Raw genomic sequence first — 72,089 nt, 5'->3', positions numbered from 1 at the left:
TAACTTACCCCACATTTGATGAGCTAGAATCCGATGAATAATAATAATAAGTTTTCGAACACTTTGTATAGCCGGTACAAACATAATCATCAGGACAACACCCTTGAGCTCCGCTATCGCAGCTATAGTAACCAAACTTACAAGTTCCTTGATAAAAAAATAACAATAAAAAAAAACCTTTGTTTTTTCTTTATAAAAATATTATAGAAAACATATCTTCCAAACTTTTTATACTTAGTTTTCAATCGATAAACATAATGTCATAACTATTAGCGGTACATGGACTTTTTCTCATCGTAATATAATAGGTACCAATTTAAATGCACAAGATACGCATTTCGACAATTAATGATTAAAATGTACCTTTTTAACGTAACTATTAATGTTGTATAACATAAAACAGGTTTTGTTATTCAGCTTGTTGATACTGAATCAAATTCCACAATGCTGTTTTCGTCATGCGATTCATGTTTACTGTCGAATAATGATACTAAACTTTCATTTTCACTGTAGGGCGATTCATGTCTATTGTACATGCGATGCATTTTGACAGAAAGAAATTAATCAATTTTCATTAGATAAAGTCTTAAATCATCCGACTCTCTGAACAACTTTTATAAAGTCAGAAGGATTGATTATATATGCACATTTAGTGAATGAAAGTCTGAGGTAATATATCGATAAATTCCGTAAAAATGGCATTTATTGCTAATATAGTAGATTCTCTTTTCTCTAATTCTCTAATAATTTGTCTAGATCTAGATCTATATGTAGGATACAGTTTATCCTTTACTATGACACTGTCATCTATCTTGGACAGTTAATCCACGTCATCGAAAAAGCAAAGTTTCGGTCTCGGTCTCAATCCACATCACATACTAATAAAACGTCATTAGAGCTTTTTTCCTTAATTGCTTGTAGTTTAAAAGTGTGGTTGGCTTGCTTGCTTTGTTTGTATAAATGTTTGCTTAACAATGTTATTATGATTGAACAAACATTTATACAAACAAAGAAATGAAGATCGTTTTGTGACTGCTCTCTGTTATCTAAAATGCATTTATTAGAGCTATTTACCTAAAGCTTGTAGTTTAAAAGTTTGGTTGGCTTGCTTGCTTTGTTTGTATAAATGTTTGCTTAAGCATTGTAATTAAGATTGAACAAAAAATTACAAACAAAGCAAGCAAGCCAACCAAACCTTTAAAATACAAGCATTAGGTAAATAGCTCTAATGGATGCATTTTAGATAGCAAAGAGCAGTCACAAAACGATCTTCATTTCACGATTGAGTGAGAGGAAACGTTATCATCTTTCACAACGAATTGACGCTTGGAAGATCGGGTAATTGATATGGATCATGCCATTGTGTATACATCTTATACAGTAAAGAAAGTTCGAACAACAACCGAGTCACCTTAATTTATATTTCAATTTCTTTTTAAGTAGCTGTTACAAATAAGCAAATACGTAATTGTAAGGATTTACTGAATACAGTTTACTTTTACAAATTTTCAGAGCTTTTTTAAGTGAGTACTTAAAATTTTCAAGGAAAGTTCGCCGTAGGAATACGTTATATTCATGAATATTATGCTCAAGTAAATTTTCGGATCCATGACAAACTAATAGTAAAATCACCAAAAATATTTGAATATGCATGATATGAACGTGTGTCATCTGACGCATATCACCCTGACCTTCGTTTGAGCTTGACCTTAGATTTCAAGGTCAAAATGCTGGATTGCAACCAGACGCTCCGATAAGTGGGCCTTTCTAGCTCCAGTTAGTTCTGTTTCGCGTCAAACAAATACAAAATTCAGGTTGTTTTAATCTTCAATAGAAATGTTAGAAAGTCAAATAGTTTTAGTATTTGCAAAATAATGCATGCTAACAAAACATAAAAGATAGTCACTTAAATAGAAACAGCTAATAATGTCCCCGATGTTAAACTAACGAACGGTACAGATCTATGACAATAACTTGCAACCAGGCCTGGGGTAATGGTAATTTGTAATTGTAATGCATTGTAATATTACTTTTTTTGGATGTAATGCAAAGTAATTTGTAATGCACATTTTCTGCATTACAATTACATGTAATGTAATGATTACTTTAGTTAAAAACTGATGTAATGCCTCCATTACAATACATTACTTTTCATTACAAATTGGTAAAACAGATAAATTTGAAGAATATTGTATAATAAAAATAAAATATTAACAAAAACAAAAGAAAGTATGGAATAAAATTTTTGTCACAGTTAATTACTGTATTAAATAAATTACATCAATCTTTAAAACACACATTAAGGTAAGAAATATAAAATGGTAAAAAATATCAAGTCTTTGATCTTGGTTTCTGATATTTGTTTAATATGATATGGGAATATTTTGGTGTTAGGTGGTCTTTGAAAAATCTTATGAAAAAAATTATCAAACAAAACTATATAGATCAATGAAAAAAATATGAAGATGAAAATTTCATAATTCTATACACACCTTACATGTATTTCAATGAAATATTGAATATATCAAACAACACTTTTAAACCAAACTGTGGTTTGGGTCCTGTCTGTGTTGTTATTTCACCTAATTAATATCACAATGTTTTTATTGCAATCAAATCTTCTTAACTTATGTTTGTCCTCACAGAACCCTTAGGCATTTCACAAGATAATCCTTTAATGACACATTTATTATATCCCTTTGAAATCCTTAATGATGTCTTAATGATTAAGTGATCAATGTTAGAAACAAAATTATATGATAATTTATTTATTTTTTACCACCACCTAAGAAACTTAAAAGTGACTTTTTCAGTTTCATGCCTCCTACTACTCAATCAAAGGGTATAGACACAGGTAAGGTGCAGTACATGATGTTGACATCTACTTGTCTGAGCCATGTGAAGAAATTTCAATCAATGCACTGGAATAATGGAAGTCAAATTCAGTGTGCCTTTCTTCTTTGGTTAATACAGCTATCAAGTATTTAGCCATTTCTCGCACATAAGCTCCTGTAGAAAGGCTTTTAAGTATTGCCGGAAAGGTGTACAGAACTGATCGCTGTTCTCTTAATGGCATCACATTTAAACCACTTATGATGATAACGTGCAATGGACATATTAAGTATTTGAAGTCTATGTCCCTAACACTATATACATATGTACATATACCTCTGTTTTTGAAATGCTTTTTGTTTTTATATTGAAAAAGTAATGTGTAATGTAATGCATTACACAGGCAAAGTAATTGTAATGTAATGCATTACATGTGAGAAAAAATGTAATTGTAATTGTAATTGTAATGGAAGAATCACAAAGTAATTGTAATGTAATGCATTACATTGCAATGTAATGGCCCCAGGCCTGCTTGCAACCAATGTACAGAAACAAAATCGAAGAACGGTACACATCGCAGAATCAACCGTACGTTAGTCATACCCGTGTATATTTAAGTAGGCATCTACGACTAACTTTCATTTCAAATTGTAATTATCATCAATATTATAAAAGTCATTAAGACTATTTTCAGTAATTGCATGTCGAATTATCATATAAAACAACAATGAAAATTCATTGCACCTCATACAATTCCACAACTAAAACGATTGCACTTACAGTGATAATGCATCGCATTTAGTAAACAATATTATGGATTCAGCTGCTTCAATTACACTTTTTGGGACTTTAATCCTGTTATTATACATTAAAAAGTTATATTGAAATGAAATTGTGTTAATTAAAAGCAGTAGTATTACACTAAAATTAATTATTTTGTACTTTCAAAAAGTAAACAAACGCAGTTTTCCCCCATCATCTTTTATTCTACAATAGAATTACTCGCATACGACAGTGCAAACGAACTAGCTGGATTAGAACTTTACATACACTGTTTCAGTGATCCTCGACTTCTAATGTAAGGTTGTGTGAATTATTTGGTACAGGATAAGTAAGATTTATTTACAAGCAATGTTAACTTAGTTATCAGTCTTTGATTCCATTAGTTACAATATTTACAAATAACACATGGACATATTCCTTTTTTTTTTTACATCAAATCTATGATTTTGTTTGTCAGGTGATGTACAAAATATGTTTTTTTCTAAATTGGTTCATTTGTATGTTTCGGAGATCAGTGTGGCATCCTTCTAGATAACTAGTATACATTATTGTTAAGGGGCCATTTGAAGCCCACATCCGCGGGAGTCTCGTTGCGTTGAAGACCCATTGGTGGCATTGGGGAATTTTCTGTTCTTAGGTCGGATTGTTGTCACTTTGACGCATTCCCCGTTTCCATTCTTTATTCTAACATGTATAAATAGATTGTTTTATATCATAAACAATTAAAGAATAGTATGAGCTACATGTAGTATGCTGACACGATGAAAACAAAACAGTTTTAAAATTAAATTTTTCGCTGTTTTTTAAATCTCTGAAGAGGTACAGGCTTTTTGTGTATTTAATGTTTGTCTAAATATGCCTTTGAAGCGTGGTAAAAATGGAACCGTTCATGATAAAATAGTTCTGTCATACATGTACTAATGGAAAATTTTACCAACGACAATTATATCACATCTCGTTTTCCCTAATAAATGTACTATGGGATGTTTTGACGATATGCATTCAAATATTCTGTAAGGTGAAAACAAAAACATTCCAACATCTTTGCATTTCTGCAATACCTTACCTATGAAATAGTTTAACAACAATCATGCAGACGTTTTAAGAGTTCTGCAATACTTGTTTGTACCTTTTATATGTATTCGCTTCTTCATTTCTCAGAAACTATAAGGTAATTAGCTTTAAAACTTTGCATATATAATGTTGGACTACATAATGGTGAAAAATTCTCATTTTGGCTAAATAACTTATTTGGACCCACAACTTCATGGCTATTCACAAATGGTTAAGATAAAGTAAAATGATTGTTCGATGGCGACGTTATGTCCCGTTTGATATATAGATTATAACATGGCACTTTTCATATCAGACCCCTTATCAGCCCTAGGTCATGTTATCAGCCCGAGAGTCGACAGGCTCGATGGATGATTTTGACCATGGGCTGATAAGGGGTTTGATATGAAAAATGACATGTTATGCTCTTTTTATCATATACTTCAGCAGAAGACATACAGACAAAAACTATTTTTTAAACTTTGAAAAAATGCATTTTTTAATAATATATTTTCCTGATTCATAATATTTTTTTCATCCAACTTTGTTATGTTTTACACACAATACGTACCATTGAGATGTATTTTCCGGAATTTGCCGAATCACGTCGAAATGTCATGCGATAAAGTTACAGAAAAGCATGCGATAATAACCGAAAGCAGTTGATATAAAACGGAAGCAGTTGATATAAAACGGAAGCAGTTGATCTTTACAAAATCTAACAACTTTGCACAACCTGTAGCGTGAAAAAAAGTCCTATGACCCATTCTTTTTATTGAAAAGCATTATAAAACCTTTCATTTTGACAAATTTGAAAGAAAACAATTATGGATTTTAATTAAGACGCCCCAGCCACCATTAGCTCGGTTGCATTGTCTACTTGACAAGTTATTTCAAAGATGGGATCTGAAAATTCAATCGATGGGAATAAAGGGTGATAATTTTAGATTGGTTTCAGGTAAAGAAACGTTTGATAAAGGCTGTAAATTTGTCTTGTATTGGGTGCCAACAAAGATCGTTGACATGTAGAAATCTCTCCCATGAGGTTTTTAGAATGTTCGCTGCTCTGTTTAAAAATAACCAGCTTTTCAAAAGACTGTAATAAATTTATAGTACATTAATAACAGAACTTTTAATTAATATTAATGCAATGTCGAAACTAATTCAATAAAAGCGCGCGATTTCAATAATTGTAAGTAAAATCACAAAACTTTTGACCATTGCGTTGAATCTACATATTATAATTATACTTACCATGGAGGGCAACTGAAAAATCACAGACGAGAAGAATTATTACAAAATTGTACGAATTGTACTCCATTTATCCTGTATTCTACACGTACACCGTACTACACGAGTATAACTATTATATTAAATGATCGTGGTAGGTTTTATAATATTCAAACAATTGCATAATACTATTGATAATATACCCTGCACACATTGTTTCATACGATCTTTAACAATACAAAGGAAATTACTTGTTGTACATTTTTCATCTAATGTGGAAATCCTAGAGACATTCAATCCGGTAAATATTTAAGCCAAATTAAACATACAAATGTGATACATGTATATAGTATAAAGAACTGAAATAATGCAATATTGATTGTAAATCGTCAATACTCAAATACTGATACCATGACTAAACATATCTCTATTGATTCGTCTGCAAAATAAGTGTACATGTACCAACGCAAATACAGTGAAAACAAAGATAAGCACCTGTATATAGGTATTGGTCCATAAGCACCTGAATATAGGTATTGGTTTCAACATGGAACTATATGCTTTCAATCCAAAGATTGGTCTGAACAATGAACTATTTGCCATTGGGTCATAAGGAACCAATTATCAATATTATCAATCACAAGGAGTATTCAAGTTTTATGTCCATTATCAATTTTAAATCATTACATTTTTGTGAACGAAATGGGTTTTAAATGTATGACAAAATATAATAGAAACCTTTTCACGGTTCCTTGCGAATTGTGTTATTACGATATTTTATAGCTATTGTGCCAATGCAAAAAATATCGGATTGCAAACTGATCTTTTTAATTTGTTACGGACCATGATTATTTCGTTCATACGTGTATGGTCGCTACTGTATGCCTTTACTCATATGGTCCGACTATACGCGTATGGTCAAACCATATGAGTATTGTACTTGTTCGGCTCGGATCATATGTAAATTGAGACCAAATAGGTATTTTTCGAATAAATTCTAACTTCCTAACAAGGCACACGCATTTCATTCTCCAAACTCAAAAGCATACGTTACAAATTGAATTCCTTCGTCTATTACCACTGATAACATATTGTCTTAATCTTAATATATCTGTCATCTAGCCTTAGCCTAATTTGAAGTTCCTGTATCTTTTCGACTTTATAGTCCTTAAGTGAAAACACGATGTTTAAAGCATGATATTTTGTCCTCTCTTCTTTGTACATGTAAACTACCTTTCAGAAACCAAATTTATTTTCATTCAATTGATGTGTAACCTTTATTGCTCATTACAATTTTATACGTTTATAGTAACAATGTTACTTTAAGATTGAGAATTTTAAAAGGAACAAGATCTCGCTAAATAAAAAAACATGAAAAATTTGAAATAATCAAAAAATTTTAAAAATAAAAACAAATTTCAATACCAACATTGATTAAAATTAAGAGTATAAAGATAGCTGAAGTTAATATGAGTTAAACAATTGTCTTTGTTAGACTTAGACATTTCTGGGAATCTTTCAAAGTCGACATATGATGGTTCAAAAGGTCGACAATCATGTAAGAATAATTTTTACTATAATTCTCCCTCGTTTGAAAAAAATAATTTATTTCTAAATCATATAATAATGATTGTTTAAGTTATTTTTTTTTTAAATTCTTAATTTATAAAATACCTTTACGATTTCCATCTTATCAATAACCCGGACCATACGTGTATGGTCCGGAACATCTCCATTGCGGATGGATAACATTATTTTGATATTTATTGTACTACCACAAATAACCTATTTTGTTTTAGTTTTTTATCAAAACCTGTAAATCATTTTAGACATGCGAAGTAGCGTTAAAACATACCAGCATTACTTTCGCCCATTAGAGCTTTCTTACAAATTGACAAAAGGTACGTATGCTTGACGAATCATACGTAAGACTCGTTTTAGGGATCCTTTATTTTGACATATTTATATAATAGTCGTGGAACTTCGGACAATAATCGTGCATGCTGCGACACTTAAAGAAGACAAGCTATACGTCAATGGTCACAGAATATATCCTGAAGATGTAATTGAAGCTCAGAAAAATGCTTCCAATGTACCCAACAACCCTTCGCAAGACAACATGTATCCATCTCAACAAGGCAGTCAATTTCTAAGGGAGCACTTTGGCTCACGAGACGAATCAAGAGCAGGTTTTGGCCGTCCCCGCCACATATAGGACAGGCAAACAAGAGGACAGTTGAACTTTAAACCCAGTATATGTAACAATTCTCACTCATTAAATATTTCATGCTTAAATGTATGTGGCCTAAAAAATCGATTAATATTTAAAGAATTTACTGATTTGATTGAACTAAATGACATTTTTGTATGTATTGAGTCAAAACTAGATGATTTAGACCAGCTTAACTTGCCTAAGGGATATGATTATTTTACCAAAAATAGAAAAAAATTTGAACGAAAATCTGGAGGTATAACAGTTATTTTTAAAAAATGTTTAAAAAATTTTCTTACATTTATAAACACAGACTCTGAGTTTGTACTTTGGGTTAAAGTAGATATTCCAATGCAATTAACTAAAATTATGTTTGGTTGTATTTATGTACCTCCCGAAAATTCAAGGTACTCCTCCAAGGATGCCTTTGATGAAATTGAAACAGAATTAATTACGTTAAAAGATCAAAGCACTGCAACTGCACTACTTGGCGATTTTAATGCCAGAACAGGGTCTCTTTGTGATTATATTATACCAGACGATGAACTTTCAAAAATTTTGAATTATGATGGAATAGATGAGATAGATAGATGTTTATATGACTATTACAATTTATGTTTATATAATGTATCCTTACAAAGATCGTCTGAGGACAAAGGTCGCATCAATGTATATGGTAACAAACTTTTGCAATTATGTAAAAACAATTGTTTATATATTGCCAATGGCAGAATTGGTAACGACAAAAATATGGGCAAAGTAACTAGCAAAGAAACTAGTCTAGTTGATTACTTAATAGTATCAGGAGATTTGTTCCCCTATATTACGGAATTTGAAGTTATTGATTTTGATTCGTTATTTTCTGATATTCATTGTAGATTGCAATTCAATCTTTCAGCGATGTTACCTGATGATTTGCTTGATAAAAACAATTCACCGAATGTGCCTAGTAAGCATATTCGTTGGATTGGTGACAAAAGAGATCAATTTGTTGACAGCGTTGAAAGTAAATTGACCATTGATAACTTGTCGAACCAGTTAGACACGCTTGATATAACTAATGAAAATTTTCAAACTGACCTTAACGAATTAGTCGAAAGTTTAAATAAAGTGTTTCTTGATTCAGCCATCGAAAATTTCGGAAATAAACCCGCCAAAATTAATCGAAATTCAAAACAACACCAACCGTGGTTTAATGCGCAATGTCGTTTAAAACGAGATAATTTTCATCAAGCAAAGAAAACACATAATTTATTTAAAACAGAGGAAAGTAGATACGATTTGAAAAAAGCTAGTAAGGCATATAAAACAGTAATGAACAAAAGTTACGAGGAGTTTCAATTTAAAGCTGAAAACGAGCTGCGTAGTATGGATCAACATGATCCAAAAAAATTATGGAATGTTTTGAATAATTTTGAAAGACCACAGGATAAAAACACACCAATCGATCTTGATGAACTTCACGCTTATTTTAAAAATTTGAACACAGACGGAGAACGAGATGATGTAGATTTTGAAATACCAGATTGCAATGACGAACGTGTAAATGCAATCTTAAATGGTAAAATTACAGAAAATGAAATTTTTAAAGCCGTTAAAGATTTAAAAAACGGAAAAGCGCCAGGTTACGATATGGTCATCAATGAATATGTGAAATCTACCATTCAATTTATGATGCCCCTTTATCTTAAGTTATTTAATAAAATATTAGACTCTGGAGCCATTCCAGAAGCTTGGACATTAGGTATTATTTTGCCATTTTTCAAAAATAAGGGGGACCCCCTTAATCCTGACTCATACAGAGGAATTACTCTAGTATCTTCTCTGGGAAAATTATTTACTGCCATACTGAATGGGAGACTTTCAAAATATGCAGACTTATTTGAAATAATTCCAAAAGCACAAGCTGGCTTCAGGAAAGGCTATTCAACTCTGGATAACATATTTTGTTTACATGTGCTGATAGAATTATATTTATCATTTGGTAAAAAACTTTATTGTACGTTTATCGACTTTAAGAAAGCGTTTGATACTGTTTGGAGATTGGGGTTATGGCAAAAGTTGGTAAAAAATCAAGTTACCGGAAAAATTTTAAGAGTGATTTTTAATATGTATGATAACATTAAATCTTGTGTCAAAAAGGGAAATGATATTTCTGGCTTCTTTTCTAGTGATCTCGGGGTACGCCAAGGAGAAAATTTATCACCTTTTTTGTTTTCTATTTTTCTTTCGGATCTAGAAGAATTTTTGTGTGAAAATAACATAAATGGACTTGAAACAGTATCAACGCATTGTCAAGAACATATTGGACTATATTTACAAATTTTTATCTTATTTTATGCAGATGACACTATCATACTTGCCGAAACAGCAAGTGATATGCAAAATACATTAGATATGTTTGAATTATATTGTACTCAATGGAAACTTTCTGTGAACACAGATAAGACAAAGATTATGATATTTTCAAAAAGAAAAAGCAAAAGAAACCACTTACATGATTTTAAATTATATGGTTCTGATATTGAAATAGTAGATTTTTATCCTTATCTAGGCTTGCTGTTTAATTGTAACGGTAGATTTACAAATGCCAGAAAAAAATTGATAGAACAAGCAGAAAAGGCACTCTATGCTCTCTACAGAAAAATAAGGAATTTAAATATTCCTATTGATTTGCAACTAAAATTGTTTGATTCTTTGGTTGAACCCATACTGATTTACTCTTGTGAAATATGGGGTTTCGAAAACATAGATGCTTTAGAAAGAGTTCATTTAAAATTTTTGAAAAGAATTCTTTCATTAAGAAGCAGTACTCCTAATTATATGGTGTACGGTGAAACTGGCACGTATCCCTTGGAAATTAAAGTACGATTACGAATTTTATCATTCTGGTCAAAATTATTGTTAAACAGCACGAAATTATCAGGATTATTATACCAATTTTTGTATAAGATGCATAATTCTGGAAATATTGTTTCTAAGTGGATTAATTGTATTAGATCTACATTAGAAAACACAGGTTTAAGCTATGTATGGAACAATCAATGTATTTTAAGAAATGTTGACATCAAAATATATGTTAAGCAAATTTTACAAGATCAGTTTATTCAAAAGTGGTTTAGTGATGCTGAAAACTCTTCTAGAGGTGGATATTATTTACTGTTTAAACACGCTTTTTGTTTAGAAAATTATTTGGTAAGATTAAAAAAAGAAAATAGAATATATATTACCAAACTTAGATGCTCAAATATCAAAATTCCACTAGAAACTGGTCGATGGCATAATATTCCAAAAGAGGAACGACTATGTACTTTGTGTAAAAGTAATTGTATTGGAAATCAGTTTCATTACTTATTTGTATGTCAAAATGACGAGGTTAAAAAATTAAGACGTGCATATATTCCAAATTACTATATTGTTAACCCCTCAGAATATAAAATGAAAGGTTTGATGTCTTTATGTAATGTAAAAGTCTTAAATAACTTGTCTATTTTTATCAAAAAACTTATGAAATATCTATAATTCTAATATATTATCACTTACATGTAATCGACTGGCGATCTCAGATCCCATTATTATAGCTTTGAATAATTATCACGTGTTATGTATGTGTATACTTGTGTACAGAGAATTAGGTATAATGAACTATGTATGTATATTTCTTTCTATCTTGTTCACCATTGTAAATTATTACTTGTATTACTTGTCTGCCTCTTGTTACAGTGTAAACTGTCTAGAGTGTTAATAAAAGTTGAAGTTGAAGTTATTAAATTGGATTTTTCTTGAGATATATTTAGGATTTCGGTACGTACGATAGGTTAGAATATGATAATTAATACCACCGTGTCGGAGGAGGTAACACTACAAAGTATTCTAAATATAGAGTTGTCAGACTAAAAAAATATCCCCTAGAAAACTAAAAACCGACCCCTCCCCCACTTTTAATATTACAATGTTGCACTGTTTAACCTAAGAAAATGTCAAAGCAAATACAAATGTCTTCTTCCCTAACAGAAATACAAATACGTCCTTGATTCATAATTTGCAACGCTCAAAATAATAAAATGAAGAAAATAGGATGATTTTTATACTATGTCATATGCTGTTGCTCATTTCATAACTTTTGAATCATCGCCTTAATGTGATATATGATACACCGGAGCAATGGAACGGTTATTTTAGCGTATAACTGCGTTTTGCCTAAGTCCTGAACATTCATGAAATATTAGCCACTGGACGATAAGTGACAACTTCGTGTCTATCTTCCAAACATGTGTACTGTTAAAACGTCATTATAAAATCCACAATATATATGGTGCAAAACTGTAGATTTATTTCTTGATATACAAAGTCTTTTTTTTTATTTTTTAGATTTATTCAACATTAATTTTTAAAATCATTGTATCATCATTTTATAGTAAATCTCGATATTCCACTTTGACAATTTGCTGAAAGTGTACTGTAACAAATAAAAATAATTACATAAGATGTATGTTTCATTATAATACGTTATTCTGATTGGCTAACTAGCAATCTCGTGATATTCCTTAATCAATTGCATTACACAATGCAACTTTTCATTCATGATGACACGAGGTCCCACAATAAAGTGCACAGGTAAATGAAATAAAAACTTGATAAAAGGCGTGTTTTCATGATCCTATAGGTAAAAATGTAATTATAAGTATTGAATGCTTTTTTTTTTTTGTAACTTTATAGGGTTGTAAAAGCGTTGACCGTGCGCACATTTTTAGTATGAAGTGCTTCCGCGCTTCATACAAAATGTACTTCGGTCAACGCTTTTACACCCCAATAAATTTACAAAAAAGAGCATTCAATTCTTAAATAAAAAAAACTAGAACACACCAGCGAAATCGCGGGGAAATATAGCGTATGTAAATTGTAAAAAAAATTTAACTGGATAATTTCAAGAGAGGTATCAAAAGTCAAAGGTACTTCGGGTGTTTCTGTATACTATGCACATAGATATATACTATAATAACTATAAACGGTCAATGATATATATATATATATACTTCAGTGACCGCCGTGAATCGTAAAGACCCCCCCCCCCCCCTCCCCCAGTAAACCAGTGTAATTTATAGTAAATTATAGCAAATACAATTTATTCAATTTTATAGTATATGTATGTAGTATACAGAAATATATCAGTAACCGCCGTGGTCAGTAAACTATTGGAATTGATAGTAAATAACAAATGCACTTTATTTATAGTATATGTATGATCATAGTATAAAGAGAAACGCAAAAATAATTGTCCTGTCCCAAGTACTTATGCAAATTATATTTAATTTTAAAACAGTCCCAAAGGGCAGCGGAAGTCTTTTATATTTCTCAAAAAGTCAGTTAAATAACCCAAACTGAAATACTTTAAGCAAGGATGAAAAATTCTAGAACACCCCCGCAAAATCGCGGGCATTCAGAGCGTGGTTGAAAGTATATAAAGTGATTTTTTGTAAAAGATTTAATGAGTGGAGAATTTTGGAAAGGTATCTAAAGTTATAGGTACTTTGGGACAGAACAATTGTTTTTCAACCCCTCCTCCTTTTTTCCCAAAATTCCCTTTTTTTTTGTTTTCTATTAATTTCAATATGAACGTACGTTTAGTATATTATGAACATTCATTACTATAAATAAAGTGTATTTGCTTTTACTATCAATTTTCAAGTTTACTAATCAATCCACGACGGTTATTGAAATATTATATAGACCCTCTCTATTTAATAAACTCTGTGACCGCCGTGGCGGATAGTAAACCTGAAATGAGAGCAGATACCAAATACACTTTATTCATGATTCATTACATAGTCTTTGAATGTTCAAAGTACAGAAAACGCAAACCGGAAGTCTAGTCTGACTTAAAATTTCGTCCAATGACGGAAAAATATCCGAACTCATTTTTTTCGTTTTTCTCCCAAAATAACCCGAAATGAATAATCATAAGAATGGGTGACAAATGCGACTATACATGGTACCTATAAGACAGAGGCATGATGATTAATTTATTGTGGAAGGAAGAGAAGCGACACACAAAATGAGGTCTTCTCGTTTAATAGTATAGATGTGAATCTTGTCGTTAAATTTAGACTAACGATCTTCAATAATGTCATTGGAATGTTAATCGTGAATCTCGTGATTAAAAAATTCCCGCGGAAATGTGTGTACTCGTGGTTTACGTAAATAACGTATCGGACGTAAGTGTATTTGACACTATTTTTCTCTGTTTGATTATATTAAAATCGTGTATTATTTGCGATATTATTTTTTTTTTTAAATAAACTTGATTTAGAAAAGAATGCTGTTTTACTGGATAAAACAAAGACTCTTTTAACTGTTTTTGTAGAAATGAAATACGTGCTCCCTTACGTTCGTTCGTACCTTTCGTCAATTTGTAAGAAAGCTCTATTAGAAGTTTCCCGATTTGCTACGGTACCAACCGTAGTACGAACTGGGAGCCGTCATTGAATTTTTGAAATTAATTCATATATGCCCATTACAATGCTTTATGTCGATGTATGTTTCATGAATCATTATTAACCGTATTTAGAGGATTTTTAGCTAAAACTTGGTATAACATTAATAGAGATATGTTACCTATTCATATCAAACAATACTGCGTGTACTCGATTATGCTTTCAACAAACCGTTGCAACGAACGGTTGTAAATTTAGATTTATTTCCCCAGAAATTGCATCAGCAGAAAGAAGCTAAACAAAAAGTACATTCATACTTTATCTTATGTTTGCCTGTTATACTGATATAATAGTTTAAAATAAAAAAAAAGTTAGCATTTTTCGTGGGTAGGCTTTAAAAAAAAATTAAAAAAAAAGAGCTATTTTGAAATACAAAATTTACCTTATTGAAAATATATAATGTAACGGTAAATTAAAAAAAAATCGTTACTTTTGACGCTCACTAATTACATGGCATTTTCAAATCTTTCAGTATAATATATGAACAAAAACACGATGTAGGAAGCAAGATGCATAAATGAGATACGAGATATAAGAATCAAATCTACAACCCACGAACGGCATCATTCCACAACAAATGCACAATACCATTGGAAAAAATAAAAACAAGAACCTAAATTATTTCTATCATGTTATGGACAGGATCAGAGCCTCATGTGTCTCATATAACTATTACACCATATAATATCTTTCATAATAAACAAATATCATTTATATTTTTTGTTTCCTTTTGAATCTCATATCTACACTCTGAAAAATATCATTTCCTAGGCACATAAAAGTTGGTAAATGCTCATTTGTCAACAGCCAGCCATATGATTTATCTTTGGGTAATTCTTTAAAATTCAGTAGTACAAAAACTGTATACTATATCCAATAATAATTTTCTCTGTTCGCTATAGAAAGGACAACTTTCTGTAAAATGGGACTCATCTTCAATATATTTTAATCTATGTGATAAGCATGATAGCAGATAAAATCGGAGATCAACTTACTTGTTTGTAATAAATAATCAGAAGGACTTCTTTGCATTCTATGATAGAATTTAGAATTGTAGGTTTATTTTAGTTGTTCGAATTCATTAACTATAATCCATTATTCTTCTATTTTTCTGAAATTCGTCAAAAATCGTCATTCACACGTATGAGAAATTTTACTAACGTTAAAGGTACGAATAAGGGATCAAATAATACAGAAGCCTTTGTTAGTCTTGTATTTTTTTAAAATTTTAGTTCATTTATATGTTTTGGAGTATAAATCGTATGACGTCCATTTTCACTGAACTAGTACACATTTTTCTCGGGGGCCAGCTGATGTCCACCTCGGAATTTGGGATTTACTAACTGCATTGAAGACCCTTTGGTGACTTTCGGATGCTATCTGCTCTTTGGTCGGGTTGTTGTCTCTTTGACTTATTCCCAATTTCCATTTTAATTTTTTTCTAATAATATATTCATTGGACACAAATGTCAGTTCAATTATATTTTAGTAAGTCGTTAGTATAATCATATGAACATTATTCTAGTCAATTACATTCATTGATTCAAGGAAAGATTTTTTTCATTGGTAACCGAATAGTGAATACTGATTAATCATTTTTTTTTCAATTTTACTTTCTTGAATGCATTTCTAGAAGAAAAAAAATATGACGAAAAATTCAAATTTATCACTCAATATGAAATCTCAGCACCCTTATACTATCATAAAAAAAACTTCTGCTGCAATGATCGAAAAAAAAATAATTGAATAATAAAACTAATTTCAAAATCATGCAAGAACTAATTATAATATGAAAACTACGCAAATTTTACACGCAAACAAATATAACTAACACCAGTATCATGTGTTTAAGAAAGTAGTCTATAGTTATTATGTTAATTATTCCAATTTAAAGTCTCACTCTGTAAGAAAACAATCTTTAAGAGAAACGCAAATCTATATTTAGAATTTTCAAGTCCGTGTTAACCCAGTTCGTTAAAAGGTCTGTTTGATTCATGCACTTATGCATAACTAATTATAAGTCATCCCATAAATAATCATAAACAAAGTGTTCTTGGAATGTTGAAATCGTTATCAAATAAGTCGTTAAGTTAGTTTTTTGGTGATACGCATTTCAATTCTTATGACTTTATCATGCTGAATAAAATAATTTCATGCTTAAAATGATACCTCCAAAACAGCACTAACGGTTGCTTTACGTACCAACCGTACCTGATACGAAGCAAATCGGACAACCTCTATTATGATTAATGTTCCACCGATATCCCCACCTTTAATCTAAGATGTTGAACACTACAACTGTCCAGCCTAAAATATGCTATATTTGATAGAGAGAAAACATGTCAGTGTATTTTTAAGTATTAGTATCCGACTTTATTGTGTAGAAACTAAATATTTTGCACACACAATAACGAAAATTAGCGTGCAATATGCTGTCATTTTGCACTAGTGCTACTACAGCTACAATTAATCGACAAAACCAATGCGCCAAAATGTATCAAACAAACAATAAGAGGAGTCTTTGTATGAGAGTTTATGGATATAATCCCTGACAACCTCCTCCAATATAAAACTCTTATTTGGTCAATTTTATATCAATATCCCTGTTATAGCATCACCGTAAAATCAAGTGTGGTGTAGGCTCTTTGTAAATATATATGTCCCAAATAAAACAAAAAAGATATTGATTTAAATGTTACAAAAAAAAAAATCACATATGGATATGTATGCATAAAAAATGCATCGTATTCCCGCAGAAAACAGGAAAGATGTTTACATGAAGATGCAGATACAGGATTGCAACAAACACGGGGACGGTGGGACAATGTAAGGTTAAGATTTTTGACTTCTTTTCAGTCTATTGATTTGTCATACAGTAAGTAAGTAAGTAAGTTTATTACAGTGTCGCAATCTAAAATTATACATAATATATTATCATACATTAGATAAAATCAACATACAATTATATTAGATTCCTGCCTTAAAAGACATGCGAGACACATTTACCTCAAACAAAAAAAAAGTAGAATTGATTTAAAAACGTATATATATGCTGATCAATTATTATTAAAAATTTAAGTTCTTTAAAAGTTATAGATTTATCTTTCTCCTCTTAAACATCAATTGTAATGTTTTAGCTAATAAACATTACAGCTATTAATTCTTTATTGTCATATAAGTACAGTTATACTTGTGACATGAACAAAAGTAACAACAACAACAAAACTGAGTTTAACACATACATATATATAAAGACTGTTTTATAAAGGAACCTAATTTGTTCACTTGGTTTTGGTTTATATTTAAAGAATTTAACAGGAATACAAGATTTTCAGTATCCGACAGTTTTGGAAACTTACAAATGTAGGATTATCTATTGTCATGTCATTAAAAAGTTTTATACGTAATACATTATTAATTTGACAGTAGAGGAGAAAGTGGTTTTTATCGTCCAAGGTTTTACAAGTTGGACATTTTCTATTGTCTCCAGGTGTATTGAGATACCTACCTATTTTTATGAGTAAATTATGGTCACTTATTCTAATTTTAGTAAATAAACGTCTAGTTTCAAAATTTGAATATCTTAGATAAAATTATTGGACTTGGATATTTTTATAACGTTAAAGTTAATTATTTTCGTTCAAACTGTTTATTCATTGTGTAATCTTTGATAAAAGTGGACCATGTATAAATTCCTTGGTCCAAAATCAAGGTGTTTACTTAATGTATAATAACTTTCTTTTAGTAAGGGGTTTATGTTTTTAGTATTTGATATAGCACAATAAAGAATTGCTTGTGTTTTTATATGTGTTTCGTCTACCAAGTTTAGCACCTAAATTAGCAGATGTTTTTAAGTATCAATAATATATTTACAGGAATTAACATGAAACAAACTTTTCGAAAGGAGTTTTATCCAAATATTAGTTTCCGGAACCTTTTTAAACTTGAAAAAAATATATTATTAAGATCGTTTGCTTATTTATTAGAGGACGACCATTTGATATTCTTGGGGAGGGGGCAGGAGGATTTTGAAAATAAATAAGTCATCCTTGATAATCACAAAAATAAATGGTTTGTTCTGAGGTAGTTTGAAAATGAATATTCATCTTTTTTCCAAAACCAAAATCGGGAAACACTTTCAAAATATTTTAATAATAAAAGTATCAATATTATTTAAATATACTTGAAATGTCTGAAAATTGGTTTCATTTAACTTGAGGTATATTTTCTCAGGAACACTTACCTCACTTTTATTACAGGGTCGTAACTACATTGAAGCAAATGCCTCATGTAGGAAATTTCAAAACCAAACGCTTGTCTCCTGTATTAGTTCTAAGAGGGAACTATATGAATTCAATACAAGGGATTATTCATGTTTTGTGTCCTTAAATAAAGTAATTGAAAATCATTTATCTTATGCGAACGATATGGGTTTTAAATACAAAGACATAATAGACATATGTTCATGGTCCCTCTTGAATTGTGTTATTACAATAAAGTTATTGGCCCACTATCAAAAACTATTCGGATTATAAACTGACTAATTAATTTCTGTTCGTGCCATATCAATATTTAGACATTACGCCCATGGTCACCATCATATACGTATCCCCATATGGACAAGCCTAACATGTATGGTCCGACAAAATTTGTATGATACTCATTTGGTTCGGATGCGATCCTATTATTTAGATCATTTAGGTTTTGTTCTCTATAGACAAGCTTCCTACTGAGTTAATCAGTTGTCTTGTTTAGCTATTCACTTACATTTCTGAGAGGCTTTCATAGTCGACATGTGGTGCTTTGAAGGGTCGATAATGCACATGCAAGAATGATAACTTTTCTATAATTCTCACTCGTTTGTAGAATTCTCTTTATGTCTTAATCATTTAATAATGATAACCATAATAATGATAGTTTAATTCATTTTTTTAAACTAAATTTATAGAATACTTGTCGATGTTCATCTTCTTGTCAATAACCCGGACCATACGTGTATGGTGCAAATAATCATATGATGACAAAAATATCTAAAAAAAATATACCTAAAATAAGTAACACTAATATTTTTATTTTATTATTGGCTCGTCATAGTTTATATCTAATGTTGGTAAGGAGGTGGTGGATATCCTGGTTCGATTGGGCCTCGAATTGGTATTAGTATGTAAGAAACATTCCCGTTTTCTAATCCAGATTCAGAACCAGTTTGTGGTTGGCTTTCTGTTTCTTTTATGCTATCTTCATCTCCTGTTATTGTGTCCGCAACTAAAATAAAAACGTTCCATAATGAGTTTTCTAGTCGGAAAGCACGCCCTTAGAAACAACTGTAAATGTTTCTTTTTGGAGAGCACTATGGGACTGACAGTAACACCCGCCATTTTAATTGTAATTGTCTGAATTTTGCGGGAAACTGAAATTGACGGCAATGCAGCAATTTTCTGTTTTCTGTAAATTTCTTACTCGCCATTATTTTTATTATTGGCGAATTGTAGTAAATTGGAAGAATCATGAAAAAATAAATTCAGCAAGAACTAAATGTACAATGGCAGCATAAAAGTATTAAGCTTGTTCTCTGAACATCTAAAGATAATCTTTGTTCTCTGAACATCTAAAGATAATCTCTATCAACATTTAAATCACTCTTGTTCAAAGCATTTTCATATATCCATGAAGTATGAAGTGTGACTTATTTATGTTCCCAAAACATTGAGCAATCATTATATCATGTTATACCTCATGGAGTCTCATGACTCATCAAACTCCAATCATACTGATTCAACCAAGGCAAAAGTCTTGTCTCATAGGCAATCATACCACGTCTTCTTTTTTCCCATATAATTATGCTTTCACAGATTTGGTTCCTATTACACAAATAATACACTCATTAAACAATATATAAATAAAAATACTGGCATGTTCTGTAATAAACATAAATATAAAAAAAACAAGAATGTGTCCCCAGTACACGGATGCCCCACTCGCACTATCATTTGCTATGTTCAATGGACCGTGAAATTGGGGTAAAAACTCCAATTTGGAATTAAAATTATAAAGATCATATTATATGGAACATGTGTACTAAGTTTCAAGTTTATCATGTTTATTGGACTTCAAATTCATCAAAAACTACCGTGACCAAAAACTTTAACCTGAAGCGGGACAGACAGAAGGACAGACAACCGAACGAACGGACGCACAGACCAGAAAACATAATGCCCATCTACTATCGTAGGTGGGGCATAAAAAACGATGAAAAAACACATTTTTGTTATGTATGCAGTGTGAAATGCTTGGGTTTTAATTTCAGTTTTGTCATTGAATTGTCATGGTGTCTTCGAACTATTAGTTTGCTGTTTTTACTTTGCTAATATCGAAGACGGGTATTCGTCTTATGAAATCAGACATGATATATCCAATTTGATAGCCCAGTCAGAATTGAAAATTTCCACTTTCACCATTGAAATTGTTTTATTATTCTAATTTTTGCATAAAGCGTTTTCGAATAATTGTATTTACCCATAATCCATTGCACTTGGTCCTGATGAACCTGAAGTATAATAAGTTGTATAGCTATAACAATCTATAGTATAACCAGTACATTTATAACTATGTGGACAACACCATTTATGACCTACACAGTCATAGTAACCTGAGTAACACTGTCCTTGAATATGAAAATATAAATCATAAAAATGTACTGCTATCTAAAATAACGACTTCATTAGGCAAACATGTTTGTGATATTCTATTTTCCTTATTTTCGAAATTGATTCTGGACTGATATTCCTCTTACATCAAATTTCAAAAGCGCAGAATGTTATCGTTGATCACAAGAATTACTTAAATGGACAAATTTGCAAAAAATACAATAATATCATGTTCATATATAGATGCGGTTATAAATTAAACGCACTTCTTACTTGCACGTATAACAAAATCACACCATGCTTGAATTGGGGATCTATAGGTTTAGGTGATTTTTGAAATACTTTATATTCTGTCCTGGAAAGAAGTGAAAATCTTATCATGATAAACAAAGATTAACTAAGAATATTATATCCTCCAAAATACTGCATACATGTAGATCTACAAATTATATCCAATCTTTTATGGTAATATTCTTTATAAAGCACAAAAATGTCAGTATTCACCTCAGAAGCTAACAAAACCTTTAAATAGACTTATTAAGAAGGGATATAGTTACGATACTGTTGATACGTCATTAGAGATTACATATTCTGGCTTTAATATTGATTCACCTATAGGGTATTGTTATGCGTTTACTTTTCTACATTGGCTAGAGGTATAGGGGAGGGTTGAGATCTAATAAACATGATTAACCCCGCCGCATTTTGGCGTCTGTCCCAAGTCAGGAGCCTCTGGCCCTTGTTAGTCTTGTATTTTTTTAACTTTAGTTTCTGATGTTTTAGGATGGGAAATACCTGAACGTATAAGATTTCTGCATGTTGAGTTATATTTACGAATTATTTCCTTATACCAATGATAAAATTTAGTAAATGTTTTGACTAGTTTGTGATATCGAAAACCCTGGCGTAACAATTTTTCAGTAATAAAATAAATTACTCTCGCTAAAATCTAATACGTTGTTACATACACGAGCGAATCGTATAAGTTGAGATATATATAAACACTATAAGATGGTGACAAGGGAACGTCACCATCTAAAAATGGATAATTAACGATATGAAATGAAAACTCATCTCTTTTATCATATTTTTTTGTATTAAGCTTCCCGTTAATGGTATAGATATCAAGATCGATGAAAGGGCAGTGGTCATTGTTGGTATTAGCTTGTAAGAAATTAGCTAACGTCGCCGCCCCCTTCCCCGGATCACCAAAAATTGTGAAAAGAAAAAGCAAGAAGAGCGAACATCCTTAAACTGTCATTCTTTTCTTTTTCTTTCACTGTCCAAAATTTGAACCACTAATTGTGACGCTACGTGCAATGTCGCTTATTACTTTCAAACAATCGAGCCACTTTAATAATTGGTATACAAAAACTATTGAACTTTTGAACATTGCGTTTGAATCTACATTTACTACAACCGAGGGCAAATGGTCCGAGACCACAATTGTCGTCCCTTGATTTTCGTTGTTCACGAATATAGTCCCTAGTGTTAACAGTGGGTTACTTGCCAATAATTTTTATACCTCTTCCAAATTTATTTCTCCATGTTTAATGCCTCAAATTGTAAGTAGGGGGGTGAAATTACACTGTAAAAAAATTTGGGTCCAGAATTTTACAGAAAAGTAGTGATTTGGTCCAGCTGAAAAAGGTTAAAAATTAGCACTTCGGAAGCTGTCAAAAGATTTCAAGACACCCTAAACACAAAATTGTCCATATTTTGAGTTAGAGGCGATGAAGTTTTCTATAATTTTGATATAATTTGTCCCAAAAGTAGTACAACACACTGTAAAAATTTCATTGAGAAAGCGCAGGTGGGAATTTTTTAATTTTCATTTATGTTCTAAAAGAAATGCACTACGAATTAATTGTGTTCTCGGACCAAATGTAACGTCACAAACGAGAAGAATTGTTATGAAAAAAGTACAATGTCGTATATTAATTGATTTAAACAATCCAGCCACTTAAATAATTAGTATGCAAAAACTATAAACTTTTGACGATTGCGTTGAATCTACATGCATTTACTTACCACCGAGAGCAAATTTAAAGTCACAAACGAGAAGAATTGTTATGAAAATGCATCATTTTGAATTGTACTCCATTTATCTTGTATTTCACACGCACACCGTATATATTATTAAATGTTCCTGGTAGGTTTTGTACAAACAATTACATAATACTACTGATAAGATACCCTTCATACACTGCTTCATCATCTTTAAGACAGAAAAGGAAGTAACGTGTTTTAAATTTCTGAACACATGTGAAAATCCTAGAGACATTCGAATTCAATCCGGTAAATATTTAAGTCAAAACAAACATACAAATGTATGGTATATTTAGAAAGTAAATAATGCACTAAATTAATGATCGTAAATGCACAATTTCAATTCATTCGTAAGTAAAATATCATATGATTGTACATATACCAGCAAATGTCCAATGGGGAAGAATATAAGAACAGTACTAGCTTTATATAGTTGTATATGGCTACTGGTTATAACAGGGAACTGTATGCACTAGTATATGAATTCAATCTCAGAAAGGATTCGTGTTTCGTGTCCATAAAATGAAGTAATTAGAAATCATTTAATCTACAAATATATGTGAACAATTGTTTGTATATGAAAAGACATAAAATACATCTTTTTCAGGGTCACTTTTGAATAGTTTTATACTTATATAGCTTTTGTCCCAATTACAAACAAAAAATCGGATTATCAACTGCATTATTTAGATCTGTGTCGGACCATATGAGTATGTCCATTACCGTATGCGTGCACCCATATGATCCGACCTAATACCGGTATGTATGTATTGTCGGACCAGAGGTGTATGATACTCGTTTGTTTTTTTAAAAGTTCAGATCTTATAATTTCTTATCAATGAACACGCCTCTCATTCTAGGAACACGCATCTCATTCTCAGAACTTATACAGCACACGCTACTTACTGATATCCTTCTTTTATTACATATTGTCCAAATCTTAATGCATCTATTATCTAGCCTCCGCTAAAGTAAATTTAAGGCGCTTGTATCCCGTCTACTTTTAGTCCGTAAGTGAAACCACGACGTTTATAGAATGAACCTTTCGTCCTTTTTTCTTAGTACATGTGAATTCTTGTTTCAGAAACAAAATCAATTCTAATGTAAGGCTATTTATGTTCGTGAAATTTTTCTTGCTCATTACGATTTTATAGTATAACATTGTAATTTTAAAGGGGCATTGGCTGCTAATTTCATGTATACCGATTTGACTCAAATTCTTACATTTGATTTATAACATTGTAAAACATTTATCCAAATTATAAAAAGTCACAAATAAACAACTTGCATGGCATAGCTATCAAGTTGTCCTCCGAGGACCTCTGATGTTCATATATGCGCTTTAAACATGAATATCGATATAAATAGATGGGGAAATCGTGCAATTGGATTTTTCTAGGTCTGTTTATTTTCAAATTATAGATTAAAAATATATGTTAATCATCGTGTTTATCTGTATAAGAATGTTGTTTGGTGAATCGAATCAGTCAATCAAATGATTTACCTTTTTTCAATTCTTTTACTGTAAATAACTCATCACGCACGATTCGTGCCCTACATGACAGCCCCTTTGTTTTGTCAGATCATCCCAAGTTTTTTTTGTTTTGTTTTGTATGCTTTCCTTTGTTTTATGGCATTTTGGCTAAAACGCCTTATCCACAATAAAACTAAGAATTATTTACACGGAAAAGACTAACTGTCATAGCTTTTGTAAAAAAAAAAAGTCGAGTGTCTATGCTGGGATTCGAACTCAAGACCTTTAGCATATATACCAATGATTCAAACCATCAGGACGACTGGATACAAACTCACTGTTAATTTGACATATTTAGATAGTATGTCCGGGGCTAACAAAAGGTATATACAGTATTAAAAGACATATGAAGTATATTTTAAGGGTTGTGTGGCGATTTAAACAAGATTTTATGAAGCGTAAATGTGTTTTTTTTTATCTAATCTGGAATAGCTGGGATTTAAAATATTTATTTCATACCGACTTAATGTGTCAGTGTAAGACCACCATCTGATCATCGGGATGATCTTACACTAATACACCGCGTCCTCATGGGATAACTATTAATTATCCATCTCTAGCTAAGCGGTTACATTGAAGTTTACATGAATACTTATTCATTGTGATCGAATTATTCACTTGCAATGGAATAACCGTTTCACAGATGGTAATTTCCCTTTTCACTACGAATGTGACCTACATAATTAGACTATTTATCGGGTTTGTAATAACATGAGCAACACGACGGGTGCCACATGTGGAGCAGGATCTACTTACCCTTCCTGAGCATCCGAGATCACCCCCAGTTTTAGGTGTTGTTTAGTCTTTTGTTTTCTATGTTGTGTTTTTTGTACTATTAATTGTCTGTTTGTCTTTTTATTTTTTAGCCATGGCGTTGTCAGTTTATTTTCGATCTATGAGTTTGAATGTCGCCCCTCTTTTGCAAGTGAATAATTCATCATCAATGTTTCTAGCTTATTTTGACGAAATTAAACCATACTGGCCGATAAAAGCAAATTTAGTATTATTATTGTTATTTCACATTTTGCATTAATGATTGAACAATAAAATCTAGATCTCGCTAAAAAAAAAACATGAAATTATTCACAAATTTTAAAATAAAAAAACCAAATTTAAAAACCAAAATAGATTTAGATTAGGAATAATAATCCAGACTCAAACTGGCAGCCATATTTAGCAGTCAGTTCACTGCTTTTGCTTAGTGTAGAATTACACAAATCTGTCAACTTCTATATTGTGTAGACCTCTTTGACTCAGACAAATTCAGATTACTGAAACCTTCCACATAATGTTACTGGAGGGAAATAGTTTTATAAGTCTTGAATTCGTGAAGAGTACGAATCAATAACGACTACAAAACAATATAATACATAGAGAATAATACATGGCAAAATCCGTATCACATGCCGTATCATCCCGAGACATCAATATCAGCCCAAGGGCCTTTAGGCCCGAGAGACGATATTAGTCGAGGGTGATACGGCATGTGATACGGATTTTGCCATGTATTATACGCTTTATCATATATTTCAACAGAAGAGTATTAAATTATATGAACTGTTTTCTGATCCATAGCACTGGGTTACCTTCAGTTCTACTTTTGTCTTGTTTAAAAGGCCTTAAAAGAACTGCTCAATTACTTATCCGAAGCACCTGGGTTACCTTACAATTTGCGTGCTGTTGTTTTAAAAATATTTTGTTTATTATTGTATTTGTTTGTGTGTTTTGTATTTTTTATAGTTGCATTTAGTGTGCCAAAAAATATGAAAACTTGACGTTCGTGACGTCACATACCAAACAATGACGTCATTCAAAAAATTGACCCACTAAGTATTTTGAGGAAAATTTTTCTTAAGCAAAAAAAAAAAAACCAAAACTGACTTTATTTAAGAAAAAAAAGAAGTAGGGGTGTGATAAAGGGTATGCGATAAAGGGTGCGCATCAAAGTTTCGCGATATGGATTAAACAGCAGGCTATTTATCAAATATGCAAAACTACTGTATTTACTACTATACATATGATAATATCAGATTATTACATGGCATTTTTCATATCGCATGTATTATCAGTCCTAGGTTCAATATCAGCCCAAGACCCGCATGGCTCGAGGGCTGATATTGACCGAGGGCTGATAATACATGCGTTTAGTGGCGAATCTGCTGTATCAGTACTACTAAAAATATTAAAAAAAAAAACACTATAAAATTCAAGTGTTTATTTGGGTTTTATTAAGATAACCAAAAGTTCCCTAGGTTGCCTCAATTTAAGCTTCGCCAATGTTGAATCATATTTGGCAAACTGATTTGGTACATCAACCTTCATGAAACACGCGTACGTACGGAGGTTAAACACATGTACAAGATAAAGTAGCTCTTTCAATTCCCCTTTATTTCATTTCTTAAACTACGTTTCCCAAGGATTATTGCCCACTCATTTAAAGTCTGAAGTGGTTCAGTATAATAGTGCCCCATATACAGTGAGCGGTAATAAAACAACAAAATTGTAGACTTTTTTTTATTAATAGTTTTGTGAAATTTATTTTCGGAGAATGACTTAATTTTCAGCTATCAAAAACTGTATAAAAAAGGGGGAGGATATTTTTCTTTTTAAAAAACTTATTTTTATCCTTGATTTAAGTTTAATAATCATATAAAAAGTTTTTGATCTATTTATTTTTAAACTTATGATATAACATGAAGAATCCACTTTACTATTTTATGAATGAGGAAATGCGCACTATCAAATATCTCGTGTATCTATAAATATATTATTTTATAGTCGAAAAATCACGTGATGAAAAAGGAAGTAATATCTCATATCAACCAAATGAAGTTTGTTGATTCATTTTTTAATAATTCAAATATTACTTTATTATATCATCAAAAGTCTTTGAAAAGTCGGGTTATTGATGACAACAGCCTACTACAGCATGTTCAGAACCTAAGTGTTTTTTTTATTTAGGCGGAGATAAATATATCATGGGTGGAAAGCAATCGGTAAGTAAACATAAGTGTTATATGTTATTTTGTTGTTTAATTACTGGATACACAAAGTGTATGAACTATGACCTTACCACACAAAAAAATAATATTTACGTTTGACATTTTTGTATGTCGATTAAAGTGTGTTTGATATGGTTTAATTGAGTTTTTGGGACACTGCCCTATTGCCCTAAATACTTGCTAATGCTATCTAGAATGAGATCATTCCAACATAGTTTAGAGTTAACATGAAGTACATTTTGTACATTTATTGTTTATATTGTTTTCAATTTGAAAAGCAGTGCTCTGTTCATTTGAAACATTAACAATTTACCAAAATAAACTGTAACCAGCTCATACAATGTTAAGATAGCTAGGATTGGTTGGGATTTAACCGGAAATAAAAAAGGGGGACTCATTCGATACGTATCAATAAACAATTGTACTACCAGCTACAGTATAATCTATTCAATCTCAATCTGATCATAAAGAATTGTTTTCTTTGTTCGAATCCATATAGCATATTTTTCAAATGATAAGCTCTTTGCAAATACTTTTTAACATGCACATTTGACCAGTGACCAATAGTAGAAGTCAATGCCCCTCTTTCACAGTCTTCGGCTTAAAAATAGCCTACCCTAAAGATTTTATTGTCATTTTTCATTAAGCACTGTTAAAGTCAGAATGTTGCTCCCATAGACTCAATGTAAAAATAAAACATAAAATAAAAAAAAATCCCTACCTATACCTACCCTAAGTTTTTTTCAGATGTAACTGGAACCACACATACTTTTTTATTTGGCCTGACAGACTAATAATAATGATAAAATTGAGAATGGAAATGGGGAATATGTCAAAGGGACAACAACCCGACCAAAGAGCAGAAAACAGCCGAAGGCCACTAATAGGTCTTCAACGCAACGAAAAAATCCCGCACCGGGAGGCGGTCCTCATCCTTTTTTCTTTTCTTTTTTTATTGGTGTGTGATTTTGCATTTAGATATGACAATATGTTATTTTCGGTTCTTAGATAGATTGATTGAATTTTTCAATTATATTCCTGATGGTCAATTTACATATGCATGTGTAAGCCTTCTAAACAGATATTTCTTCTAGCTAATGATGAGATTGACCCCCTTTCTATAGAAAAAATAATACACTAGATATTTCTTCTAGCTAATGATGAGATTGACCCCCTTTCTAAAGAAAATATAATATACTAGAAAGTTTATGACCCTGACACTGAAACTCTATATTTTACCAAGGCATTATCTCAGTACTACATACCGTGAACACCGGTGTTCTCGTAGTAGCATGTTCGCCTCGATTTCGTAAAATTGTGGGTTCGAATCCCGGCCTTGTATAACCAAAGACTTTAAAATCCTCCGCTAGGCGCGTGGTATTATGGAGTAAGAACAAAGACTGATCGGACAGGAATGAGATTAAAGTGTTCGGGTAGACAAAATGTCTTCCTGCGGACCTTGTGAACAAGCCTGTTAAAAATGTATCTCAGCGTGTCGGTCTAGATTATAGCAGAGTTATTATGTTCATAAAATTTAATTATCATAGTCTCGTCCTGAATATGCATATTAATTTGCTTCTGGGCGTTAATTAGTAATCGTTCATCATCATCTCATTACCCCAAATATACACGAGGAAAAAGGAACCCATTCGGGGACGATAATGATTTGCAACCATTGAAATTTTTGGAGATTTACTAGACGTTTTCAACAAGACTTAGTGAATAAAAGTTTTTTTCCCGATTTTCCGTGGCGAAAAAGTGGTATTGTACTTTTAACTGAAATTAACGGTATACGCATGAATAATCCAGTTCCCCTATTATGTTGTTTCTTTCCAATGTAGACAATGTCAAGATAAATACAAGAAGCCCTCAACAACTGTGTTTGCTTTCCACCACATATATCGTGTTTTGTCATGGAACATAGTATATATGAAATATCGTAATACACGAGTTACAGTGGTGGAATTTGTTTCTCTAATGATTTTTATCCTTCCTTTGTTTAAAAGAAGTCATCTTTATAATCTTTATAATTGTTTTTTTATTATAAGTCTAATAAAGATCTCCGATCATTTCAAAGCCGAAGATATACATTATTTTAACTAAACTGTTTAACAAAATATATCATTTAACTTGTCAGAAGTCGTTCAGTTATTATCTTAAGGTCAAATACCTTATAGATTTGAACAAGTCCAATATGTCGTTGTATTTTTAAGTTTTATATATTATGATATGTAGTCTTTGTTTCAATTGGATGCTTATGCTTTTCTTTCAAAAAATCTGGTAGAGGTTTTGAACAAGATTATATATAATGGTGTGGATATGCGGTCCCTGATTTCTTTATTATTCGATTTTGTTAAACCGTTTGTTTATACGTTTTATCTATTTGTCTTATACTGCACGTTTTGACCATTATTCTCTAATCTGTAAACCCTATCCAAACCCTCTTATATGAGATGAGAGTTTAATGATACAATACTCTTGATTCAAAATAAACAATATATAGGTATTTAATTCGTTTAGTCCCTGCATATATCACTGTAATCTCCTGGCTTTAATAACAAAATAATATTATTAATGTTCAGTATCTAATAAAACATTAAATATAACTTTTAAATAGTCTTATGCACATCCTTATACCTGTCCTTAAACATTCTTAATACTCAATATTGAAATACGTCTGCATTGCACACGACACATGATATCTAATACCTTTACAAAACACTTTTAAAGTTTATAAATGCGCATTTTATTTGTCAAAATTGCGTGGGTTTGTATTAAACATTGATTGATAAGAAGGGTCATTAACTAGGACTTTAAGTACACCTCTGTCGATATCTTAAATGTTTGAATTCCACTGGATAAAACTAATTAAACTCGTTTGTTGTTGACACACAGTGTCATTCTGCTTGAAGTTTGACCGATTTCGACGAGCGCTAAACTCGTTTATACTAATAGACTGTATATTGAAAATTTTCTTCATGTAAATAGATCAGGGGCGGATCCAGCCATTTTAAAAAGGGGGTTCCTAACCCAGGACAAAACAAAAAGGGGGGGGGGGTCCAACTACATGTCCCCATTCAAATGCATTGATCGTCTAAAAAAAGATGTGGTATTATATGAGTGCCAATGAGACATCTCTCCATTCAAGTCACAATTTATATAAAGTAAACCATTATAGATCAAAGTACGGTCTTCAACACGGAGCCTTGGCTCACACCGAACAGCTGCTAAATAATTTCCCCCAAAAAACTAGTGTAAAACCATTCAAACGGGAATATTTTAATATGTATAAAATTATATTTATTGTAATACTTATGAAAAATAATTTGCCAGGAAAAAGACAAGTGTGTGTATTGGGTAGGGCAAGGAATCGTATCTTTTCTGTTCAGATGTATCGCTTATTATTGGGATTTTTTTTCCCGCAGTTGAATATGCTTATTTATTCAAAATCCCTTTCATATAGGAAAACATACTAAAGTTTTAGCAATATGTTATATTCAATAAAAATGATAAAACTATAAACAATATGAGTGTACTGTTTGCCTTTTGTTCTTTCTAAACTGATAATTATAGAAAAGAAAGTGGTATGTCATGCAGACAGAAATCCAACCACACAAAACATTAAAAATATATCAAGAAGACCAGTAATCCTACGCGCTCAATATAAATTGCTGCTTTACAAATATGGGTGCGGAGTTCTTCATCTCTCTCGAGCTCTCTATGACAAATCATGTTCGGTTGTGACATAAATTATTAAGCAGCTACTATCAAATACACATTAAATTTACCCCTAAAGTATGTATGATTGTTATTGTTATTATTTATTGTTATCATAATAATTGCTATCTTTTTTATAGTCTTATTACCATTACATCTTTTTCGTTATCGGGTTTCTTTAAATTTAATCTTCTTTTATGTTCCATGTTTCCTCTCTTCTTTTTTTCTATTCTTTTTATATAACTAATGATTGAGGTTTTTTTTTGTCCAGTGGCAAACATTTCATGCATGGTTAGGACGAGTACATAACTTATGTCTTCCTCATCAATATCAGTATACCCCTATATGGTCTTTTTGTGATAAGGTGGCGTAAAGTAAACACCAATCAATCAGTTAACATCCTTAGTTAAAACAAATTTATTTATAGTGGATTGGGAAACAAGTTTTGCAACTTATATTAATCCCTTTCCACTTTGCGGAATCAATATCCTTATACTATTGTTTAGAAATCTTTTATATTTCAGACAAGTGCGGAACCGTCGAGGCCTAGTACAGCACCACCAGCATCACGGGTAATACTTTAACTTAAATATATAATTGGGTTGATAGCCATTAGAAGATACCAGAAACATTCGAGGCAATAGATATATAAAATGGTATTTTATATACATGAATATAAACCGTAATAGCTGACTATGCGCAGTATGGGCTTAGATTACGTTGAAGGCCGTTAGTGGCCTATAATTTCTGTGTCATTTAGTCTCTTATGGAGAGTTTTCTCATTGGCAATCATACGGTACCACATCTTCTTTTTTTTATATATAAATATTTAACATGTTAAAGGTGGTCATAAGAAATTATAGTGTGTGAGATTTTGTGATTGTCTAACCCAGCTGTAAAACTTGCGAATAAATTTGGCGCTCACCTGGCTGTGTTGAATATAATATATAAATATGCAGCCACATCTGATTGGATTGCCTTTAGAAAAAGAAAGCCCACGTGGTTAAAAACCACTACAACAACTTTTTGAGGGGTACAAAAATGACCTTGTTGCAAACTAGTATAATATTTGAATAGCCTTAATCGTTTCTCAGTTTCATTAATGAGTGTGGTCCGTTAAAAGCTTCAAATATTCATATAGGTGACTGTTTCCATTTATTAAAGGGAAGTGACAAAAAACCTGCTGCCAAAACTCCAACCAAAACATCACAGGATGATTCGAAAACAACCACCACCTCTAGACAACCAAGTGAAAAGACAAAAACACCTGACAAAACAACGTCTGCTGAACCTTCGAAAAGGCCTTCCAAAAAAACAGAGGTATAGTTTTGAGATTTTTTCTGTTGGGAACTTACTTCCTCCAGCTTGGACAAGACAGACTATTTGAAAATTGGTACTTTGCTTCCCTCTTTTTTGCTGAACACGTGAGATATCGGAGCAGAGGCAAATACTAACTTACTAAATTATGTCGGCTAGGAGTCAGAAAAATACATGTGTCTAGGTACTTTTCTTTGCAAAAAACGTGAAGCCATGATCAATGAAAGTTTTCATGAAAATTCTGTATTAGGCTACATATTTTTTTTCAATTTGTTTTAGACAAGAGTCAACTAAAATAGTATGATGAAACAAATTAATACTATAATAGTATCACCCTGGTCTAGGGATATATTAGTTGACAATTTTCCAACTTGAAAATATTTGATAATTCGGTTGTCGTGGTAACCAAGTTTCCCTTCTTGCATCCATCTTTTCAAATATTTCTTTTTTATATCTAACATTATAGATTAAAAGCAACTTTATATTAATACTGCCTCAAGTTGATCAATTAAACTATAGCAGATGAATATCCTTCACTACGGATGTATCAGCATTTGCATGATTCTTAACTGGACTGCTACTACATGTAAATAGACAATAATTGAAATAGATCATGAGGAAGTACACATTTTAGCATGAACTAGTATGTTGTCAAAAGGGTGCGTACACCATTAACCTCCTCCCTCTACCCCCGAATCCGCCACAGGATAAAGAAGAGTGGAAGGGTAAGAGTATTTTAAGCAATCGTGTTGGTCTTATTAAGGTTAAACTATTACAGATAAATGGGCCGTACATTGATCTATAATGGTTTACTTTTTTAAAATTGTTATTTGGATGAAGGATTGTCTCATTGGCACTTACACCACATCTTCCTATATCTACTTATCCACTGAAATCTTCACACTTCTATCATTTTACAGTGACTGGTTTTACTCTCAGACAAATATCTGAGGCATTATAAATTGTATGTAGAGTTGTCTCTCTTGAAGTGTTAATTGCGTTTATATTTTGTTATACAAGATGTGTGTAATTTCAAAACTTTACAAACGGGCTGTATTAAAATTCAACTCACTGATATTTATGTTCCAAATGTGAACGCCCAGTCTGTTTCACACTGAATCACAAGTCAAGACAATTTAAAATAGTTGTTCAATTTTGACCACGATTGTAAAGCGTTTTTGTAATAATGTGGTAGTTTTTTTTTTTATCTCAAGACCTGAAAGGTCTGAACATCTACACAGAAAAAGTTTATCTGCAAATTTTTTATCATATTTTTTTAACCAAAATCTACCTATAGCATTCCAACTCGATAATGGCTTGTGTAATATTGAATATATCGATTTGATATATTTACTTTCTATCCAACTATCCAAATTTATCATCCCCATGCCCCCCTTTTTATCGTCTAAACAACAAACCTTCCGGTCTACTTGATTCACTTTACCATCCCAAATAAAATCCCATATTATCTTATTTAAGTCTTTTTTTTACGTTTTTCAGGTATACCTCTTATTTCTAATTCATAACCACACACTGAAATAATTAAATTTTTAGCAATAAGGACTTTTCCAGAGTATATCAATTTTCTACTTTTCCAGATGTGTACACAATTTTGTACTTTTTCCAATATTGATTTTCATATTTTGTCGTTATCAACGTTATAACCATGGTGAATACCTAGTGTTTTTATGTTATCTGTTGTCCAGCTTATCTTTTTAAAAGTAGGTCGTCTGCGTTTATTTGCGCCAATATTTATTCCCTTAGTCTTTTCGTAATTAATTTTTGAACCCGAGGCCTTTTCATATTTGTCTAATATTTCAAAAGATTTTCTAACAGAACTTTCAGTTTTATTAAATAATTGCGTGTCATCAGCAAACATATTCAATTTGGTTTCTATTAGCTCCCCATTTTCTTCCCCGGGCAACATAATACCTGCAATGTCTTTTTTCTGCCCTTAAAATTGACAAGGATCCCACAGGGTATAACAACTAATAAAATGGAAGTAAAAAACAGCCTTTATTTGGAAACTCAAATATTATATTTCAAAGAAAATCTATATTTTCTTTTTCTTTTTCAAAAAGTCTAATAAAAACTATTGGTGACATATGGGATGATAATACCAATGAATTTAAATCGTGCAATGAAATATATCAACAACTTATAGATAAACGCAATTGTATTTCAGAATATTCACGAATTAAAAGTGCCGTACCGCAAACTTTTATACAGGTTTTAAGAAATAACGATGTACTGTAACAACGCACTTTAAAAAACCACAAAATCAAAATTTCTGAAAACTTTGAATTTATAAATCCAGATAACAAAATCATTAAAATCAAAGATTTGACATTAAAATATCTTCAGTTAAACTTAAACATAACTGAGACCCCTAAATGTCAAACAAAATGGGAAAATTTGTATAGCGAGTACATAAATTGGGAAAAAATTTGGCTAAATCTCAGTAAACTGGATATTAATAGAAAAGTTAAAGAGTTTCAATGGAAATGTATACACAGGATTATATATACCGAAAACAGACTGCAAATAATGCGTATGTCAAATGGAAAATGTCACTTATGTGATTAAAACAATAACATTGAAACTCTTGAGCATTTATTTTACCAATGTAATAATGTTAAACCATTGATAGAAACAATCATCAGAAATTTACAACTGTGTAACTTAATAAATAACGATGCACTCGTTGAAAAAGATATTCTATTAGGAATCTGTATAGATAATTCGAATAATATAATTGTTAACGCAATAATACTTTATTTTAAACGGGCTATTTGGAAAATACGTAATAACTGCAAATTCGAAAAAAATAAACTGAGTATGCAGTCTATACAGGCTTTGTTGAAATTGCATATGAAAAACGAATTAAAACTACTTTTACTACGGTCAGATATAAAATATATATGTAGATTAAAAATTGAACTCTTTATCGGAAATATGTAGGTAAATATTTTTAGATCAACTGCTCTAAACTAAAGGTGTGTTTGATTCCATATGTACTAATAATACTATATCTTAGGAAGAACGTAGGGAACACTATGTTTGTTTGATATTGTGTTTTTTTTTTACAGAAAGAAAGATTTGTACTGTAATTGATATTTGAATACATGTCTATGCATATAAATATGTATATTAGTAAATTACACACATCACGTTTCTTATACATCAGTACTCACCACACGTGCTTTATGATACTTTTATAATCCATACGTCAGTCACAGAATCATTTCAACTTTTGTTCATTCACATTAATTCAATAATTTCCAATTCTAACTATAACTATTATTATTTTTTCAATCAAATATATATAGTTTTCACGTTTAAATCAAGACATGTATAATGTAAGTCAGTGAACCGGATATACGTTAATTATTATGAATTAGAGTGCCAGTGATGCGTAGCAGGTAAAATCAATTGTATTGGTTATTTTTAAAATGTATACTTATGTAAACTATGGGAAGTTTAAACTCATTTGATATTTTGTCCCTGGTCAAGTGAGGCTGTTAAAAAAACAGGGGTCCCTAAGTATGCGACCTGGGCTACTTAGGTATTTATATAGAAGGAAATAATTGAATAAAAATATTTGTTATCGTTAAAAAAAAAAAAAAAAAAAAAAAAAAAAAATTGTTCAACCAGCACCAAAAAAAAAAACAACTAAAAAATTCGATTCCAAATTATTGTTTCATGATTTTAAAATTTAATAAGCACATACATTTCAAAACTTTCTCTGTTTTAGTATAAACCATGTCGCATTACTAATTAATCTCCTTACCCCGATTTACTCAACAGTGATTAAAATACAACATGATGTTTTACATACTTTTTTTAGTACTTTTTTCTCGTTAACGAAACGCTTTTTATAACTTTGTAATTTGAAGGAAGATATAAAATGGTTGTCTATACGCTATGTATGACGGATCAATTGACATAAAATTCTACCATTCATAGTGTTTTGATTTTGAATTTCAGTCACCTCCACCACGCAGTCGCAGTGCAGACTTGTCAAAGAGAACCCGAACATCAGCTTCCGAGGTAATCGAAATTATATGTGAATTTTTTTTCATGAACTAAAGAAAGACTTTTTGGGAGGTTTATTTTGTTTGTTTTGTTTGCCTTTGAGTTTTTGTGGGATTCGTTTCCATCGTTCATGACTTCTTGAAGTGGAAGTAGTTTTTGTGAAAAATGAAAAAATAAAGACACAATATGTTTTTTTTACTGTTTTCTTCGATTTCAGATTTGATGATTTTTGAGATGTATGCTTGATAAAAGTTAACGACAGTGACAAAAATGTGCATTCATTAAAATTACAAATGGATGTTATTTTTTTTTTAAGCATTCGGTATTGAAATATTGCATATCAGTACAATGATGTAAATACTAATATTTTTAACTGGTTTTTGATTACAAAGAAATTGAATATTGATTTGTATTTTATACTTTTCTTTTTAGGCGAAACAAGATGGTGCCAATATTGTCAAAGACATTGAGGTAGGTCAGAAAAGAGAATGTAAGTTTATTTTCCTGACTTCCAGAGGCAAATAGTACATGTATGTCATGAAGGGAACATATTGATGGAATTTTGCAGACGATTTGAGTTTTTTACTGTGCAAGAAATCTTAGTTTACATCGTGACATACTTGATTTTGAACTTTTCGACTATCCAAGAAATGGTTTATGCATATTTTCAATTTTTCAGAATAAAAAGAAAAATAAACTTCTAGTCGCTGCAATTGACTTTGGGACAACATATTCAGGATATGCCTGCTTAACTAGGGACGAATTTGAAAATAATAAAGGTGACAACTCTAAAATATATTGTCCGCACTGGGAACGAGAAGCAGGCTTAAGTTACAAGGCACCTACGTCCGTTTTATTTCGTCCTAATAAAACCTTCCATAGTTTTGGATTTGAGGCGGAGAAATATTACCACGAAAATTCTGATAATATTGACTTCAAAGAATGGTACTTCTATAAACACTTTAAAATGAAACTCTACACAGATAAGGTAAGCTTACTGTAGTCTTAGTTTCTTTTTTTACCTATTCGACATCGGACTCGAGACTTTTTATAAACTAAGTTTTACTACATGCGTATTGTCGTGTGGTTGTTTATATTACATTAGCTATAGGTATAGGGGAGGATTGATATCTCACAAAATATGTTTAACCTCACTTTATTTTTTTCGTCTGTCCGAAGTCAGGAGCCCATGGCCTTTGTTAGTCTTTTATGTGTATTAATTTTAGTTAATGTATATGCTTTGGAGTTTATTATGAGGTCCATTATCACTGAAATAGTACACATTTTTATTTAGGCGGCAACTGAGGCCCACCTCCGTGTTCGGGATATTCTCGCTGCATTGAATACCCATTTGTGGCTTTCAGCTGTTATCTGCTCTTTGATCGCGTTGTTGTCTCTTTGGCATATTCCCTATTTCCAATCTCAATTTTATTGATATAAGCATCTATTCTACTAAAATAACGAGATCCAATTTGTTAGCCGGCATGAAATCAAAACAAAGAATCAAAGAAAATTTGAATTTATATATAACTAATATAAGATAATAATATTGTTTAAAATTACACGGTCACAATTCCAGCCCCTTTTGATTTTAAACATACAAAATATAATCAATAATTAACAAGGTCCGGGTCTAATCCGATACCAATACCAATAGTATATGTCACATGCATTTTCCGAATGTACTCTCTGTAAATCCCTCCTCTATCAGGAGAACTTAACACTCTTTTAGTAGTTTTTTTTTTATATCTATAGTACCCAAGTCTGTTTTCTTCCACCTCAATATCACTATTAGGGACCCTTAGCCTGTTCCTTGACGACGAAGGTACATGTAATTGTACACAGGAAATATTTAGGAATAAAACGTTTATATTTAAAAAAAAATAATTTTACTATTAATTTTGATTAGTAAAAACAATAACTAAGTTTATAGTAAGTTTATTGTAGTAAGCATACCAGAACAGGTCCAATCAGAAAGATTTTGAAAGCAGTGAAAGATGTGCACCTTACAATCAGCATCATTTTTTGCTCCGATAAAAAAGTTAAAAAAAGTTAAATAAAGTACAAAATTGAAAAGCTTTGAGACCAAACATTCCGAAATGTTATGGATAATATATCTAAGGTAATCTATTCCTGGCGTAGAAAATCATTAGTATTTTGAAAACTGCATTTCTTAATTCAATTTTTTGTTCGATTATAGTTCACAGTTTATATAACATTAACATTTATCTTTGAATTATACAAGGATGAGTTAACGCAAGATACGATCATAGAAGACAGCAGGGAAGCTGGAAACAGAATGAAAGCTGTGGATGTATTTGCCGCCGTCATTAAATACTTTAAGGACCAATTACTTAAGTACTTCAAAGACAGACATGACGACAAGGAGTATTTAAACAACAATGACATTCATTGGGTGATTACGGTACCGGCTATCTGGGATTTAAAGGCAAAGCAGTTTATGAAAGACGCAGCATTAAAGGTAATGGTTTCACGCATGTGTTTCTGAAATTAACCATAAAAATATGAAATGTAACATTTATGATGTTACTAGCTTCAACAATAAAGTGTACATCTAAATAAAAGAAAAATCTTGTATTTCATGATCCTAGCTAAACAAATATTATTATAAGTACTAAATGCTTCTTTTAGTAATTGTTATGCGCTTCATACAAAATGTATTTCAGTCAACGCTTTTACATCCAAATAAATTTACAAAAAAGAAGCATTCAATTCTTAAAAGAAATTAGGCGAGATATACTTAAGTATTTTAAAGACTTTCAAACTCATTACTAAACCCCACCAAAGAACAGTATACACAACAAAACGCAGAAAACTAAAGACTTAACCACACGAATCCCACCAAAAACCGGGGATGATCCGGTATGCCCCGGAAGGGTAAGCAGACCAGGCTTCACATGTGACCACTGTCAACTTATCAAGCCTAAAGATCGCTTATATTCAAAAAAAAAAGAAAGAAGCTACAAAAGATCCACCAACACCACAGTTTCTCATATGACAACACAGTTTCTCATATGACAAAATAAAACAAATAAAAAATCAACATTAAGATATAAGAAAGATGTTTCTATACTTTCCAGCAACTTTGAATTTATCTTTATAATTATAGGCAGGAATATCTGGTGATCAGCTGACTTTAGCTTTGGAACCTGAGGCAGCATCGTTGTATTGTCGAAAAGTTCCTGTTTCAGTGGAGATAACAAAGGATGGTGGAAAGGCTATTGCAGCAATGCAGAATGGATCACAGTACATTGTCTTTGACCAAGGAGGTAAAGCCGTCAAATCAGTATATTAGAGCCATAAATTTAAAAACCTTATGGGTTGATTGGGGTATTATATAGAAGAACGACCATGCCTTGGTCTTCTTTCGACCGCCAGTAAAATCTTTCCCGAAATCTGTCATTTGCTGTACGGGATGTATAGATTCGCAGTCCCGTCCGGTCAGATTGGAGATGCCGATGCCTCTTGAAGAGAGAGTGTCATGCTCCCTTCACGCTAAGAAACAAGGAACAACTCTTTGAAAGGACTGAAGGTGGTGTGATGAAACTTAAGGCTAAATTTGTTTCACTTTAATTCTAAAATATCTTTATTTTCCAGTGGCATTTTAAAATTTCCCCTTATCATCCTGCTGTCGATGCGCTATTGCGGGATCTACCTGTACTTATTGTATTTATTGAAGGGATGTCAAAAGATCTGAGATTTAATACTCGAGTACTAGGTCATGATACTCGCGAGTACTCGAGTATATATCATAAAAGTATGGTGATAAGTATTGATTTTTGTTGGGATGCAGTATTATTGTTATAACTTTTCATAAACTAAATAATAATAAGATGACACTGTTTGGCATATTAACGAAAGACATACGTAATCTGCAGAACTCAAAATGTTCGCATGACTACTAAATATAAAGTCTTTTTCTAAGTTTTGTTACAAGTCCTGCTCATGAAAACATCCTTGGAAGGAACAGGCGTTGCTAATACTGCTTAATAAAATTGAGAACGGAAAAGTTGAATGCGTCAAAGAGACAACAACCTAACCATAGATAAGAAAACCTAAGCTAAACACGTTTTGCGATTATAGATAATTCTTACGGCTGATTTCAGTGGAGGCATTTTTAACGTACTGAATTTAAATGAATGACGTAAGATTTGAGGTGAACTGTATTTGCGTTGATTTACGAATTGGATATGTCAATGGGAACAAAATTAATGGGAAATACCTTAAGATTTTTAAAAGACAAACGAGATCGTATCCGAGTACTAAAATTGTACTCGAGAACTGGACATTCCGAGGGCGTACTCGAGTACTCGTTACGATCCCTTATTTATTGTTTAGGTATTTCATCCAGAACATGCATGTATTGTAAGCACAATAAATAGCTTTCCCTTAATGACCACAGCTAATAATTGTCTTCTAAAAAGATACTTGCTGGTAGATATATATACCGGTATGTGGTCTCTTAACTAAAACTAATTGCTTTTTGTAGGTGGTACTACAGATATAACAGTACATGAAGTAACTGGTCAGAATACACTGAAGGAAATTCACCAGGCTTGCGGAGGTCATTATGGTGGTACTACAGTCAATGCCGAATTCTACAAATTTTGGACGACCCTATTAAGTGGACCGGTAATAAAAGAGATTCGCGATAAGCATCCCTCCGAATATTTCGATTTTATGACGGCTTTCGAACACAAGAAGACATCATTCTCCGTTGATGAGAAATCCATGATAACTCTCAGGATTCCTGTTGTCTGGATGGAAGTGTTTAAAGACAACACAGATGAAACTTTAGAGGAAGCTATCTTGGATTCGGCCTACAATGGCAAAGTCACAATGCAGAAAGATAAACTAAGAATGAAATATGAACTTTTCCGCAAGTTTTTCGACTATTCAATTAACAATGTACTGAGAGTATTCGAAGACCTGTTTAAAAAACCAACAATAGCAAATATAAGAACAGTGTTGGCTGTTGGTGGTTATTCCGAATCACCTGTTCTTATAAACGCCATAAAAGAGAAGTTTCCAAAGCTTACAATTATAGTTCCGAAAGACCCAGGTCTCGCCGTGTTGAAAGGGGCAGTTTTGTATGGGTTCGAACCGCAGGCAATTACGGAAAGGGTATCACAATATACATACGGTGTAGCCATGCAGAAACCGTATGATCCGGATCTTTACGACGAGAGCAAAATTTCAACTATACGTGGACATGGTGGTAAACGCATGGTTGATGACGTTTTTGATAAACATATCGAAATTGGAAAGGTTTGTAAAATTGGAGAATTTGAACAGGAGCACGATTACTACCCATTGGTTAATGAACATATTTATGCTTATTTTGAATTTTATGCAAGCGAACTGAAATCGCCAAAATATACGACAGATCCAAAATGCCAAATGATAGGAACTTTTTCCGTGAAAATTTCAAAAGCTGGTAAAATTTTTCTGAAGCTAAACGCCAGTGGTACAGAAATATTAGGAATAGTCCGCGAGGAAGAGACGGGAAAGGAAAGTCGTGCTTACTTTAGTTTGATGTAGTGAGATAAATTCACAATGACAAATATAATTCTTAAAGTCCCGAGACTTGTCTTTGACTTACCTCTATTTTGTGCGACTCCATGAAGTTTCCGCGATAAGTACTTACAGACCGTGAGTTTTACTAAAAATAACAGAATGGAGTAGAAATTAAAAATTGGAAACAAAAATGAATTCTGAGCTTTAATTGACAAACTATCATGACTATGTTAATGTTTTTTAATGTAAAATAAAATAAATAAAAAAACATTAAGATTTTCAAAGTTTTGGTGTTTCAGCAAACATTTATCGAATACACTAGTCAAGCGAATACTCCATGTCCTGCAAATAATCTGCCTCAATGCAAAGTTAAAATACATTTGAATCCTAGTTGCTTTATCCTTGGTTAAATTGTCTTGAAGAAAATCTCATTATTTTTCAACGCGAAATTAATCTACAAGTAATGCAAGCCTTTTGTTGTATGAGACAGAAATGACATAAATCACCATTCAGCCGTTAATTTATACATGTCATAAAGTTATAAAAGACAAGAATATCCTGCTCGGTTCATACATGTCATAATCGAAAACACCTTTTATTTTTGGTTTTCTCTTTGCTGTCCATGCCATAGCAATACACCTTATCGCTATTTGTCCGCCATTACTGGACATCACATAGTTTGCCGTAAAATTTTGACGTGATAATACAAAATATCTGAAGCAACAATGGAAAAGTGATTGTTGTATGACGTCAATAGTTCAAGCGGGACAGATTCTCGGGGAAAGCGGGACAGATAGCGATAAGGTGTTTATATATTTTTATTTTAAAAAAGGGTGAAAGCTGAACCCCCAAATAATGATAAATTTCAGGATAGAAACAATGTACTAATTGTACTTCATTGTCTGAAAAAAGTAACTTATTTTGCAGATTTCTTTAAAAATAATAGGCATTATATGTATGACAATGCATTTTCTTATTAACGCTTACCATGCTCATGAAGAGAAAGTGACAAGGGTAGCAATGTTTAAAGTGTTATATTAAAAGTGGTTAGTACAGGCATATTAAGAATCCAAGGATTGTGTTGTCATAAACTATTGAAAGTCGTGCCTTTTATAGGCCCTTCCCCCACAAACTGTCCTCAACGTCGACTGCGCTGCATAGGTTCGTTTTGAATCTGCGAGTATCTGTTGCTATATTGTTTCAACATTTAAACTACAAAACTATAATTGTAAATTTTGAATTTATCATTGATAGATATAGGAAGATGTGGTATGAGTTCAAATGAGACAACTCTCCATCCAAGTAACAATTTATAAAAGTAAACCATTATAGGTCAAGGTACGGCGAGACCATTTTTATTTTTGGTAATCTGTGTGAAGAAATTCAAACTGTTAATTTTTGTTTTTGTTTCTCCAATTTTTAAAATAAATGTTACAATGATAATTTATAACTAATTTTACTCCCCTTTTACTTCTGGTATTTCCCGATGAGTCTTACAGCACTGAACACAAACCTCTTTACATGGTTATGACATTGAACATAAGAGTGTCATCAGGGCCAAAGGTCGTACAAATTTACTAGGTAGTCGGATTAAAACTTTGTGCTCGACACACCAAATGCAGTATTTTGATTGGTTGAATTGTGAGTCTGGGTACGATAACCGTACTCCAATTTTTTATTACACCAAGTCTAGAGCTCAGACCTATAATTCAAAGTTACTTCAGGCTTAAGTTTTCATCACTCCCAGAAGTGTCCTGTTTCTAGCGTTTAAAAGTCTGCATTTGACATTAGTATTACTGCTTCCCTGCACACAAGGCAAATATTTTGCAATGCATCTACTGCTTCCCTGCTAAGCAGATCAAATGTGCGTTAAAGAGCACTGACCGGTCGGTGTCATACTATTGTGTCTGGGGAAGGCAGTATTATAATTTGAGCAAGCGAGGTAACCATCCGAATTAATGTGTCTATGGCGTGGTATCGTCTGAAATATGCATGTTCTCTTGTGCCAACCTTAAAATGAAGTGGATGTAAGCCATTATAGACAACCGTAAGGCCTTCAATAATGAGAAAAATCCATTTTAAATAAAAAGTAGGCTACAAAAGATACCGACATAAAGCAATTCAAATGAGATTACAGTGAGTTACAAATGTACCTATGATTTTGTTTACTTCTTCATATGGTACCGAAAAAAATGTCAGGATATGCTCAAGTCAGTTGCATAACTCCTAAATGTAAAAATGGTTGAAATAGGAATGATGTAACCCAGGATACCATCAGAAACCTCAAGTTAATAAGGAAAAAGTGATGAGAAAAACAAAAGACTACAATAAGTTACACAGAGAACTACATTTGAACTAGTTTTAATCTAATTCATACACAAATCCTGTCGAACTCGGGGCTCAGCTTAGACGATCAGAAGTGCTAGGGTGTATGTTCTTATTCCAGTAGTCGTCACCGCCGTCTACCTTTTGCAAGTGATCAGTCAAAATCAGAACAACAATTTTTCATGGCTCGAAGAATATTTTGATTGAACGATTGATGTTCTTTGCAAATGTGCTGTTGCAAATATTTCACGCAAATCAATTATTGAAAAGGCGGAATAAAACAAATAAGCGGACTCTACCATATACATGTACCGGGTATAAAGTAGAGGTTTGGGACTATATTGTGAAACGAGGGTACCGGTATATGTTTGCTTTGGGTAAAACCTTTTCTTTAAAACGGGTGATCTATTGCCCCAACACTAGTTAGTTACACAGATTCTTTAAACAACAGAGACCGTTTAAAGAGAGAGACCGTGGTATAATTCAAACACTGGGCATTGGATTTATCGCAGCATTCTGATATTAAATTTCAAGAATAACAGAACCTCTCAGTGAATCGTGGACAATGATATTGATTGTTTGAAGTCTGTTTGACTCGGAAAACCACAAGGCGTTTTTTAATTTTAATGTTGCTTTTAAGAATGTTCATTTTTCGTGACCGCTAACTGCGTCAAGGGGTTTTCCATGGTTCACTTAACTCTGTCGACAAAACAACATAAATGGTTAATGTGTTAATTCTTCAGAATTATCAGTATAATGACATTTAACGCAAAATACATTTCATAATTAGATAATTTTAATAGAAGCTTGATGTATAACTATTTCAAAAATCACTAATTCAAAATTACCTTCCGCAGAGCATACAGTGGTCAAGATATCTTGAGCGTTGGTGAATTTTTCTCTCTACTTCTGATTCAGTACATTTGCGGACATCTCACTGTTAATGTTACATTTTGCTTACTTGAATTATTCAAGACTGTCTGATAGTTCATCGAAATGTATAACTTCTATTCTAAGCACACCATTTTTTATTGATCATTTTCCATCTAATTTAGTCTTTTGATTACCACCACCATGTTTTTCATACAACTATGCTATGTTTGATGACATTTTGTAAAGTCTGACTTTCACACTGAACTAATAAGCGATACAGTTTAATGTTTCGAAATGTGTTAAATTTTGGAAAGAATCACTTGCTTTAAATAATTTACGGAGAAAATAATATTTAATGTCAAGAGTAATTAGTGTTTCGTCCTTTTCTAATACAAATATTTTTTTAAGGTTTGGTGCAAGTGTGCCAATCTCTACAGAGTCCCGAAATTTCACTTTGTCATACTTTTTCTAATTGTCTAATTATCTTTAACTATAGAAGTGTACATGTATTCGGTTTTATTTAACAAATACGATTTGGTATTGTGATTTTAACTGTATCAATTGGTAACAGTTGTTGTAAAACACTGCCATCCTCAGTCCGCACACATATTGTCCTAAAATTAGTCTCGGAAAAAGTCTGATAGGAAAATCAATTATTAGTTCTTGTCCATTAGAATTAATCCGATAATTCCATGACTCTGTTTGTGGCAGTCTACTAAAATCGTCTACCAAATTTAGTATTTCAGTTTCATCTGTTTGAAAACCATATCTTTTTACATCCAAGTCAAATCTTGAAGACATGGAGTGGCATCTATTGCCGGGTTTCATTCTATTTTGAAGGATACCGGTATCTTCGAATGCGTTTGCTGCTGTATATCAATATATCGCATAGAAATCGATCTTATGAAAATGAATATCAATACATCAGTTAACTTATTTCGAGTTAAACAATTGTCTATGCAAAGTCTGTAACTGTTTGAAAATTGAATTGATATATAAACTCTACAAAACAGACCATAATTCATCTTTTATATCGTATTTGAAAGTTCCAAAATCAACCTAACACTGATACATGTACATGTATACGTGCACTTGTTTAACAATGTTTTAGGTCGATCTCTATCCGACACAGCTCATGTAATAACTCAATATTTAGAAATAAATATTTGAAACGAGCTTCTTTTTTGGATACTATTTTCTTTTCAAACACTTGTACAGAATTTTAAAATATTTTGCCTTGTGCTTTAAACTTTTACATTTTATATAAATGAATCTTAAAGTTTTAAAACTTTTGTCTTCAAAATACTTCCTCAAATATCATCTTTACTTAAAAAATGATAGATTTACCACACGGACCTTAATAAAAGTTGTATAATAAAGTTTAGCAGTATTGACTCATTCACTACCTAGCGTAGTCATTACTGTAAAACAAAAACCAAGTCAATATTTTAAAGTGCAGAAAACTAATAATAAATTTAAAGGGGCACTAGCTACGAGATATATAAAAAATCTAAAGTTAATTTTTTTTTGTTCAATCAATAATGAAAGTGAAATAACAATTCGCTTTTTTCAGCCAAAAAGGTTCTATTTTGTCAAATTACGCTAAGAAACATTGATAATTAGTTATTCACTTGCAAGTATCCATGTGAAATTCAATTTAACCCCTCGCTAGAGATTGACAACGCATGCATTTTACGTGTACTGGTTATTTACAGAAAAAGAATGTCAACAATGAAAGTTAAACTACGGTAAATCATTTGATTACTAATTCGATGCACATAAAATCATTCTTATACGGTTAAAAGTAATGAGAAACATCTATTGTTAATCTATTAAAAAAATCAAACAGACCTATAAAAATCCAATTGCACGTGGTGGTTTAATCTATTCATATCTTTATTTATGTTTACATCGCTTATATGGTCATCTGAGGTCAAATCGATAGTTAATTAGATGGCGTCTGGACTAAAATACACACGAAACGAACCTATATATTATCTACCCCATGCTATGTAAACTGTTTATTTTAAACTTTTGATAGTTTGGATAAGTGTTTTACATTGTTATAAATCAAATATGAGAATTTGAGTCAAATCGGTGACTATGAATTTGACAGCTAGTGCCCCTGTAATAAATTAAAAATAATTCATAATTATATTTCTTTGGAAAAATGTGACAATTATTCAAAATAAATGATAAAACGTATTGGAAATGATAATATATTTTGTAAAAACGTAGTTCAACACGCAACTAACGATAAATATGTGAAAAATGAAATAAATTTAAGCAATTACATCCTGCTGAGGTCAATTTGATAAAAAGACAAATCTTAAATCAAAATTATCATGCTACACATGAATGGAAATTGAAACTTAATAACTCACATTAAATGGTATATAAGGAAAACTTAAACGCACTTGTTGCGCAGTAATATCGAAAAATATGTAAAACATGTTGAAATAGTTTCGAAATTTGACGAATGTAATAATCAAGATCACATTTTATTCATTAAACAAGCAAGGATTCTACCAAGTACTTATTGGATCATGGAAGGTAAGGTCAAACCAGTTAGGTAATGCTATATATGTTTTATGTATCCTTAAGTGTGCAACGAAATTGTATCATGGACGTTATATTGTTTTAAGGAGTAGGGGCAATAAGGCCCTGTATTGGCCCATGAATACGATTTCTTTTTATTACAAGACATCACAAGTACGTCATTTTATAAACCATTTGTATGATAACGAATGCAAATGCAGTTTTTCATCGTTACCTTCTATCGTGCTAGTCCAAGAAACGACACAACAATGCTCGAGAATTTGTATGACAACTACAATGTAGAGACATAATCTCACCAAATCAAAAGTTGTTGTGTTGGTGCGTACATACTTTTCCAATTAAAATATAATTAAAATGTTATGCTACACAAGGAAAATTTCAAACAATCACAAAAATACAAATATTCGTTAAAAATGAAATTTGTTTTTATTTTTCTTAATACCTTTAACTTTAGTGTTGTTGCTACTAATACATGAAATATAATAACATAGATATAGGAAGATGTGGTGTGAGTGCCAATGAGACAACTCTCCATCCAAATAACAATTTAAAAAAAGTAAACCATTATAGGTCAATGTACGGCCTTCAACACGGAGCCTTGGCTCACACCGAACAACAAGCTATAAAGGGCCCCAAAATTACTAGTGTAAAACCATTCAAACGGGAAAAACAACGGTCTAATCAATATAAAACGAAAAAACGAGAAATGAGAAACACGTATAAATTGCATAAACAAACGACAACTACTGTACATCAGATTCCTGACTTAGGACAGGTGCAAACATTTGCAGCGGGATTAAACGTTTTAATGGATCCAAACCTTCTCCCTTTTTCTGAAACAATAGCATAACATCACAACATAGACAAACACACGATAAAATATCAATTGCCAGGTTTAACTTAATCAAAAAAACGTACATTAATACACTATAAACGAATAAATTTGATCTGCGATATCTTGCAACAGGCCACATACGGACCCCTCAAAAAGTTGTTGCAAGGGTTCTTGATAACTTGATACATCCCGCACAGCTAAACGGATGCCCCACTTCAACAAGCGTTTTACTGCCGGTCGGGAGAAGACCAAGTGACCATATTTCTATACCCAGTCACCCTTGGGATGCCATTCCAGAATAGATAAAAGTAGTATGTCATTTTGTTATTATTATGGCTCGCTTCCTGTCTCATTGAACTTTACTACATTTATGATTGTTTTAACATTTGTATACCCCACAGGGCAATATGTTTTCTGGTCTGTGCATCCGTTCGTCTGTTCGTTCGTCCGGCTGTCTGTCTGTCCCGCTTCGGGTTAAAGTTTGTGGTCAAGGTAGTTTTTGATGAAGTTGAATTTCTAATTTTAATGCCAAATTATAGTTTTAACCAAGATTTCAAGGTCCACTGAACATAGAAAATGATAGTGCGAGTGGGGCATCCGTGTACTATGGACACATTCTTGTTTTAAATGTGTTTGTTTCTCATCTTTGATAACATTTTATTTAAGTATAACAAATTGAACTTATTTTTACAGAATCAATAAGACAAAATGCATCAATAGCTTTACATCGGTATCTAAGTCATAATATTACTGGAACAGAGAAACACGTAAAAACAATCAGAATGATGAACAATGCCAAAGACTACCTACAAACAATGCAAAATTGCACATTTATCACAAGTGGAAGTTTTGGAGAAGGGCTTGTGATGAGAGGTAGTGATTTAGATGTCATGTACGTTTGCAAATTTGCTGAGGGTTGTGAGGACAAAAACTTTTATTTTAAACCTAATATAACGTACTTTGAAATGGAAGCTGAAGATTGCCAGCCATGTTTCGTACGTCTACGTCTACGGTATTTCACAGGTCGATTTTTCTTCGGAAGCTTTTTAGAGGAGATGGGAGGAAATTATTATCTTTCAAACGCTAAACTTAAAGAACAAATGACAGACCTAAGATGTCCAACTATTCACGGGCCATGTTTGTCCGACACCAATGACACATTGGACATTGCATTGTGCTTTCGTAGTACGTCTTGGATACCACAAGCACAACATTGGGTAACACGATCAAATAACTCGTGGCCAAGTTACGATGTTAAGCAGTCTATTACACAACACGGCGTTCTCTTTGTGCCAATAGGTGTTAAAGGATCTCCCAATTTGAAAGAAGATTTAGATTGGCGAATTTCCTTTTCCGTTGCAGAAAAAATTCTAATTTATTCTTTCACACATACACAGTTACTATGTTATGTTCTGATGAAAATTCTTCTCAAAGACGTTATAGCTATTGACTTGTCTTGTAAAGAACTGCTTTGTTCATATTTCATGAAAACAATTGTGTTCTGGATATCTGAAGAAATATCTCCTTCAGTATGGAAACCTAACAATTTAATACCATTATTTATGATATGTTTCAGGAGACTTCTATATTATGTTGAATACTTAGTTTGTCCACATTTCTTCGTTCCTGAGAATAATTTATTTGAGAATAAGATAAACAAATACGCACGTGTAATACTCTTGAATAAGCTGCATATTTTAAATAGTTATGGATGGAAATGCATCTTATTCTCAGACCAAATCCCGAATGGACACAAATTAACATCTCGATTATACAAAGAACAAAGTTGTTCACATATAGACATTCGTAAACTATTGTTCTCCCGAATTTTCTATATTGCATATCAGGCTCATATGCGCTCATTTGATTATGAAAAAGCAATTCATTTAATTTTATCTTTGGAAAGTTCAAAAATAAAATATCTATATTTGCATTTTATGTCAAAGTTTTCTTGTATAAGTGATCAGTTTCAACCATTTGAATTCACATCCGGAAACAAATTTACGTATAAGAAATATAATACCCGCTTAAGCAGTCTACTGCAGAATATGCACCATGATGCTGTGTCTGGATGGCTGATGTTAGCTTCGTTCTTCTATAAAAGAAAGCAGTACTATATAGCTCTTGACATACTGCAGTATTCTCTATCAAAATGTTCATCTGAAAAGCTTTACCGTGATATGAATGCTTCACCTGACCAACATGCATTATTAAACCTGAACCTTTTGAAGAATATGTCGATCCCAAAGCTATGTAAATTCATGCTGGTAAATGTATTAGATCTTATTTCATTAAGACCGAAAGAAATACCGGAAGAGGGAGAGGGAATATACAATATTCCACCGGTTGTGTATGCATATTTTCTTTGTTTTTTATGTCATTATCATCTTAAGAATACCAGCAAGTATCGAGATTCAATCAGAGATCTACAAACAACTATAGACACAAATTATTTCACAGGAAATTCTTATGAGAAATATGTATCTTACAACACGCTTGGCCTAACCTTTGAATTGTCAGGCAACAAAAAATCAGCAAAGCGAGCATACAAGCAAGCTTTAAAATTCAAACCCAGAAACAGAGTCGGATGGTAGCTACTGGCGTCGAATATGTTTATGCATATATTGAATGTATTAATTATAATGCAAATTAAGTAAGGTGTGGAATGTACATGTACATCTTTGAAACGGCAACTACAACAAACATCCAGTTATTCAACATTTTAAATTGAAGTATTATATTTATAGTTGGTCATTGTAGTGCAGAATGATTGTCGATTTGGGAAAAAAGCTAAATAAAGGCAACAGTGGTATACCACTATTCGAAATTCACAAATCGATTGAATAAATTTAAAAACAAATCCGGGTTACAAAATATTACTGAGGGAAACACATCAAATATAAGAGGAGAACAATGACACAACAGAAAGACAACACTAAAATGCAACACACACAGAAACGAACTATAATATAACAATGATCATTTTCCTGACTGGGTACTGGAATGATGAATGCAAATGCTAAATCATCTTACTGACGTTTTTCTATGGAGTTTACCACCGTTTAATATTCATGTGACTAAACATGTATGCCTCCCATATTTTTGTATTTCATTTTAGATGATCATACTGCATTTGTTTACCTAAACTATGGTATTTGTATTTTTGTCGTATGTTTCTCTGTAAACTTGTATTTAGATTTTAGAGAATGAAGTATTTACATGTATCTATCTATATAACATAACATCATTTGTTTGTAATGTCTAACTGTTCTGAAATTTAAAAAGACAAATTATGGGAAAAACTATGGATAGATATAAACAAAATACACTTTTTATAGTTTACAGTTAAAAGTTTACAGTGCAGTGACAGAAGTGTAAAAAGTCGTCTAGATTACGAGTTTAATTAATCTCCCCAAATAACACACGGCTAAAAATAGTCTTAAGTTAAAGACAAATATATCTTCTTTATTTTTTGCCCTGTCGTCAGAATTTTGTATAGTCACATTTTTCAAAAAAGTCTTTTTAATGACTAGTAGTATATTGGAGAGTGTCAAAAACCTTTTTCAAAATGAAAATTTGTGTATGTTTGCTAACAATTGATTGAAATGTGGTTTTTTTTCTATAGCTATTGTCAACTGTCAAAATATGCTATTCAGTATTTTATTTTCTTCTAATCTATAATATTTGCTAAGTTTTGTTTGTTTAAAAAAGAGGTTATTTTAATTGCAAATTCAGTCACAAACTTTAGTTTCTTCTTTATAGTAGTAATAAAAATTATCCCATAATATGTTTAGTATTTGTATTATATAAAACTAGTTACTGATAAAATTTTCAGAACCTAAATATAAAAAAAACTTCAGAAATATAGAGTTACTAATTTCAATTTCAACACGGAACCTAATCACTTCCCTTTCATCACATTTTGTGTATTAGTCAATAATTTGCTCTAAACTGATATATAAAATTACTATCTTTTTCGCTATTATATACAAATATTTTCATTCAAAGTGCGCTCATATATGGCACATACATTGTTTGTATATGTTTATATATTCTGTGTGTTTTTGTTATAAAACATTAAATATACATTGTCAGAAAAGTCTTATTGTAAAAATCAAAATAATTGACGGAAAGTTTCAGTAAATATTCCGGGCTATGTACGATTGATCAAGTCCACTGAAACTTGCTCCTTCAAGTCCAAAGAAAGGACGAAAGTCGTTAAATTATGCAAAAAAAAAAATATTGACTGAAAGTTTGAGTCAATTTACTAGTATAGTGAAGTTGACTTTTGTAACTGCAATGAATAAAAGATAGCGAATGCAATAGCTGTGAATTTGAAGAACTGCAGGCAGTTTACTACCGTTCATCCTACAAAAGTTACACAAGTAAATAGAAATGTCCCCCCTCACTTTAAGAACGAAGAACCTTTTAATCTGACACATACAAGGAGATGAAAACGCACTATGCTAACATAAGCCGTGAGCAATAAAAATATTTCTGAAACTCTAATTAAAAACATGTTTGCAGAGGATTTAAAAAACTTTGTACATATTATAACCTGTACAAAATCGCAACTTGTACACGACATATACATCAATATTTGTATTACGTAAAAAAAACCGGATTCATTTTAAACAATTAAAATGTCTTTAAAAAATATATTCGACGCCTTCAGATGTGAACATAATTTTTAAAACATTTATGTTAGTCTTTTTATCATAGTTAAATGTCCTTCATTTGACGTCAACATTTCTTGCAATTCGGAAAAAGTCCACATGTATAACGAAAAGTAACTTGTAAAGTTATATAGAATATTTTCGCAATGTCAAATGACTGTGAAATTAAAATGAAATAAAACACGTTACTATAATAAAACAACTTGAACAATAAACTTTTCAAGAACAGGGAAGAAATGTAAACGATACATTTAGAAATAAGAAATGAAACTTCTTTCCGTGCGTATAACTAATATTCAATATATTTATGTCAGCTTAATTTTTACTGCACTTGCATGTACACAATAAAGGCAGCAGTAGTATACCGCTGTTCAAAATTCATAAATCGATTGAGAAAAAAAAAAAAAAATCCGGGCTACAAACTAAAACTGAGGGAAACACATCAAACATTAGAGAACTGCGACACAACAGAAACGAACTATAATATAACAATGGCTATTTTCCTGACTTAGTACAGGACATTTAAAAAAAATATATGGTAGGTTGAACTTGGTTTTGTGGCTAGCCAAACCTCGCACTTACGTTTATTCATATGGAAACTGAGATTTTCCTTAAAAAGTGTTAAATGAACATATCTAATAAAGCTTCAATAGTAGATTTTCAATGCATCATATAAAACCACAATTGATCTAACACAGTATTAACAGGAGCAAATGCTTTGATCGTTTATAGGTCTTATAAAAACCCGCGAAATATGCTGCATGGAAGATTGTGTAGTAGTTTAGGTCGTATTGAAAAATTCGATATTTTGCACCAGTAAATGCTATTTTGAATCGGTGTTATAAAATGGTCTTTTAATCAGAAATTTATCACGTAATAGTAAACAAGTGAACCTTCTAACATTTACAAAGACAGTTTCCTTTCATATAACAGATCATCAAAAACTACCACGATGTTGCCACATAGGTCAATGGCTAACAACTAGAAACTATAACTGGCTAACTGGTAACGCTCTGTTACCGCTACAGATATATCAGAATGCAAAACATATAAAATGGTCTTTAAATCAGAAATTTATCACGTAATAGTAAACAAGTGAACCTTCTAACATTTACAAAGACAGTTTCCTTTCATATAACAGATCATCAAAAACTACCACAATGTTGCCACATAGGTCAATGGTTAACAACTAGAAACTATTAACTGGCTAACTGGTAACGCTCTGTTACCGCGACAAATATATCAGAATGCAAAACAGAGGGATGTTATTCTTTTTGCGGAGTAACTTTAAGTTATATGGATAAATATTCTCTTGTCTGCTCTGTGGTCGGGTTGTTGTTTCATGGACACATTTCATATTTCTATGCTCTAATCTATTATATTTCAGAATATATGAGACCTGGACACTTCATGTACATATCGATACTGATGAACTCAAGTTTATAGCTGGTATTTGTGTGTTTTCTACACATTTGTAAAACAACTGTGTTATCGTGTTGTATTATTGACTAAGCACTGATCAATCATCGTGACTGTATGTGTATGTGTATGGTGTGAGGGCCGGGGCATTTTCAGATAAATTGATATTTGATTCTTAATGTTTTGAGAAGGTATAATTTGTTTAGCAAAGGACGTTTGTTTTCTTTAAAAGTTATGAGAACAAATCAATACACTACCCAGTTAATTTACAAACTGTCTAATATGTTTGTTAAAAGTAATGACAGTCAAAAAGAGGTAAGCTATTGTGCACATTTTTCCGTCCTTGCTTCGTGCTGTATTCATGAAAAAAGCAGATTGTGTAAAAGATAAGATGGCATTATGCCATGATGTATTTTGCGGAAATTACATTACCGTTTAATGTCAACCACAAGATAATAGTGTGTTCAGTTGTATATTGATGTCTTACCACTTTTATCCAATAGTCAAGTAAATTATTCCATGCATTGTGCAAAAAAAAAAAAAACCACGAATGACAGATAATGCGATGTGAAATAACTGCCAATGTAACAACTATATGTTACCTAACGACAAAACTTTTGATCTTCACGACTTACAATTTCCATTCTCAGCACAGTAGAGAGATATGAAAAACTATCGCAAACTAAAGGCAAACGTGCTGTTGTCAATGAAATTAACAACGTCGTCATAGGTAAAATAGCGATAAAAAGATTATCATTGGTCATCTCAACATGATTGCTCCTATTTAAGAAATCTTAAAAACTGCACTACAATGTGATGGAAGATGGTTTTGGGTATAAAACATCATATAAAGGGTTTTAAAAAAATCATCATACATCTTAATTTTTGGATGAAAACAATGTTAAGTTTTGGGTGATTTGATATATCCAGATATAAAAAGATTTTGTTTGATTGATTGATTGATTGGTGGTTGCTTAACGTCCAGTGGCAAATATTTCATGCATGTTCAGGACGGGAACAAGTTAACAATAAATACAATAGGTAGGTCTTGTCATAATAGAGGCCATCTGGGATGATGGTCGGGGAAATTTGGACTGCCACTGAAAAATGAGGATATATTCGATAGGGACAGACATTTTGCCGTGCAACAGGCCACCTACGGACCCCTCAAAAACGTTGTTGCAAGGGTTCTTAACGTGCAAAGAGCGTGGCACCATCTTTACACGAGGCATCGGATTAAACGTCCCCATTCTGACCGGACGGGACTGCGAATTTGATACATCCCACACAGCCAAACGAACGCCCCACTTTAGCAAGCATTTTACTGCCGGTCGGGAGAAGACCAAGTGATCATATTTCGTTTCCCCAGTCACCCTTGGGGGATTTTGTTTGATAACACGTGTCATTAATCAAACGGTAATAGAATGCCTAACCAATGAAATCATACAGTGATTACATTACACATTTTTATTCCTGCTGTGATTTATGATTAATGAAGAAGTAATAAATCCTTGTTTAAAGTGTGTTCTTTTCTTTTTTATTTCTTTTTACATCTGCAATGACGTATAAACTGCCAAATATTGCAGATGCTGATTTTATTTTAAATAAATGTTCAAGACCAACTTCGTGATCATAAGATGATGACTTATTAATGTATTTTAACAATGACATTATTTTTTTCAATTTAATTTCTAGATGTGTAAAATAAGATATATATATATATAGATCAAGTAATTTAATTCCAGCACATAATCAATAAGTAGTGATATAATATATATACCTTATGCAATTAGAAAAATTAAATATTTAAATTAACAAAATTTGAAACTGTAAATCTACCCAGAACAAGGCATGTCATTTTGGTCTCTTGTGGACAGTTGTCTCATTTACAATCATACCACATCTTCTTTTTTTTTTATATAGGCATACTTTTATTATTTTCCCCAAAAGTTATTTATTTTATTTAGAAATATTTAAATATATTTAAAACTGTTTAAGTATACATTAAAAGGCCCGTATGCATTTGAAACAGTCCCCATAAAAATTATTAATTAATTTAGGGAAATTTAAAACTACAAATATTCTACACAAGGCAAGGGCACACCTTATACATGTACAGTCCTTGAAAAATTGATTTATTCTATTTAGGAATTTAAAAAAAAAAGGTATCATACCCATTAGGCACAGGCATATCTTAAAATTCTTAAGTGAGGTGAGCTTTATGTAATAGATGTAATCACTAATTAAATTATACATTCAAAAACCAACGAATGTCCTGTTCGGCAGCAAAAACAAGTGGATCACTTATATCAATCAACAGACAAAGATTCGTCATTAAAGTCTTGTTTTCTGTACACCAAAATAGTCCACATTGTTCTTCTAATGGGAAACAGTCCAGCAGTACCCACGTGAACACATTTTTCCTAAATGAATGTCTGTACAATTTTTTTATTTTGCCAAAAAATTGTGAAGGATCTCCTGTATTTGCTATGAAATCACACGATCTAGAAGAAATTTGATGTGACTCTGTGGCAAAGAAAATGTCTTTTTTTTTGGTTTTGTTGTATCTAGTTATTGTTGCTGTATTTTTCCTGGATTATTCTGATGTAAAAAGTAAAATCACAAAAATACTGAACTTAGAGGAAAATCAATTCGGAAAGTCCATAATCACATGGCAAAATCAAATAACAAAACGCATCAAAAACGAATGGACAAGAACTGTCATATTCCTGACTTGGTACAGGCATTTTCAAATGTAGAAAATGATTGATTAAACCTGGTTTGATAGCGCTAACCCTCTCACTTTGATGACAGTCTCATCAAATTTCGTTATATTTACATTGATGCGTTAACTAATCAGTCATCATCGTATAACAATGTAATTGTTTGGTAGCATTGTCTTACTTGATTGTATGTTGGATTTTGGCAAGTCATCTTCTATATTACATATTTTCTTGACAATTCGTCGAAGTGATGTCTTCCTATTAGTTGTTTCTTGTTTAACTGTACCGCTTAATAAGTTAAACAAACTCCAATCTTAAATCTGAAAGAAAAACAAAAATTAATAAAATGCAGGACTTCTTTTAATAAAATGTTATCAATGAGATATGTCTCGCCTTTTTGTAATTTTGATTCTGCAAATGTTGAAATTAAAATATCAATATTTTAACAAGTTACATAAGTTATGCAAAGTCAATGAACCATGAAGAGGGGGTGGGCCAATATAATATCCATGGAAATGATTGCATACCAATTATCATTGACTTCACATAAGCAGTTCCTCTAAACTGGTCTTATCACACATAAATTAATTAATTCTTGAATTAAGAAAATTATTCATGAACATTTAAACTAAAATACAAAAATGATAATATTAATGAACTGAAACGCAAAACTTTACTTGTGAACGTTACTTTTATTAAGACAGATTGCTGAAGCAAATGGTGTGAGCGTTAAGAAATGTCAGTCTGTTGCAGTAAAAAGAAATCTGAGTTACCAAATTGAAACTCCATCTACTAACACCAAGCAGCCAAGAAATACTTTGCAAGTTGGGTCCTCTGGTCAATTTTTCTCCAGTGAGTTCTTCTCGAAGTGGTTCGTCTCCATGGCAACCCTTCACGTTTAGCTCACCGGAAGCAATTAACTCATTGAACCCACAATAAGAGATCTTATCATCACCTGCACCATCTTCTACTGCTTTTGCCACAACAAGGATTAAATCTTCAGAAATTCTTCTGGCGTTGCATTTCATCTTAAGGACACTGTGTGTTTTGCGTGTGGTAAAAACAGAAGGGACTATGCACTAGTAACAGGTGTTTGGAAGACAAAGGTCGCCATTTCATATTTAAAGAAAACAGCAAAGGGTTTAAAGACACGGATTGTTTCCCACGACAAGCCGTATACTGACAAAGTGCATATTAACAGAATCTTTCATTCATTTGGAAAAACAGACTGATCACAGGACATTCATAGAACAATTTAAGATAAGTTGTCTAAGTTATTTGAATAAGTGTACTGAATCTCAATCAAAATCGTTTTATGGTGTTGAAGTGAAACGCCACAAAAAGGTACATGTAGCTCTTTCAATATAAACTACAAAAATATTTAACAACTGCAGACGTTTGCTAACTTGTAATGGAATTACGTATTTACGTGTATATACATATATCTGATAATTTTGTGGTATTGTCAAAAAGTGAAAATTAATCATGATAATGTTTTGAATAAATCAGTGCTTTAATTCGTGTACTTGTTTGTGGTTATTTTGAAGAGAACAATCTATGCATCCTTCAATGAGTCTAAAACCCTAGAAAAAACAACCAGATGATTGTTTCGAGTATATAATTTTGCCTGACACACTATGTTGTTATTATACATTAAAAAAGAACATAAGAGGAAACGTGATTCATGTACATGACACTTGATATTTTTCATCGGAAAATATAAAATGTGTAAGGGTTTCGCGGATTCCAGTGTCTCGCCTACTTTTGCTGTTAATCGCAGACTCAACAAAAATGAGGGAAAAATCTATAAAAATATTCCTCTCGTTACAATCTGTTGATTTTAAGAAGCTTCTGTCCAAGTTTGGTAAAAATCAAGAATAGTTTATGAATCTAATAAATGTTTTAAAAACTTTAACTGCAGACTGTATGTAATATTAACTGGAAGAAAAACTAAGGTCATTTATAAGTAAAATATGTATACGGATAAACAGGTACAAAATTTCCTTCTAGATACTAGCTTTTGATGATCAAGTTTGGTACAATCCAGGATAGTTGAAGAAAGTTATTAAAAATTAAAAAAAAACTTTAACCACAGAGTGAATGTATTGTATCCTGGCAGAAAAACGTAGTCCATTTATAACATTATAAGTAAAATACGGAAAAAATGGATTTTTGTTTTACAAAATTTACTTCTGGAGACTATCTGATGATCATAAACAAGCTGCTGTCCATGTTTGATACAAATCCAGGATAGTATAAGATTGATTTATTGTTGGTTGCTTTACGCCGCATTAGCCATGTTAGCACAAAAAGGCTATAATCTGGCAAGAGCTATAGTCTATAATAAATTCCAATTTCTTTTAAAAATGCAACAATATTTGTAAATGGAACATTATTAAATAAATCATATATATTATTGACATTGAAATGCTTCTTACGAATATCAGCAAAGTCAATACAACTAATTAAAACATGTTTAATAGTATACTTGCAGTTGCAAGGTACATATTGTGGTTCATCTTCATTTTTTAAAAGATACTCGTGTGTTATTCTAGTATGACCAATACGACATCTAGAAATAATACACTGATCTTTTCTGCACATAAAATTATTAAAAGGTTTACCTATATTAGGTTTAATTTCATGTAATTTATTATCATCTTTTTTACTCCATTCATTTTGTAAAATATTAAACACATATTCTCTAATATTAGATTTAAAATCAGTATATGTTATATCACAGTTAGATAAAGGGTCACCCAGGGCATGCTTTGCCTCAAGGTCTACAGCTGTGTTTCCAAGGATTCCAACATGACTCGGAACCCATAGAAATATTATTTCTTTCAGAAGAATTTTTAAATTCCTCATTACATATAAAATTTGGAGAATTGTTGGGTTTTTAATTTTAGTATTTTGTATAGCTTGTAAGCATGAAAGTGAATCAGAACATATAATAAATTTGGATTTATCTGAAGAGTGAGTGAGTGAGTGAGTGTTGGTTGCTTTACGCTGCATTAGCACAAAAAGGCTATATCGCGGCGAGAGCTAATTCGAATATTTTTACAATTTAAAGCATATTTTTAAAATAAGACAAAAAGTCCTTCAATATACTAAAATTCTTGACTAAAGCAAATTGAGTATATACAAATAAAAATCAACAGTAAAATAACGTGATAAAAATTAAAATCGATTTAAATATAATAACATTTTTATATTCTATAATAAATTCCAATTTCTTTTAAAAAAGCAACAATATTTGTAAATGGAACATTATTAAATAAATCATACATATTATTGACATTGAAATGCTTCTTACGAATATCAGCAAAGTCAATACAATTAATTAAAACATGTGTAATAGTATACTTGCAGTTGCAAGGAACACATTGTGGTTCATCTTCATTTTTTAAAAGATACTCGTGTGTTATTCTAGTATGACCAATACGACATCTAGTAATAACACACTGATCTTTTCTGCACATAATATTATTAAAAGGTTTGCCTAAATTAGGTTTAATTTCATGCAATTTATTATCATCTTTTTTACTCCATTTATTTTTCAATATATTAAAAACATATTCTCTAATATTAGATTTAAAATCAGTATATGGTATATCACAGTTAGATAGAGGATCACCCAGGGCATTCTTTGCCTCAAGGTCTACAGCTGTGTTTCCAAGGATTCCAACATGACTCGGAACCCATAGAAATATTATTTCTTTCAGAAGAATTTTTAAATTCCTCATTACATATAAAATTTTCAGGATTGTTGGGTTTTTAATTTTAGTATTTCGTATAGCTTGTAAGCATGAAAGTGAATCCGAACATATAATAAATTTGGATTTATCTGAAGAAGCAATAAATTTCAAAGCCAAAATTATTGCTTCTGCTTCAGCAGTAAAGATGGATGCATCAGATGGCAAACGGAGAGTTGCAGCTCTGTCCCTGAAGAAAGCAGAAGATGCAACTCTGTCGCCATCTTTTGATCCATCAGTATAGACAGTTGAAAAATCTTGATAATTGGCTTTAATTTCAGCATAGTGTTGCTGAATTAAAAGAGGATTTTTTTTATTTTTATTGTGTTCACGGAGATCAAATATCATTTTTGGTTTGGGAAGTTCCCATGGAGGACATTTGCAAATTTTAACTTGAGCAACATATTTTAAATCAAAAGAGGCTAAATGTGGTTTTAAACGTATACCTAACGGAGGAATTTTATTTTCATGATTTGCAAAAATATCTTCATAAATCGGATTTAAAACACAGCTGTAGGCAGGATTATCTGAATAGGCTTTTAGTTTGACAGCATATTGAAGTCCAAGCTTCAAACGTCTGTTAGAGAGTGAGTGCTCATCAGCCTCTACATACAGACTCTCAACTGGTGAGGTTTTAAATGCGCCAAGACAGAGACGCAAACCCTGGTGATGCACAGCATTAAGAATCTGTATGTAGGACTTCCTTGCAGAGCCATACACTATAGAGCCATAATCTAGTTTAGATCTAACCAGAGATCTATATAAATTAAGTAAAATGTTGCGATCAGCACCCCAGGCAGTGCTGCCGACAACTTTTAAAATATCTAAAGCTTTTAAACATCTCGATTTTACCATTTTGATATGGGGTAGAAAGGTTAACTTTTTATCGAAAATTAACCCAAGAAATTTGGTTTCATCAACCATTTTAATTGGGTTGCCGTACAAAGGGAGTTCTGGATCAAGATACAATTTCCTTTTGTTACAAAAATGCATCCCGACCGTTTTTGACGTGGAAAATTAAAAACCATTTTCCGAGGCCCATTTTTCAATTCTTCCAAGACATAATTGTAATTGTCTTTCTATGTTATTCATATTTTTGCCTCTGTAACATATTAAAAAATCATCAACGTACAATGAACCTTCAATATTACTTTTTAAAACTTCAACAAGGCTGTTGATTTTAAGACTAAATAATGTAACAGATCAAATACTGCCCTGAGGGACACCCATCTTTTGATCATACAGATCAGACATGGTCGAATTAACTCTAACATTAAATTGTCTGTTAGAGAGAAAATTAGAAATAAAATTAGGCATATTGCCTTTCAACCCCATATCAAATAGATCTTTTAAAATACCATATTTCCATGCAGTATCATAGGTCTTCTCAAGGTCGAAAAAGACCGACACCACATGTTCATTTTTCGCAAAACCATTACGGACAAATGATTCGAATCGAACAAGATGATCAAGAGTACTTCGTCCTTGTCGGAATCCACACTGGATATTGGCTAATAGCCCATTTGATTCCAGGAACCAAACAAGGCGATCATTGACCATCCGTTCGAGTGTTTTACAAACACAACTGGTAAGAGCAATTGGTCGATAATTAATAGGATCCGTATGATCTTTACTGGGTTTTGGAATAGGCACAACGGTTGCAAGCTTCCAGATTGATGGTAAATCACCAGATTCCCAGATGTTATTCATGAGCTGCAAGAGAGCTTCTAGTGAGGAATCTGGCAAGTGTTTTAAGAGTTGGTAGTGAATATTATCAGGCCCACAAGCTGTATCATGGGCTTTTGACAGAGATGTTTTAAGTTCTTCAAGAGAAAATAGTTTATTATAATTTTCACCATTTTTTGATTTAAAGTTTAATTTAATTTTTTTCTTTTTGTTTTTTAACTCTTTTAAAGTCTTCCCTGTAGTTGTTACAAGAAGAAGATTTCGCAAAAGTTTCACCAAGCTTGTTGGCAATATCCTTTTCAGATGTTAATAAATCATTGCCGTCTTTCAAATGTTTTACAGTGGCTTTAGAATTTTTACCTTTTATTTTATTTACCATATTCCAAACTTTTGTCATCGGAGTGCGAGATGTAACCCCCGAGACAAATTTTTTCCAGGATGTTCGTCGGGCTTGCCTACAAGTCCGCCGTGCCTTAGCGCGAAAAATACGGAAATTACTCAAGTTTTCCGTCGTTGGTTGTTGATTGAACCGTCTTTCAGATTTTTTACGGTCACCTATGGCTTGATCACAAGCGTCATCAAACCATGGTTTGCTGGGATGTTTCGGATTTGCCGAGGTCTTAGGAATAGTTCTGTCAGCAATTGACGTTAAAACTGTATTAAAAGTTAAAATTGGATCTTGCACAGTCTCAAACATCTTTGACTGAAGTTCCGCTTGACAGAGATTCTCAAACAAGGACCAGTCCGCCTTGTCAAGTTTCCAATGTGGTACTCTCTGTTGGGCAGAAGTAAAAAGATGTTCAAGTACTATTGGAAAGTGATCACTTCCACATAAATCATCATGAACACGCCATGAATAATCCAGAAGCAGAGAGGGATCGCAAATAGTGATATCAATAGAAGAATAAGACCCGTTTCAAGGATGAAGATACGTATTAGATCCATCATTAAAAATGCATAATCCTTCTTGAGAGACAAAGTCCTCAATGATCTTACCTTTGGCATTATGAGTCTTCCTACCCAACAATGGATTGTGAGCATTGAAGTCGCCCATAAGTATAAATGGTGAGGGTAATTGATCAGTAAGGTTTTTGAGTTTTGCTTTATCTATAATTGAATTGGGTGGAATATATATTGAACATAATGTAATTGTTTTGTCTAATGGTAAACGGCTTGCAGATCCGTGGTGAGTTGGACTGTGCTATGAATGACGTTGTCTTTCACAAAAATGGATGATCCGCCTGCAGCACGTTCATCTACCTTAGAAAATGTGCTATACATGTTGTATCCTTTTAAAGATATATTGTCAATTTCTTTTAGATGAGTTTCTTGAAGACAAAATGCAATAGGTAAAAAAGACTGAACTAGAAGTGTTAACTCGAGAAGATTTATTTTAAGACCTCGGCAATTCCATTGGATGATATTTGTCATTATTTAATAAAAGAAGGGCGAATGCTGTCGAGTTTGCCAGCATTCTTATTTCGCTCACCCTGAGATTGTGATCTTTCGCGTGGCGGAACACTTTCGGTTTCCATTTCAGTTTCGTCGACAAATGTCGAAAATCTGTTGTGCGAGGAGAGTCGTCGATCTCCGGGACCACATGCAGCTGGTTTTACTCCGCCTCGACCCCTACCCCGCGATCTCGAATCAGAAGACTTCTGAGAGGATATATTTACTGGCTTCTTTTGGACATCCTTCTTTTCTGGAGAACGAAGAGGAGATGGGGCTGTAGTAGACTTTGTACTGGACGAAGAAGTTGACTTCTTAGATGAAGATGAAGGAAGACTTTTTGGGGTGGAAGAATCATCTATGTCACTGGGAAGATCCCAGACAGATTCACCGACCCAATTGTGTATTTCTACTGTTTCTTTTTTATTTGATTTCTTTTTCTCATTTTTTTTTTTGGTGATGATATTGAGCTCTGTAGGGAAGATTGAGTTGACTGTGTACTGGTTTTGGAAGATTTTGGTTTTCTTGGAATTGATATTTTATCGGTAGGTTCTGTTTCAACAGGTAGCATTGTGAAATTGTCCGCATCAATTGGCCAAGTCATGCGAGTTTGTGTATTCTCGTGACTGAATGAGCGGACAACTTTGCTGCGTACGATGGTCTGTTTGAAACAAGGAGATCATTCGAAACAGAAGCTATCTGTTTAGCAATTGAGAAACTGATGTTTCTTTCTGTTTTACTTTTAATAATATTTTTTTAAGGTAAACAGGGCAGTCCCTTGACGATGAAAAATGGGATTCACCACAGTTTACGCATTTAGTAGATTCAGAGTTACAGTTTGTTCCCTCGTGTCCTTTGTCAGAACACTTGAAGCATCTCTGCTTACCACGACATTGTTTGCTTCCATGCCCAAACTTTTGACAAGTAAAGCATCGAATTGGGTTAGGGATAAACATGTCAACTCTGATTCCGAAGCTACCTAAAGTAATAGATGGAGGAGGAGTTGGAGTTCTAAAGGTCAAAAGATATGTATTTAGTTTGATTATATTGCCATTCTTTTTAATTTGAAATCTAATAACATCAGTTACACCTTGGCTTGAAAGTTCCTCGCCGATTTCTTCCACGGTAAGGTCACCAAGGTATTGACTTCTGTCTCGAATTATCCTCTTACAGCTGTTCAAACTGTTATGAGGAGAGGCAGAAACAGGAAAGTTTGTTATTGTAGTCATTGTAAGTAAATTTGTTGATTGACTTTTGTTGGAACATTCAACCAACAAATTGCCAGATCTCATTTTTGAAACTTTTTTACAGTACCAGCAACGCTTTGAATTTGTTTGTGAATTACAAAGGGCGATATTTTTGAAATTGGTTTTTCATCTGTTCCCTTTATTACAATAAATCTGGGCCAACTGTCATCCTCCCGACAGGGCTCTGAATCATCACATTTTTTTTTATGTATTAAAGCTGATTTAGAGGGTTTGTTTTGTTGTGCCATATGAAAGGAGAAAGATTCACCATTCTTGTCATCCACCCACCTCGGAGTGCCTACAAGGGCGATGCTGTGTTTGGTAAACAGGGCAGTCCCTAGACGATGCAAAATGGGATTCACCACAGTTTACGCATTTAGAAGATTCAGAGTTACAGTTTGTTCCCTCGTGTCCTTCGTCAGAACACTTGAAGCATCTCTGTTTACCACGACATTGTTTGTTTCCATGCCCAAACTTTTGACAAGTAAAGCATCGAATTGGGTTAGGGATAAACATGTCAACTCTGATTCCGAAGCAACCTAAAGTAATAGATGGAGGAGGAGTTGGAGTTCTAAAGGTCAAAAGATATGTATTTAATTTGATTATATTGCCATTCTTTTTAATTTGAAATTTAATAACATCAGTTACACCTTGGCTTGAAAGTTCCTCGCCGATTTCTTCCACGGTAAGGTCACCAAGGTATTGACTTCTGTCTCGAATGATCCCCTTACAGCTGTTCAAACTGTTATGAGGAGAGGCGGAAACAGGAAAGTTTGTTATTGTAGTCATTGTAAGTAAATTTGTTGATTGACTTTTGTTGGAACATTCAACCAACAAATTGCCAGATCTCATTTTGGAAACTTTTTTTACAGTACCAGCAATGCTTTGAATTTGTTTGTGAATTACAAAGGGCGATATTTTTGAAATTGGTTTTTCATCTGTTCCTTTTATTACAATAAATCTGGGCCAACTGTCATCCTCCCGACAGGGCTCTGAATCATCACATTTTCTTTTTTTATGTATTAAAGCTGATTTAGAGGGTTTGTTTTGTTGTGCCATATGAAAGGAGAAAGATTCACCATTCTTGTCATCCACCCACCTCGGAGTGCCTACAAGGGCGATGCTGTGTTTCCGTGGCGAACCGGGATCAAGTGCAAATATAATGTAGCTGGTCCTCAAAATAAGCACCTAAGATCCATTGCGGAAAGCACCAGATGTTCCAAGAATAGTATACTCAAGCAGAGCGTATCCATCAAGCGAAAAAGAAAGCGTACCACTTGATTGACCCATGAGCCATCGCCTTCTTCAGTAAGCTTAAGAAAGCTTATTGTTGAGGATTAACTGAAGGGCTCGACATGACCAGCCGATTGATCGAACCGGGTCCATCCGACCTCCCGTTTAGATGATATCGAAGCCAAAGCAGCTTATTGAACTATAGTCTCGTCCGTCCGGGTATTTTCTGACCGTCAGAAGTCTGGCTATAGCCCTCATCCACAAGGATCTCGTCAACCACCGACACGGGTAGCAACCCACGGCAAACGGGTTGGAGAGCCTATTTTATTTAAAATATCGGGCATCTCACGATGTTCGGATCACTTTAGTCTGGTCTCTACCCTTCGACCTGTCCAGCATGGGTAACCCTACCAGGAGACGAAGCTCCAGCTGGCATAGCTCTTGGGGTCACTGAGATACACAAGCCCCCCGACCACGGTAAGGATAGCGATCCAAATAGGTACCAGGATTATAATTAAATACGCCAAACGCGCGTTTCGTCAACATACATGACATAACACTCATCAGTGAAGCTCAGATCAAAATAGTTAAAAAAAAAAACCAAACTAGTAAAGTTAAAGAGCACAGAGGACCCAAAATTCCAAAAAGTTGTCCCTAATGCAGTTAAGGTAATCTATTTCTGGGATAAGAAAATCCTTAGTTTTTCGAAACAATTAAAATTTTGTAGCAGGAAATTTATTAAAATGACCATATAATGGATATGCAAGTCAACACCGAAGTGCTGACTACTAGGCTGGTGATACCCTCGGGGAAGAAACGTCCACAAGCAGAAGCATCGACCCAGTGGTGTTAATAGTTATCAAAGGTAAAAAGTGTTCAAAATCTTTCATCAGATGAACCTGAAATTTGAGACCAAAATCGGCCTTTACCGGACCTACTCCTCCTTTGGCTGAATTTGATAAATTATCAATCATTCTGTCTTCATGCGTATATATGCAGTTAATTAAGAGCATCTATGAAACCGAAATCATATGTTTTAGACACCTCTTGTCATATTCCTATAGTGTTTTCGTTCTTTTATTCCGCTAAAAGTAGTAACAATAAAAGTAAATATTTATAAAAATGGAACTATTGCTGATTTTTATAGGACTTAACATAAAGTCTAACTGAATTACATATGTATATTATGTATTAAGTACTGTCCTTATGTGATCATCTTTTTCTGTACGCAAATGTGTAAATTTGATGCCACTGTCATACAAGTGAGAGGTTAAGCTAGCTTTAAACCCAGGTTAAATTCACCATTTTCTGCATAAGAAAATGACTGTAACAAGCCAGGATATGAGAGTTATTATCCATTCGTTTGACGTGTTTTATCTTTTGATTTTGACATTTGATTAGGGTCTTTTCGTTTTGAATTTACCTTGGAGTTCAGTATTTTTGTAATTTTGCTTTTCTTGTATTCATGAACTCAATCTTATCAACGGTTTTCAGTACTTATCTATCTTCGGATTTCAAATGTTTGGCTAAGATCGTTTCTGATGAAGGTAAATCCAGAAAAGCGCTTCGGACGCAAGAAATTATTAAACGTGTTGTTTTCATTTTTTATTACAGAATCATCAACACAAAACGAGTCGATAGCTTTGTATCATTTTTTATCACAATATAATTGGAACAGAGAAACACGTAAAAACAATCAGAAAGATGAACAACGCCAAAGACTGTTTAAAGAGCAAAGGAAATTGTACATATATCACAAGTGGTAGTTATGGAGAAGGTCTTGAAATGCGAGGTAGTGATTTAGATCTCATGTACCTTTGCAAATTTGCTGAGGTTTGTGAATACAAACAGATGTGCTTAAAACCCAATATAACGTATTTTGAAATGGACACTGATGATTCCCAACCATGTTTCACTAGGTTACGTCTACGGTATTTTTCAGGTCGATTTTTCTTTGCATGCTTTATAGAGGAGATAGAAGACAGTTATTATCTTTCAAACTTTAAACTAAAAAAACAAATGACAGACATACGATTTCCGAATATTCATGGCCCATGTTTGTCCGACAAACAAGAAACAATAGACCTTGCATTGTGTTTTCGAAGCAAGTCCTGGATACCACAAGCAAAACATTGGATAACACGATCAAATAACTCGTGGCTAAGTTCCGATGTTAAGCAGTCTATTATACAACACGGCGTTCTCTTTGTACCTATAGGTATTAAAGGATCTTCAAAAGAAGAATTGGAATGGCGAATATCCTTTTCCGTGGCAGAAAAACTTCTTATATATTCTTTTACACATACACAGTTACTGTGTTATGTTCTCATGAAAATTCTTCTCAAAGACATTATAGCTATTGACCTAAATTGTAAAGAACAATTGTGTTCTGAATATCTGAAGAATTACCTCCGTTAGTATGGAAACCTCACAATTTAATACCATGCTTTATGAGATGCTTTAGGAGACTTATTTATTGTGTTGAATACTTAGTTTGTCCACATTACTTCGTTCCTGAAAATAATTTATTTGAGAAACAAAAGCGCAGGTGTAACACTCTTGAATAAGTTGACAATTTTGAATAGTTGTGGATGGCAATGCATCTTATTTTCAGACCAAATCCCGAACATTCACGTATTAAAATCTCGCATTAACATAGGCAAAAATTGTTCACATGTAGACATTCATAAACTATTGTTCTCCCCAATTGCATTTATTTCATATCATGGTCAGACGGCTACATTTGATTTTGAAAAAGCCATTCATTTAGTTTTGTCTTTTGAAAGTTCAAAAATAAAATATCTGTACTTGCACTTTATGTCAAAGTTTTTTTTGTATAAGTGACCAGTTTCATGCATTTAAATATACAGCCGGTAACAAATCAACTTATAAAGGATACAATACCCGCTTGAGCACACTTTTTCAAAAGACACATCATGATGCTGTGTCCGGATGGCTGATGTTAGCTTCGTTCTTCTATGGAACAAAACAGTATCATATTGCTCTTGACATAATGCAGTATTCTCTATCAAAATGTTCGCCTGAAAAGCTTTAGCATGGTATGAATGCTTCACATACCCAGCTTGGATTATTAAATCTAAAACTATTGAAAAAAATGTCAATTTCTAATTATATATAAGCTATGTAATTTTTTGCTGGTAAATAAATTAGACTTACTTTCATTACAACCAAAGGAAATACCGGATGAAGGAGAAGGAATTTACCGTGTTCCGCCTGTTGTGTATGCATACTTTCTTCGTTTCTTATGTCAGTATCATCTCAAGAATACCAGCAAATATCAAGATTCGATCAGAGATCTCCAATTGACTATAGAGGAAGACTATTTCATAGGAAATTCTTATGAAAAATATGTTTCTTATAACACACTCGGACTTACTTTCGAATTGTCAGGCGATAACGAATCAGCAAAGCAAGCATTCAAGCAAGCTTTAAAATACAAACCAAGGCACAGAGTTGGATATTGACGTTGAATATGATTATAGATAAATAGAATGTATGTATTGTAATACGAATAACCGAAGATGTCGGATAAACATGAACATTTTTATCGTGTTTATGACGGCAAACTTAAACGAACCATCTAGTAATTTACGATTTAACAGTGAATAACATTTCGATTTGATCATTGATTTGACACTGATATCTGAGGTCAAATAAGCAGGTCGAATCATTCTTAAGGTGACCGAAAGTAAATAAACTCATCATAGATACACGACACATATGTTTTTGTTATCTTGAAATTGTGTTATGAGTGCTAGTTGGATAAAGGAGAGTCTATTGATTTACATGTACTTGGTAGAATCCTTGCTTGTTTAATGAATAAAATGTGATCGTGATTATTACATTCGTCAAATTTCGAAACTATTTCAACATTTTATAAATATATTTCGTTATTACTGCGCAACAAGTGAGTTTAAGTTTTCCTTATATACCATTTAATGTGAGTTATTAAGTTTCAATTTCCATTCATGTGTAGCGTGAAGAATTTTCATTTAAAATTGTCTTTTTATGAAATTGACCTCAGCAGGATGTAATTGCTTAAATTTATTTAATTTTCCACATATTCATCGTTAGTTGCGTGGTTGAATTACGTTTTTACAAAATGTGTCATCATTTGCAATACGTTTTAGCATTTATTTTGAATAATTCTCACATTTTGTCAAAGAAATATAATTATGAATTATTTTTAATTTGTTAAGTTTATTATCAGTTTTCTGCACTTGAAAATATTGGCTTGGTTTTTGTTTTACAGTAATGACTACGCTACGAAGTGAATGAATCAATACTGTTAATCTTTATCATATAACTTTAATTAAGGTCCGCTATTTTGATGACAAAAAATTAAAACCTAAAAGATCAATTTATATAGAGTGTAAAAGTTTAAAGAACAGGGCAAAATAATTTTGTTTACAAGTGTTTGAAAAGAAGATGTTAGTATCCAAAAAAAAAAATAGCTCGTTTTAAACATTTATTTCTGAATATTTGAGTTATTACATGAGCGGTGTCGGATAGAAATCGACCTAAAACATTGTTAAGCAAGTGCATGTATACATGTATTGATCATACCACATATAAAACAAACGAGAAAACCAACGGCCTAATTTATGTACAAAAAATGAATGAAAAACAAATATGTCACACATAAACAAATGACAACCACTGAATTACAGGCTCCTGACTTTGGACAGGCACAAGCAGTGAGAATGTGACGGGGTTAAACATGTTGGCGGGATTCCAACCCTACCTCTTACCTGGGACAGTGGTGTAACAGTACAACATAAGAACGAACTATAAAGAATCAGTTGAAAGAGGCTTAACTCACCAGCTGGATAAAAATACAAATGC

At 32.3% G+C, this 72,089-nt stretch overlaps 2 protein-coding genes and 1 long non-coding RNA gene across 6 annotated transcripts in view; 2 read left to right on the top strand and 1 right to left on the bottom strand.

The window, feature by feature from the left end:
- Nucleotides 1-21,240, bottom strand: part of LOC143043481 (uncharacterized) — a 25,833-nt gene extending 4,593 nt beyond the window's left edge. For 2 of the 3 annotated variants that reach the window (XR_012968420.1, XM_076215762.1), the window contains exons 1-2: nucleotides 5,923-6,050; nucleotides 9-147 (exon numbers count right to left, since the gene is read on the bottom strand). Coding sequence is in view for 2 of the 3 variants with exons in the window: in XM_076215762.1 (XP_076071877.1) it covers nucleotides 9-147; nucleotides 5,923-5,989 (206 nt within the window). In the remaining variant the exon portion in view is untranslated. Of the gene's footprint in view, nucleotides 1-8; nucleotides 148-5,922; nucleotides 6,051-21,120 lie in introns of those variants that run through there. The other variant, XM_076215763.1, reaches the window with a different exon arrangement.
- A 6,394-nt stretch (nucleotides 21,241-27,634) lies between these two features.
- LOC143042419 (heat shock 70 kDa protein 12A-like) lies at nucleotides 27,635-42,741 on the top strand. Of its 2 annotated transcripts, XM_076214704.1 has the most exons (9): nucleotides 27,635-27,830; nucleotides 32,078-32,125; nucleotides 32,718-32,873; nucleotides 36,858-36,920; nucleotides 37,338-37,376; nucleotides 37,585-37,893; nucleotides 39,151-39,387; nucleotides 40,036-40,195; nucleotides 41,416-42,741. In XM_076214704.1, the coding sequence occupies exons 1-9, from the start codon at nucleotides 27,813-27,815 to the stop codon at nucleotides 42,465-42,467; spliced, it is 2,082 nt and encodes a 693-aa protein (XP_076070819.1). In that variant the 5' UTR covers nucleotides 27,635-27,812; the 3' UTR covers nucleotides 42,468-42,741. The 2 variants fall into 2 exon arrangements, with proteins under 2 accessions (XP_076070819.1, XP_076070820.1); XM_076214705.1 differs by lacking the exon at nucleotides 36,858-36,920.
- Nucleotides 42,742-48,087: 5,346 nt separating this feature from the next.
- Nucleotides 48,088-52,542, top strand: LOC143042418 (uncharacterized). Its single transcript, XR_012967981.1, has 2 exons — nucleotides 48,088-48,194; nucleotides 49,729-52,542. It is a non-coding gene; the product is annotated as an uncharacterized LOC143042418 (long non-coding RNA).
- Nucleotides 52,543-72,089: the final 19,547 nt, after the last annotated feature.

Source organism: Mytilus galloprovincialis, chromosome 8, assembly GCF_965363235.1.
Source record: "Mytilus galloprovincialis chromosome 8, xbMytGall1.hap1.1, whole genome shotgun sequence".
Classification (NCBI taxonomy): Eukaryota; Metazoa; Mollusca; class Bivalvia; order Mytilida; family Mytilidae; genus Mytilus; species Mytilus galloprovincialis.
The sequence above is the reverse complement of the archived record's forward strand: the minus strand, read 5'-3'. Positions and strand labels throughout refer to the sequence as shown.

Coding starts and splice junctions, on each gene's coding strand:
- LOC143042419 (XM_076214704.1), top strand. Junction 32,874..36,857: donor GGCCTTCCAAAAAAACAGAG/GTATAGTTTTGA, acceptor TTTGAATTTCAG/TCACCTCCACCACGCAGTCG. Junction 39,388..40,035: donor TGAAAGACGCAGCATTAAAG/GTAATGGTTTCA, acceptor TTATAATTATAG/GCAGGAATATCTGGTGATCA.